The following is a 70184-nucleotide window of genomic DNA, read 5'->3' on the forward strand; positions in this document are numbered from 1 at the left end:
TCAAGATTAGGTGTCCTTGAGAATATTTGGAAATCTAGTACGTTTATCATTGTTAAGTATTAGAGATCATTGAGAAATTCAAGCCTACAAGAGTTGAACATGAGCAGTATAAGGTGATGATTTGGACAACTCGGAGGGTTAGCAGTTGTTTTAACTAATCCATAATACTAGCTTTTCCCTAACGAATACACGTAATAGGATTCCTTGTCATTCTTGATTTTTATCAGTATCCCCGCTTGACTTTATGTTACATTCCTGAAAAGTTTCTTTTCTTCTTCAGACACGTGAGTGGTTTTGCTAGAAGGAGACTATCCTTAGCTTTTAAGTTAACCACGCAACTAAGGTACAGTTAGCTGTTTCAAGCTGTATTATTGACTTGTTCTCTGATGCGTGAAGGCGCCGACCTATTATCTTAGGACTAGCGATTGTTTCGGACTCTCATTGTTGCGGTGATTGCCAGTGTTTTGCTCCGATCACGATTGATACGGAAGGAAGAACGTGAATCCTTTGTGGGGCCATCTGGTTAAGCCTTTGAAAAGGAAATTGGGGTCCTTGTTTTGACTTCTTACCGCGACTCTACTACGCTGCGTTGTGTGCTGAGATATTTAAGCATCTCCTTTTCTTGTGCGTGTGCGAAGTGTGTATCTATGGGCAGCTGGTTGGCTTGAACTTTCAAGCACATTGAACATGAGACTGTTCCTCTGAATCCACACTTCGTCGGTCCTGAATAATGCCGCACGGAACACAAGATTTTCGAGATTTCCGCAGGGGTCCGCCTCGCTGGCTCGGAATCTCTTTGTGAAGGATTTGGGAAAAAGTACGGTGTCTTCCAGCCTAATGTCGATTTGGGGAGTACTTTTTGTCTTCTGTTATTCCATTCCAATTTGCAATTAATGTACGGCGAATCGATGTACAACGATGACTCAACCGCAATGTCTCCTTTACAGATTCTCCCCCTATGTTTCTTTCTCTTTGTTATTGCCTGTCAACTTATGGTGCGTGTTCGAGCAAGTGACAACTTCTGTAGCTTCCTTGTGAACCACTTTTAGATAAATTATGCAGGCATCCGCGCTCTGGCGCCTTTCTACGCGTTCCTTTAGTCGCTCGATTGATGTAAACCGTCGGCCTTTAAAGTTTCGCACATTGCGGTATCGACCTGTGCTTTTGTGTGCTTCTAGTTAAAAGTCCCTTGCTTTTATAAAAGACTGCCTGGAGGCCCTTTTCTGCTCAGAGCAAATTGGCCATTGGGTTGCTCTAAAGTTTTTGACTTTGCAGTTCCCTTTTTGAGTTCCTCTACCCTTATGACGAAAAGCCGCGAATAACTTGTATGGTCGATCCAGGACGGACATCTCAATTTCTAATTAAGGACGGCACGATACAAAGCCTTTCGCCCTAAATTTTGGCCATAGGTCTGGTGGGATTTAGGGTTAGGCAAAAGCTCAACCTAAGAGGTTCTCGGATGAAGGTGAAAGAAGAGGACAGAAGAAGGGATGGAAGGCTGATGGCTTTGGAGAATATAACTATATAAGGTGGTGGGAAAACTACCGAAATAGTCATCAACCTATTGCAATTGTACCAATTTAGTCATAAACATTTTGCATTTGTGCCAATTCAGTCCATTTGGCTAATTTTGGCTAGAAATTGTTGACATGAACATTGGTTATGACGGCCGACTGGTGCTGATGTGGACATTAACAATTGCCTTTTTCCTTTTTCCTCTAACCGATCGCCAGACCATGGCGATCGGCCAGAGGCGAGTGCCGGCAGGCTCGACCTGGCCCGCGAGGGCGATTTGCCACTTTAGTTTTAAACCTATTATTTGGATAATTGGCTGTCTGATGAGACGAAGGCGAAAGAAAAGGACAGAAGAAGGGATGGAAGGCAGATGGCTTTTGAGAATATAAGATGGTGATGGAGGAGGCGGTGGAGGAGGAGGAGAAGGAGGAGGACGGGGGGGGGAGATGGGGTCATCCCTGAAAAGGGAAGGAGGGGGTGATTAGAAAAGGAGATGAACAAATGGTGGAGACAACGAAGGGTGTATTGTCATTGCTGGTTGGGAGTGAATGGGAATCGAATCAAAGAAAGTTTTTATATGGTGCAAATTGTTGGCAAATGGGCAAAGAGGAAAAAGGAGAGGTTGGATGGAGGAATCGGAATCGTAATCGGAATTTGGCCTCACAGGACAACACAACACATACCCACAAGCCCACAAAATCACAATTCATTCTCTTAAACATATAAAATAAATTTTGAAAATTTTAAAAAAAAAATTAAAAAGGAATTTAGAATCGAGTGTGCCTGTCGTTTTCGCATTAGCATGCCCACCAAGCCACCCCCACCACCACCACCACCACCACCACCCCCACGCTTGTCCACGTTCTTGAGAATTATGTCTTCTTTTGAAACATAGAAGGGGGAGGCGAAATCGCACACTCTCATCATCTCACTCGAGTCCATTTAACGCGGCGAGACTGTTCCAAATGCCATCGCCCGTCCCGCCCGATCGCGCGGCACCTGATATCGTCGTCGCTCTTTACTCTTTGTTTTCTTCTTCCCGCCCCCTTTTGAGTAGAGAACATTGCCGGAAAGTAACGGGTCGTGTCGATTTCGAGAGGTAAATCGATTCGCTTAAGAGAAGTGGGATCGGGATTGCATGTAAACCTCGAGATTGAACAGATCTCCATTTCATGAATAGAGGCTATTGTAAACTTTTACGAATTATTATTTGCGTTTTACTAGGGGTGATCAGTTCTCAGGTGAGTAGGTTTCAAACCCTATTAGAACATATTCCATCTCACAAATGGATGCACGGAACCTACCCAGTTAGAACTTGTTCCTAATTTTTAAAAATTGAAACCTACCATATTTTCCCTGACCTTGGAACCTACCCTATTTTTTCGTTGTTTTCTTATGTTCCTTTATTGGGTTTCATCGTTTACAGCAAAATAATATAAGCAATAAAATGGTTCAAAGTAAAATATGAACGAGAGCGAGCGAGCAAAAGCAAGTCAGGAACAATCGAGGGTTGCGAGGCTTGAACGCGCGAGGGCAAGCGGCGAGTGAGTGAGAAGGAGGGCGAGTTGTGAGTGAGAGAGAGAGTTGTGAAATGTCTAAATAAGATTGGAAAGATCAGAGAAAAGAGAGAGAGAGAGAGAGAGAATGCCAAGAGAAAAATTAGGGTTTTTAAACTTTATAAAACCGGTTTCAAATTCAATCCGGCTTCCGGGTGACTTTTCATTTGGAACCGAAAATCAGACTGGTTCCAAAAATTCGAAACGGGGAACTGGACTGGTTCCAACAGAAACCTAGAACCGAATTGATTTTCACGGTAGCTAGGTCCTATTGCACGGCCCTAGCTGGTACTATTCTTTTTATGTGATACGAAAGAAAGAGGCTACTCGTGGTTAACTTCCACCCCCTCGTCTCCAATGTGTTACACGAGATGTGTAAGTCGAAGATTGAGCATGTGTAGGAAATGGGTCATCTTTATTTTGATATGTCGTCCATAATATGATGATGGGTCTTCTAAATATGCAAAAAATTTCTTCAATTCCATTGATGGGATGCAACCACCTTCTTCTTCCTCCCATTCTCACCGACCCTTCCAAGCTTTTAGATCACTCGTCAGCCGTCGCCCACCTCATTTTACACAAGAATGACCCAACATTTCTCTTTCCATCTTCGTCCAAGTCAATATAAAAAAACATGCATATAATATAATAACATCAAGAGGTCCACTCATTTTGTGTTTAGATTACCGCCCCAACACCGCCTTGCAATGATGACATCTTCGTCGCAAACTTCACGGACTTATCCACCCAATTTGTAACGCTTTCGGATCTTGATTGGCCACGAACCCTAAGCTCGATTTCTTGATTTGTTAATTTAGGGGAGGAGAAGCAAGATTGCTGGTTACACGGCGTGGTGGCTGTAAAAAGTAGGTGCAAAGATGGAGCAAGATTACGAAAGGAGCTAGGCGATCCCAAAAAACAAGATGTTCGGTCGCTTTCGTGCACGGAGCCGAAGTTTTTTGAGTGGACGGCGAGTAGTTTGAGGATTTTGCCCACTTAAAGGTGGGCAGACGAATCCAAGGTTGGAGTGCACTGCACTGAAAATGTTTGAATCAAATTTCTTATTTTAATCGTTTTTGTTGGGGTAGCTTGCAAAGTTAACCCACTTTTTGTGCGAGTCCCTCCGTGTGTTCGGGGTAATTTTATTTTTGAAAATAAAGAGACTTATTTAAGCAGCGTTGTGTTTAATTTCGCGTCGATTATCGGACAATCTAACGTGATTTTGTGTTGAGTATTAGATTATCGCCCAATTTTCTGTTTTTCATGATTAATTTTATCGTAAATTCATATGATGTCGAGAGCAACTTTTTTGAGGAGAATCTTTATAAGCTTGGATCAGCACTGAGAAAGGGTCAAAAGAGTTCAACTTAGGCGGCTGTCACTTTTTGATCGTGACGAGATCTTTAAAGTCCAATGTGAAGAAGAAACATTAACACGCACTAATTCCTGTTAAATCACAGAATGCAATGCAATAGAATTGATTCAAGATTAGGAATATATATATTATATATATTCAGGATCACTAATGTAGATAAACAATATGGGAATTTTAGAAGAATTATTGTAAATGAACAAAATAAGGGTAATCTCGCAATTTAGTGTACAACTAAGTTGCATTTCATGGGATTTCAAAGTGGCGGAAAATCAAAACTGAAGTTCATAGCTCTTTGGCAGTAAATAATGCTAGACTCAACCGACGCGATTCGCGCATGCCCGAGTTCTCCACATTAGTTTTTCGATGAGTTTTTTTAATGAGAGTCGCATAATTTGTTAAAGACTCATTGTCTATGCAAAAGGGGCAATATTAGATGACTTTCAGGAGGTTTGGTGGGATTGGAGGTCATGAAAATCGTTTCATAAATAGGGGGGGTCTTTGAAAAGTTCTAATATATGTACATAGATTGGCTCGAAATTAATCCTTGCCCATATGATCAATCGTGTCGCTTTCGACCGAGTCTGATTTTCGCCCATTAGACAGCTGAATCTCGAGCCGCCTTCGGTAATCATCCTTCGGCGAAGTCAGCTTGGGTTATGCATTAATATATAGGTTAAACAATAATTAACCAAAGGGTGGAAAATGATGGTTAATAATTTTTTTTGTTGCTTCCTTGTTAAGGAAAGTGAAAGGCAAACCAAGAGGGGGGTAGCTTTGAAGCCTTGGATGCCAAAGCTCCAAATGAGAGTGACAACAAAATTATGCAGGGCCAACAAAATCATTGGCTCAATTCCTTGATTAACTTACCAAAAAATAAAATTAATTTTTCTAATTTCCATCTCAAGCTGTACTAATCAACATTATCAAGACCCAATAATATAACAACAAAGAAATGGTCAAAGGTCCACGTCGTTGAAAATGGCCCCACCCACCAATGAGAGGGTGGCATAGAGGCCTTAGCCAATAGTGGGATGAGATTATCCTCTCAATTAACTAAATTAATTAGCACACATGAATAAATTATTAAGAAAAAATCGAAGGAAAAAAAAGTAGTACATTAAAAGACCTAAAATTTATCACGAAAGTACAATCGAGTCCTAAAACTTTTAAAAAGTATAATTAAGTCCTAAAACTTGTTATGAAAGTGCAATTGAGTCCTAAAACTTTCAAAAAGTTTGATCAAGTCCTAAAATTTATCAAATCAGTTCAATCAAGTCCTTCCATTGGTTACATTTTTCGAAAGTTTTAGAATTCAATTAAACTTTTGTAACAAGTTTTAAGACTCGATTGTACTTTCTGAAAAGTTTTAGGACTCGATTGTATTTTCGCAATAAGTTTTAGGATTTTATTGCACTTCTTGAAAGTTTTAGGAGTTAATTACATTTTCATGACAAGTTAAAAAAAGAGTAAGCAGCACGGAAGTATCTGAGAGCGTTGGGTGACAGGCGTCCCCCTCCCCCACACCGCGAATCACTCCTCAGCCACAAGATAGTGCAAAGACTTTGTCTTATTTTTTGTTCCCATTCTCATTATTCAAATCGACCTTAGCAGTAAAGATAGATAGGACCTTGTTCTATTCCCATTCATTATTTAAATGACCATATTATATAAATAACTTATCATCGCCATGAGCTGCTCTTAATTATTCTTTTCTCTCTCTATCTCCCCCACATCACGCGACGGTCGCGCCCTCGCCGTGAAATCGTTGTTAATCCGGGCCGGTCCGGGGTAAAAAAAAAGTAATTGCCATTGCCGAATCACGAGGATAGTTGTGGTTCGCGCTGGATTTATTTTGAAAAGTTGCTTGTTTTGATGCGTGGTTTTGGTTTCGATGTCGTGATTGGTTTTGTCGATTGTAATTTTCATATACCATAGTTTATTCATGGGCTAATCCCTAAAAAATCCTCAACTTTAAATTTAGTTACAATTATGCCCTGAATTTTTTTTTATCTCACAAAAATCCACAACTTACACTCTAGTCTCAGATCTGCTAGCCGGTTCAGAAATCGCCATTGATTTCTTCAATATTATCAACATCAGGAAGGTGAGGGCATTATGAAAACGCAGGTTCTAACAATGAACTTTTAACCGGTTCAGATATCGATAATATTGAGTAAACTGGTGACGATCTTTTGACATGCTGACACAGTTAAGATCAGAGAGTGAAAGTTGGGGATTTTTTACGAGATTTAAAAAAAAAAAAAGAGTTAAGGCGGAATTAAGATTGAATCTAAAGTTCGAAGTATTTTAGTGGAGAGGGCCGTTTATTCACACACGGAGTAGACTTTCTTTTGGCGAGGAGTGCGCCTTTGATCGGTTGGTCCAAAGCAAAAGAGGCATATTAACATTCGGACAACCTCGCCTCTCTTCCTTCATATATAAATAAGGACGTGGTGTTTCTCTTGCAACTTGCACCTTCGAACCCACACGCATACAAACACTCGAAAGCTTCTCTCTCGCTTCGTCTCCTCCTCCTCCTCTTTCGCTCTCTCTCTCTAAGACATAGCTGAGTGAGAAGATATAGAGATGACAAAGGTACATCCCAACGCCGCAGCCGCCGCCGCCGCCGCCGTGGCCGCCGCGCAGGCCCCCGCCCCGGCCAGGAGCTTCTCCCCGGCGTACGGGAAGGAGGAGATCCTGACGGTGTGGAAGAAGTCCTTGCTCCTCAACTGCAACGGCTTCACCGTGTTCGACTGCAAGGGCAACCTCGTCTTCCGGGTCGACAACTACCTCGCCGGCAACAAGGGCGAGGTCGTCCTCATGGACGCCGCCGGGAAGCCTCTCCTCACGATCCGTCGCAAGGTCAGCCCGCGTTTCTCGTCGTTGTTATATATTGCTGCGTAGGTTAAGTTCTTGAAATTCAGGAGTGTTACGATATGGAATTTTGTGGATCGGACCATATTATATAGATCGATTTAGATCGTACGTATACCGATATTCGTGGATCCGAACTGACGGAGCATTATTCTGTTGATCATATCCAGAGGTTGAGCCTCAGCGACAACTGGCAAGTCTTCGACGGCGAGATGGCGGTGAACCCTCGCTTCACGGCGAGGAAGTACACCAACATCTTGAATAACAAGAGCCTGGCCCAGGTGAGCCTCGGCTCCGGCGGAGGAGGATCCGGGAGCGGGAGCTCGTCGCCGTCCTCGGCGCCATCCTCGCCATCCTCCTCCTCCTCCTGGTCCCCCCGAAGCGGCAAGAACGTGGCGTACGAGATCGAGGGCTCCTACGCGCAGCGGCGCTGCACCGTGTACGACGCCGCGAGGAGGGTGGCGGTGGCGGAGATAAGGCAGAAGGAGGCGGTGGGGAGCGACGTGTTCCGGCTGGTGGTGCAGCCGGGGATGGACATGGCGGTGGCGATGGCCCTCGTCATCCTGCTCGACCAAATGTTCGGCTCCTCCAGACGGTTCTCGACCTGAAACCGACGCCCGAAAACGACCGCGTTTTGGGACGACGGAAGTGCTCATTAGAGAGACGTACATAAATTTTGACGTCATATATATGAAATATAATTTGGAAGCAGCACCAATCACCAACCATCGACAATCTCCACTATTTTTCTCTTTTTTGGACAGTTAAAATCATATATATTTTCCCACTTTTTTTATGATTTTTTTTATCTGAGCGTTTTTCTTTGTGTTGCTCTTTTTTTTGTGAGCTTCGTTTTTTCCTTTTAAATAAAAAACAAAGCTCAAAGTGGGGAATGTATATATATGTGCTGTCTTATTGTGTAATTTTCTCTTCTTCTTTTTTCCCTTTTTTTTCCTTTTTTTTCCCCTTTCTTTTTTCATTTTTCAGGGTCGGAAAATGGGGTGATGTATTGATGGGATTGCGGTCCCTCTCCCTCTCTCTCTTCCATTGTGTGATTTCCTTTTGCTGCAGAAATTCCAAAAAAAAAAATGAAAAATAAATAAAACAATAAAAGTAAATTGTGGTTTACATATTCTCTGTGAGTACATTCTTTTTCCCCTTTCTATGTATGTTGCTAGAGGTTTTCACTTTTCAGTGATGCTAAATTATGCATAGGGACTAAGTTATGTATTAACAACCATAGAAATTGCGAGAATGGTTATCGATTATTAGTCCGAAAGTATCGACACGTGAAATTCTGAAAATTAGGACGCGTTACGAAAAGCTAAGGTGTAACTTGCAAATCTCATCGGGTCAATGAATATTTTGTAGATCTTCCATTTATGTTCTGCGTTGTGAGTAGATGCGGACCGGTTTCACGTCTAGATTTTGTTGTATGGCACCTTGTCTTATTCAATTTGTTGCCTTGAAATTAAGCAATTCAATTATCTTCCTTAAAGCAACGAAAAATTTTTCTACAGCGCGCAAGCTGTGTTGAATATGATTTGGGTAGTTAGGGAATTATTGGAATTATGATTTGGTCACTTTATGGTTAAAAAAATATAAAAGAAAAATACAACTAAAGAAAAGAATGACTATTTATAGTAAATGGATTTACCTTTAAATTAGGGTTGAAAACTTAAATGCCGTTCTAATTTGAAATTCATTTCCATTCACGGTAAGGAAGGGATCAATACAAATAAAAAATTGCTTTGGACAAGTTTCGTCAAATAGGAAATGGAACGATGAAATAGACGTGTGTGTGGTACATGACAATGGGATTAGGACAAGAAGAAATAGTTAGTTCATCTATTATGATCGTCTTATTCCACTATATATATTGTTTTTCCACACGTAATAAAATACGAATATAGCTAATGATCCGACTCCAAGATTCTCATACGTGAAACACAAACAAGATTAATTTTGGGGATTATTATTAGGATATTATGCGTTATTTGTTTGCCTTCTCAAGCCATTAGGTCAAGAAAAAAATTATACGATCCATCCCTCCACTTTCATGTCCTTTCTAATCACGTCCATGCAATTTTAGTTTATCTAATCAGGTTTTTTCTGCTTTCACGGATTTTCTAACAAGCCCAGCACCAAATCTGACCAAATTCAGCCGACATGACCGTCAAATGACACTAAAGTATAACAAGGACAAATTATGCAGATGCCCGCGTGGACGTGTGTGGAAAAATTTAGCCAATAGCCGTTGGGGTATGATGTGGGTAAAAATCAGTCATTGTGTACGTCCACGCGGACAGCCACATTGAAAAACTTTATTCAAGTCACACTACGTTGTCGTTCGATGGCTATGTTGGCTGGATATGGCTAATTTGGCATCGAAAATGGCTGGATCAGAAAAATTTGTGAAAGTAGAAAGGCTTGATTACAAAAATTAAAAGTACCGAGACTTGACTAAAAAAGGCGTGAAAGTATAGGGATCAAAAATAGAATTAGCAAACGCTATGTCTATATTAGATCAATGAGCTCAGTATCTTATTTAATGCCTTGGTATGAATTAAATTAAGGAGATTCGTCTTTTTTTAGTTGTATGAGAGGAAATTGTCTAGTTTGAGTTGAGAAGGCAATACCACAACTTTTGATGATGCGGATCAAGAAGATGGTTCATTTTGTTACCTATGACCATTATGATCATTAGGTGAGAAACCATTTATCTCCCATTAAATTAGGTTGGTTAGCCCTAAACTCCTACCTCTATGATTCTAGGGAAGTCTCCCGTGTGATGCGCGGCGCTATAAAAAGACAAAAAATGGAATAATACGATGCTATATATCAGGAGAAATTTCGTTTATTTTAATCAGATTATGAGATGAATCGCAAGTGAAAATAATATCCGGGAGAATATTTTAGTTTCCATATCGGAATATATCTAACTCGAAATTAAAGTGCATTCAACGTTACTGTTGGCGAATTAACTAAGTCTTCTTCTTCGTTTTTTCTATTCAAATTGATGTAAAGAATGGTGGAATTAGAACTTTTGTGGTGACGACGTAGCTCCATCACAAAAACTTCGTTCCACTTACTTTTTTTAATTCGTATATTTGACTAATTCTATGGTTATGATTCATGGTATAATTATTCTAAAATAAATAATTATTTGGTTTATATTGTCACGGGTGTACCGGTTTGGGATTTTTTGTGGTATTAATCCAATTTAATTATATCCTGAAGATCTCCTATAACATAATACCGGTTCAGCTTTTCTTAATTATCTTATATAACAACATACAAAAAATATTTATTTACGTAGGTACACACCTATGCAAACCCGCATTGGGATGTCATTTTCTTCATATACCAACTTAAAGATTGATAAATTTATTCGAGTAAAAGCTAGCTACAACCTACATACTTCCATTGAATAATAATACTAAACGACAACGTTCACCATCGACATGACATGCATCGAGAAGACTTACTCCATAATTTAATGAAGCATTAATTTATTATAAACCAAAGTTCTACTCGATAAAATGCCAAAGAAATTGGTATTAATTTGGTCAGACACGGAGAAAGATGCTTGCATCTACCTTTGCTCCCTGAATTAGCAATCCCTGTCCTAAGTTTATAAAAATCGTTGCTGAGGTACACATGATGTGAACCGAAACAGTTTCTTGTGAACTATAGATGACGCTTGGGCAAATTCATGTGATTACAATAATGATTTCCTAAGTTTGAAAAATGGAGTGCATGACCATGCTTGAAAATGTTGTAGCCCAATACGAAGAAGAAGAGAAAGCTTACGTAGTGAGCCACAGTCCACATTCCGGAGACTAATTTGATTGGGAGAAAGGTCATGAGTTTGGTAGCTTCGTGACTTAGTATATATCTGTACATGGTGCTCCGCCATGGCTGGCGTCCGCTTTAGATAATTCACGACCTTAGCATGTTGTTAGAGCGCATTAGGCTTCATCTAGGATATCATTAGATAATTCACGACCTAAGCATGTTGTTAGAGCGCATTAGGCTTCATCTGGGATATCATTCAGACCTTGAAATTCCCTGGATGTAAAAACAGGTAGGGAGTAGTCCCTCCTCCCAAGGAAGAAATAGATTTAGGAAGAATTGAGAGCGCAAGATATACGGGCACCGGCACATTAAAATAATGAACATGTCTATGAAGCCCGCCATCCCTATATATCAAACGGACAAGCCAAAGAGGCCCCTATGAGAGTTTTCGCTCCTCTTATGTGGTGTGGTTAAGCATGATCTTTGGACAGTTTCGAAGCATGACGGTTCTATCCACAGGAAAAAATGAGTCTCCCGTGGCCGATCATGTGCAGCCAAGTAATTGCCGGTCACGATTTTGGAAGCGAGGTTAGGACATAAGCGGGGATGGCCATGGCAACTGCCTCCCCGGTCGTTCAGCGTTCAGTGTAAATTCAATTAATGACTACATCCTCAATTTATTTCATGCAACGGTCATCGAATTTCCCATGATATGAAAACGAATTGCTTCTCTGAAAAGGGGTGACAAAGTGCAGGTCAGTCCTCATTAAGACGGTCGAAAGGCGAGCTACAACGGTCATTCCTAGAATCACCCATTCACATTGCATAGACGCACATCGAAAGGAAAAACCACCTTCTTTGCTAGTCATAAGGAAGCGCCGCTCGAGCGTTCATGGAAGCACTTCAAGCATATATGTCAATGCAGAGTGTTTACACAGTCTCTACATCACAGATGTAGAACTTCAAACATGATTTTGAAAGTTCCCGGTGATAACGAAGTTGATCATCAGACTCGTGCTTAACTAGTAACTTTTCAATGCGACCTAAGTCATAGGAAAAAAAGTCAGCTTCGTTGGCACCGCGCGAATTTAGGCCAGTTCTCATCAAGACGGTTAAAGAGCGAGCGTCAGAATGACGCGAGCCACAACTCTAATTATTAAAAACCTGATTATGTGGTTCATGAAGGTCCTCTTCACAAGCCCAAGTCCTACTGTTTCAAAATTGCCAAAAGGAAAAAAACACAATGAGAATGAATAAACAAAATAACACCTTTCCTAGCCATAGTAAAGTACCACTTGAGCGTTCTTGGAAGCCCTTTGATGGCGTAGAATTGACTGGGAAACTTCGAGCAACTTGCGAGGATCAGGAGCCTCTGAAGAATTCGATCCATCTGCGTCGACCTTACAAGCATTGATGAGCATCCTATCCAAGACGCGCGCCTCTTTAAGGATAAACTCCACCAGGCCAAGCAAGCTGCTCGAGCGGTGATCCCTAGGATCAAACCGAACAACATCGACCTGCCTCAAGTGCTGATCCAAGCATTCGAGTTTATTCTTCCTCTTTAAGGGTCCCAAGTATTTCTGTGTACCGTAGGCGAATGCCTCGAAGTCCATATCAAACTCCACCTGCACAGATGAGACCAAGAACAAGTGCTCGCGATCAGTCTAATACATAACAAAGATGAAAATTTTCATTAAGTAGACTGTTAAATCCATGTAACGCACTGGTCTTCAACTAGTAACTAGACCTTCTCACTGGGCGGGCTCGGGCCGGGCCTGCTTGGGCTCAAACCCCTGAGGTACTACTGCCCAAGCCCAGCCAGGCCCGAACTTGTCGGCTTGAGCAAGTGGCCAAGCCTGCCCAATGGAAAAACATTGGCGGCCAGGCCCACACCACCCATCGAGCCACCTTTCTTTTTTTTTTTTAAAAATTCTCAGCTAAATAATTTCAGGGCTTTGTGGTATTTTATTTTGTTACTTTACCTATGAGTTTCATACTACTCTTCTCTACTGTACAAAGAATTTGGGCTTATTTGATCCTATTAGTGTTTATAAGTATAAACTATCCAAGTAAAAATTATTAATAAAACACAATATAATTCCTTCCGATAAACATATGGGTGGACCAGTCGGCCTGGATTTTGTCCAGGCCTTATTCAGCCAAGCCCGGCGGGCCGCCTGCCTGTTGATCATGTCTAGTAGTAAGAATATTAAAGCTGAAGGTAGAACACAGAGAGAGAGAGACCTCAAATTGATCATAATAGCATTCGAAGAGATGAGACTCTAGATTGCATCTAAAAATTTCCGCCTATTTCCACAACAATGAAAAACAAACCAACCCTTTTTTTCACATTCATAAAAAAAATTAGAAATGTGCTTGTCGTAAGTCGAGAGGATCAGCAGAAACGAAAGGCAGCAGTAAAGACAGTAATTACTCGATTGGAGGGGAACAAATCAGTTCCTCTATATGATGCTATGTTTCTGTAAAGTTTCCAAGCATAAAGGTACAGATACTACTGTATCTACTCAGAAAGAGCTAGTTTTGATAGGAATTTACCGACTTCCAGAATGGTTGAACCATCTTGATGACCAATCTCTCCACCTGCGGTGAACTTTCTATCATGTTCAATATACAGTGACGTTCCCATGATCGACAGCGAGTGTTCAGTATAAGAGAGTTGCAATTGGGAAGCAGAGGAGGCAAATCTCCCTCCTCCAAACGTGAAAGAACCTGAGCACATCCAATCCAAAAACATAAAAGAGGAAGAATTGTCAGAATTTTTCTCATTCAGTTCATACAAAACCTACAGAAACCATAATCCTATTACAGGATCTAATTTTCGAGAATAAACCAGGGTTCACACCACAAACGAAGCCAACCATTACAAAGCCATAAAGAGAAGGTATTGCCACCGCATCACGAAATCAGGACCTACTATCACCCAAAAAATCACTGCAACATATGTCACCATTCAGGGCTATGGAACAATCGATAGGGGTGTCAAAAAGCCCTTGGCCCGATAACCCAAACCTTTTTTGTTTCAGAACATTTATCAGTTGGTTTTTCAATGTTTGGGACAGGGAAAACACAGAATTGAAATGGGTGCATCTGTGTTTTCGGTAAAGATCCGAGCCAGCTTGCCAATGTGCCCGTGAACGGACATGATTCTGAAGAAAGGAAAAGAAGAAACAGATTCAGATTAAGAACCGACATGTTTGCTTTGCCGGAGCGATAAGCATCTGCCCCTAGTCAGCTGTCATCAACCATTGAATATAAAAAGGGGAGTACATTTAACATGATAGAAAAAAGCTAGTAAATTTGCTCAAGATCCCATTGTTGGCTAAGTCCTCAATATGTGGCAACAACATTACATAGTACGAAACTTCTCTAATTCATGTTCTTAAGCAAACAGATTCTAATAATCCATGAACATGACAGACCAGGGCTCCAGAGCTACCTAAGCATGTGCTTCGACATGTCCAGGCATCAGTCTGCTATCAGAGCTAATCATTTAACTAATCACCAAGTGTCACCATTTCTTAATAGCATAATAGTTGAGGTTCATCCACAGATATAAATGTGAAGTCGAATCTACCATCTTGACTAAGACTAAATTCAAGAGGCAAAACACAAGTAGTACCAAATCCCCACCTGAAGGTACCAACACCCAAATATAAATTTAGTGGCATTGCGCAGCTTCTGAAGAATACCCCTCGCCAACTTGCGCGGCCATTTGTAGTAATCAAACCGATCGTCGCGGTCGACCCTCATGGAGAAATCCAACTCGGCCTCGGTCACGGAGCCGGCCTCGGCCAATCTCAACTCCATCCTGGGGAAGTCACCCCGCAGGCGCAGCGTCTCCAAATGAGGAGCCGAAACCTCCAGCCGCGGGGAGCCTCTGTGGGACGACGGGTGTTTCCACCCGTCGATCACCAATTCTCTCATCCTCCTAGAGCGAACCTCGATTCGGGCAGCGCCGCCACAACGCTGCAGCTCGAGGGACTCGAGCGCGGGACTGCCCGCGAGAACCGCCCTCATCTCGTCGTCCGTCAATCGCAAGCACGCCATGGAAAGAACCCTCAGGGAGGCCCAATTGATGACGCCGCTCGATGACTCGAGCCCCACTCGGCCGCCGCACAGCCGGAGCTCCACCAGCGAAGGGCAATCGCGGATTGACCGCAGCACCGGGTAGCGCTTCTCGGAGCGCGGGAGCTCGAGGCGCAGGTCCTTGACGCGGCACGCGGTGGCGAACCAGAGCCAGGACGCGAGCTTGGACTCCACCTTGGGAGGGAGGTGGGGGAGATCAAGGTGGAATTTTGCGATGTGGTCCGAGGAGCGGAGGACGAGGACGGCGTCGACGAAGGAGCAGAACGGGTCCTCCGCCGCCTCCGCCGCCGAGCCCCCGCCGCCGCCCCGCCGGGGGAGGGAGAAGGCGAGGGTCGGGACGGTGTCGCAGAGGGAGCGCCACCGGGCCGACAGGGCGCGGCTCCTGAAGACGTCGCTGGTGGGCAAGAAGGAGAAGACGTGGTGGACGACGCCATCGGGCAGGAGGCTCGTGCGATCATCATCTTCTTCTTGCTGCCGCTGCCGCTGCTGCTGCTGCTCTACTTCTTCGCCATTATCGTCACCTGCGACGGCTAAGATTCGATGTCGTCCGCAAAGCGGACAGAGAGAGCCTGGACATGCACTCGCCGCCATGGATACCGTGAATTGACCTTCTTTGTTTTTTTAATCTTTACTTGTTTTTTAAAGGGGTATATGGAATGTATGAAATGCGTATAAACGAAGGAATAAACACGATCTCCTATTCGAATTGGAATTTGTAACAGATTCAAAATCGAAAGGAATTAATAAATGCCACTTAGGATGCGCATAGTAACGATTCTGTGTCTGATTCTGCTAAGAAATGATTCTTTTTTATTTTGTGTCCGGGAACTGATTCTGAGTATTTGAAGGCGTTTGGTAACGCCTCAAAATTTCCATTCTTGGAATATGAAAAAAAAAATGCGTTTGATAACGACACAAATTTCTTTTTATTAATAATATTTTTAAATATTTTAATATTTTTTTTTTTTTTTCTTCTCCTCCTTCTTGGTTATGGCAGGTTCTTTGGCCATAGGCGTTGAAAGGTCGGCAAGGGTTGCCCTCGCATGGCGGACTGGCGACCCTCAGGCTCTCACTGTGTCGCGGTGGCCGGCCAGGCAAAAAGAATGAAGAAGAAGAAAACGAGAAAGAGCGGGAAAGAAGAAGAAGAAGAAAAAATAATTTAATTTCCAATTACGATTCTTGTTCCCGAATTAAAAGTTACTTTTTTTGCATTTTGATTAATTCCAAAATTAATTATGGGAACAATTTTTTGCAATTTTGTGCCTGGAAACAAAATGCTTACCAAACGGATTTCTGTTTCAAAATTGATTCTGAGAACAACGGAACATAAATTTTCATTGTTTAGCAACTTGCCAAACGGGCCTTAGACTTATGGAATTTTGGATAGAATATCCAAAAAAAAAAAGTGATTCCATTTCTACCATTATTATTATGATATTACATATTCGAATCCGATTGGGTGGCACCTGCCTTGCGTTCGTCAGGAGAGGGGTGAACAGAGTAAAGAAGAGTCGTACCGAAGACTTTCTATTCTATTGGCATACAATACGGTGCACTCGCGCGCTTTGGCTTAGTCACCATCTCTTATAGCTTTGGTTAGGAGTTAAGTTGAATTGTGAGTGTGAACTTTTACTCGAGTCTCAAATCTGGCCTCCGTGATATAAAATTTTCAAATTGTTTGGGTTAGATTTGGGATTTAAGCGAAAGTTAGTTATTTTTTGTGAGAAAAAAAAAGTACGAGCTAAAATTGTCACTCAAGGTAAATTCAGTACTTTTTTTTTGTTGGAATTTGGCCTTTAGGTATAATGATACCAATATTCAATGTGGTTTCTGAGCTTTTGATTTATTTGATGTGGTCTCTGAACTTTATTTCGATGAGTAATGTTGTCCCTAAACTTTTAATTTATTCAATGTGATCCCTAGACTTTTGGTTTATGTTTAATCAAGTCCCTAAACTATAGAAAATGTGAATTAATGGAACGACAACATCAAACACTTTCATTGATTTAGGGATTTTATTGAATGATAACAAAAAATTTAGGGACTACATTGCACATTGGGTTAAAGTTCAGAGACCACGTTGATCAAATTAAAAGTCAATGACCACATTGTATATTGGGCCAAAATTCAAGGACTATTTGGGCCATTTTCCATTTAAATTCAAATTTTTAGAATAATTGATGGTGATATCATGAAATTTTACACGTAGATTCATAATTTTTTTCATTAATTTTTTATTTACTGGGAAAAGAAAATATTGCTTACCGGTGTACGACTAAAAAAGAACTAAAAAAATTTGAAAGGAGAAAAAAATATCTAATTACCAATTATTCAAGCACTAATTACCATATGTTTTGATAGAATAAATGGACAAATAATTGCTATAATTAGTTGATAATATCTACTTTCCTCCTCTATGACTTATTTTCCATCTACGGCAGAACCTACCCCACGAAAACGATCCTTTCTTCGAGATATTTCCTAATCAGTCAGTTCATAATTTATTGTCAATTAACAGTCAATATTTCCTTTCGACAAAAAAATAAACATTCAATATTTCCTAATTAAAGATCCGTTCGTTTCGCGAAAAATAAGTGATTTGGAAAACATTTTTAAAAAAATAATCGCTTTTATCGCTTACAGAAAAAAATGAATGGAAAATTTTTTCATCGCCCAAAAAAATAGCTAGGCATTAATTGTTATCGATGATGAAAACATTTTGTGTTAACTAATTTTTTTAAACGATATAAGCAATCATTTTTATTCATTTTCCGTGAAACGAATGCACCCTAAGATAAAAATATGGAGACCATAAAAAATAGAGAAAAGGAGATAAAATCACTACCTATTTAAGACATTTTCTTTTGGCCTTAGCATTCAATCAGAATCCAGTCAATCCAACCTCATATGTCAATTTGGCATTAAGTTTTAGATATTAAATTAGACTTTCCGTAATACCACGCAATATTATAATAGCGATCGATGCCGTAGGCATCTGTTGGTATAGGCAGACTATGTATCGATTGTTTTCCGTGTACTTTTAATTTAAAAATTAAAGAACAAATTCGAAACAAGGTTCAATGTCGAACTTTAACAAATACATGATTCCATGAAAAGCTCATGTATGTCATTAAGTCACTTGCATAGTACAATGTTTTTTTTTAAGAGAAATACAGAATAATGTTAAATGAGGGGTAAACCATAATTCCAAACTAAGTCACAATCTTAACATGTCGTTACTGATTAGTCCAAAATTAGAACGATTAGTCAAAAACTCCCACCTTCATATTTTTCTTAATTAGCGAATTTCGCGCGTAATGCATGGTTTTAAATATAATTCACTTAAAATTTCTTGTGGGTAATGTATATTGCAAAAATCACTATAAAGAAAAAAAAATGCAATTAAACAATGTCTTTTATTGGGAAAATTTATATGTTTCAATCTGATTATGAAATGAATTAAAAGTGAAATAATTTTCAGAAAATTAGTTTCCCCATGGGCGCTTGCCCGTTGATCATGTCTACTAGTAAGTAGAACACGGAGAGAGAAAGAGAGAGAGAGAGATCATAATAGCATTGGGAGAGAATTATGAGATTCTAAATTGCATTTAAAAATTACCGGTTATTTCCACAACAATGAAAACAAAATAACCCATTTTTCACATTAACAAAAAATATATATAAAGGATAAAATGTGATTGTCGTAAGTCCAGAGCATCAGCAGAAACGAAAGGCCGAAGTAAATATACTCGAGGGGTCCAAACCAGTTCCTCCATATGATGCTGTGTTCCTGTCATTTTTCTAAGCATAAAGGTACAAATACTACCGTATTTAGTAAATACTATTTACTCAAAAAGGGCTAGTTTCGATGGGAATTTTACTGACTTCCAGAAGGGTCGAACCATCTCGACGACCAATTTCTCCGCCTGCGGTGAAATTTTTCTATCGTGTTCGATATGCAATGACGTTCTCATGATCGGCGACGGGTGTTTAGCATAAGATATTTGCAATCGGGAAGCAGAGGAAGCCAATCTCCCTCCCCCCAAAGGTGACAGAACCCGAGCATATCGAACCCAAAAACAAAAATAGAGGAAGTAGTGTCAGAATTTTTCTCATTTGGTTTATACAAAATCTACAGACCGACTGTTACACAGAAAAACTACTGATAGGGGAGTCAAAATCAAAAAGCCCTTGGCCCGATAACCCGAACCGTTTTTGGTTCGGAACATCTACCAGTCGGATCTTTGACAGGGAAAACGCAGAACTAAAACGGGTCGGTTTGTGTTTCAGGTAAGGATCTAAGTTTTTTCGGGTTAAGATCTGGGCCAACTTGCCAATTAGCCCGAGAATGGACTGCCCGACGGCCCTTATTATGGGGTTATTATTTTTTTTGTTTTTTTTTGGGGGCGGGCTTATTTTTTTTTTTGTTTTGTTTGGGTGGGGGAAAAAAAAAACACCCCCCCAATGATAGGAAAAAAGATAAAACAGGTTCAAACTAAGAACGGCAATGCTCACTTCGCCGGAGTGATAAGCATCTGCCCCTAGCCGGCAGTCATCAACCATTAAAATATAAATAGGGGTAGTAAATTTACATCGTAGAAAAGAGCTGGTAAATATGCGCAAGATCCCATCGTTGTTTAAGTGCCGAGTATTTGTGTCAACAGCATTACATAGTATGGAACTTCTCTAATTCGTGTTCTTAAGGAAACACATTCTAATAATCCATGAATCAACGAATCTGGTTGCTGATAAAAACAACATATATGAACTAGGTTTTAATCCCGTCATTGAGAAAATATTCATACAAGCGTATATAAAAGGTAACATATCAACTTCAAAAGACGAGTCGACCTTTAGAATCCGTCCCAAACATCCACTAATTCGGTCCACGTTGCCAGCAAGTTCAGTAACGATTGTGCGGAGGATTGACTGTATTTTATGATAAAAGAAAGCGAGGATTTTATTCTCAAAGTCCAAAGTTAAACATGGGAAATTACATAGAAAGTGTAAACAAGATGGATTACAAAGAAGTTGATGGCCTAATCTTACCAACACTACTGCCCTCACACGGGTGAATAAAACAAGGGGGCGAGAACCATTTGGAAGGGCAAAGAGTAAGGCTAATGAACAACAAGAGGGAGGATGTGGAATTGGACATGGAGATGTTGGAAGCTTGAAAGGAAAGACAGGATTCATATGGATGCCAGAAAAGAAAACAAGACAAGCGTCCTTTCCACGTTTATTGTTTTCGTGAATCAATCGGGCCAAGTTTGCTTCTTCATTCTTGACTTGGTTTGGCGGATTTTGTGGTCGCAATTAAAATCCATATCTACCCAACGCGCGGGGTTCATAACACATGCCCAATTCAGGTTTGTAGAAACAACCAAAATGAGCCATCAACAGCCAAACAAAGGTAAGAAGCTCTCCGCCTTTGCTCAGCACCTGCACGTGTGCCTCTCCCCTAGCATGACTTGCTGCATATGTCAACAGCTCAACCCACACTCCACTCATCACCGTCCACTTCACTTCCCCGAGGCGTCCCATCTCGTGGGCCAAATTGATCCCCACCTTGAGTAGATCGTCGCTTTCACTAAAATCGGGGGAACCTAGGTCCTCCTCAGCATCTTCAAACAAACTACGGCATATGTCCTCTACATCTCTTTTGGATTGCCTGAAATGGAAAATTATCTCGAGCAACTTCATTGATGTGATTTGGGCAATGCCTGTCACAGCGGACACCACATTAGGCTGATTAAACAAAAGATACAACATGTAATCGGAGAGGATCTTGCTGAATTCTCTTTCGTCATTTCTTTTGGTGACTTTCTCTATATTGTACCACATTTCAGTAGCAATATGCCACTGTAAAATAGTGGCGCCGTAATTAGCCTCGGTGATATACTTTAAAAGATTGCTACAATCGATCTCCCCCGGTCTACTCTCGAGAAACAGAGCACCTCTAGATTCAACTATCTTCTTCACATCCGTTAGAATATCCGTAGCTGAATTGGGCACCTCGGATTTACGTTTGGGCACCTCGGATTTACGTTTCACTTCATTAAAGATAAAAATCCATAGCTTCTTCATAAAAGGATTCTTGGACACCCCCCACGTATTCTTAATCATAAATGCTTTCTCTCCCCGGATCATGTGCTCATCGATTAGACAAATTACTATCATTAGCACATAGATTACCGTGATAGCCAAATGGTAACAATAGATGATCTTCTCAGTGACATTAGAACAAGCAATGATGCCCCACCACTGATTTTGCCTAGGCATCTTTCTTGGACTCTCACCCAAGGCCATAGAGAAAAGGTTGCAAGCATAGATGGACTCTGACCACCTTCGAAATATTAATGGTGTATCTAAGACCTCGTAAATAACGTTGGTGTTAGGCTCGGCTTTACATGTGGCGAATTGGGGCTTCCTCAGGTTATCTATGGTGGATACAAACTTTAGGAGAAATGAATGTAGTTTAGATGATGATGTTTTGTCCCACTTGATACTGGCAACATTCCAATCGGAGAAGACGAACATGAGCAGAGCTATCATATCAAGTGCAATCCCTCCGAAAAGAAGGGAATAAGTAATTTTCACATCGAGATCGGGGAGCTGATGCTTCTTCAAGCGATTGAACAGGATGAAAGCTATCGCAACATCAATGAAGGCTACGAAGCGGAAAATGTAGCTCCAACTGGAATGTATCGTCAACGCTTTTGTGTATAGCATCTCGTAAAAGAAATTAAGTTCGACTGATATCACCCTCAACCCATCCATCGCAGAAACTTTGTGGAAATATTCGCAACTCATTGCACGATCCTTAGATGAGTAGATGAGATCTGTGAGGAAGACATCAAAGATATTAAGGAAGTGGCGACTATGCTTCACCACAATGCTCTCGGGAAGCTTTGCTTCTTCTCCTTCAGAATATCCACCTCCTAGAACACCGAGTTCTTCAACCAACCCAATTGGTGAATTATCCATGACCTTGTGATGTGAGAGCACCCGTCCCTTGAACCTCGGGAGGCTCGAGAGATAAAGTGCCAATGTCCTCTCCACATTTTTAATGACCGCGGCAATAAACACCAGCATCGTTGGAATCATCAGTGACTTGTCGTTGGGAAATATCTGTACAAAAACATAGATGGCAGCACTTACTTGGAAGATGAGACTGAGCAAGTGTCGTCGCCAAAGCGAACTGTCCTCCAGTGAGAAGGCAACTATGGTGTCCGGACCACCAAGATGTAACAAGAGAAATGAGGACCAAAATGCCTGAAGTGCTCCTTTTACATCGGCTACACGAGTGGACAAATTGCCTTGGTTGTGAGAGATGAGCCCGATTGCGAATGCAGCTACCCAGTCAGCCATTAAATAGGCCAACCACAAGAGGGAAATGATGCAATCGTTCACTATTTTCTTTCTAAGAGGTGCACATAGAATGAGAAAAGACCTGAAGCAAGAGGCTTAGTATGATGAAACCTCGAACATTCCATTCGTTCCACATATCCGAAATGGAGCTAAATGCCATATTTTTGCTTAATTTGAGTTTAATGGCTCCTCTCAAATATAATTGCTAAACCCATCCATTCTTATGTGCTTCACAAGATAATGACAATGTTGGTTCAACCAAGGACAAAATTCCACGGAAAGATATTGCTTTAGCCAAAGAAATGTAAAGAAAACAAGAAGAAGAGACTTTCCCTTTCATTTCAAGAGGGACGGTATGAGCCAAAGACGAATTTGAGTTAATATATAAGTGGAACACTCGGAAAAGGCACGTCTGTCTCCCGCCAAAGCAAGTGAAGAAGTCTCTTTTCACCTCTTTTTCTTATATATATATATATAAATATATATATAGCTTATATATATATATATATTATTTCTTGATCCAAAGGAAGAAAAGTTAGCTGACATAATTGGCGTAAAACTGTCCTGTTTATGAAGAAGGCAACCTTGGATGCCATCTATGTCTGCGTCATTCATTCTATAGCCAAAGAAATGGAAAGAAAGAAACTTTCCCTTTCATGGGGATGATATAAGCCAAAGCCAAATTGAAATTAATATAAGTGGGACACTCCAAAAAGGCATGTTTGTCTCCTGCCAAAGTAAGTGAAGAAATCTCTCTTCACCTTTTTCTTTATATTTTATTTCTCGATTATTGATTTCTTCGACCTGAAGTAGTTCCCTTACTTGCTTTTCTATTTATTTAGCAAGATAACTGTCATAAAATAAAATTTTATGGAAAAAACGTAACTTTTGTAAGTTAAGATTGCATTAGCTCAATAAGTTTTGTCCATATAATGGGCAAAACATCCTCTCTCTTTTTCTCTTTCCTCACCCTTTTGCCTTTTGTCCATATAAGACAAAATATTCTTTTTCTTCTTTTTTTCTCACCTTTTGCCCTCTTTATGTACAGAATGGAAGTTTGCCGTGCATAAAATCAAGTAAAGATTATTCCTTACTGTTTTTTTACTCTATCTCATGCATATGGCAGAAGAAAAGTATCTTATGCCTAAATGATGCTTATTGCTTTGTGTTGGGTTGATGTTTTGTCGTCAAATCGATCCTAGTTCAATTCTATTTGCATATCCATCTATAACAACCCGAGTTCCGAAGTATGAAGCTTCAGTATCCATGATTAGTTTAGTGAAATGTTTGGTGATACCCCATCTGATAGGACACTTGATATTATTGATGAAGAAGACACTATCTAGCAAGCCATGTCGGGTTGAGTGTGCTTACACAGGATAAATAGGGAGACCATAAAAAATAGAGAAAAGGAGATAAATCACTACCTATTTAAGACATTTTCTTTTGGCCTCAGCATTTAATCAGAATCCAGTTAATCCAATCACATATATCAATTTGGCATTAAGTTTTAGATATTAAATTAGACTTTCCGCAATACCATGCAATCTATTGGTATAGGTAGATTATGCAAAACAATATAAGGGGAGTCAAAAAGACCTTGGCCCGATAACCCGAACCGTTTTTGGTTCGGAACATCTACCAGTCGGATCTTTTGACGTCCTTTACAGGGAAAACGCAGAACTAAAACGGGTCGGTTTGTATTTCGGGTAAGGATATAAGTGTTTTCGGGTTAAAATTTGAGCCAACTTGCCAATTAGCCCGAGAATGGACATGATTCTGAAAGGAGGAAAAAGAAGAGAAACAAGTTGACACTAAGAACCGTGATGCTCACTTCGCCGGAGCGATAAGCATCTGCCCCTAGTCGGCAATCATCAACTATTTAAATGTGAATAGGGGTAGTAGATTTACATCATCGAAAAGAGCCAGTAAGTTTGCACAGCGTCCCACCGTTGTCTGAGTCCCGAGTTTTTGTGTCAACAACATTACATAGTATGAAATTTCTCTAATTCATGTTCTTAAGGAAACACATTCTAATAATCCATGAACATGACAGACCTATGGCTACTAAAACGTAGTGTAGAAAAAATATGTGACACTGTTTGTTGTAACAAATAATGATAATTCTGAAAAAAGCGATGACAACTTTAATAATGACCAAGTCAATGAGTAAAAGAGGATACAAACTTGCACAATTGCTATAAAATTGTAACAACATTAAATAGGAGGTGAGGCATGGTTAACCGAATCTCTTTTAGGCGATTAGCTCGTGCCAACAATGCTAAGTAACTTTACAAACTATGCCTCTCAAGATACAACACCACGTACCCATTTATATTAACACTATACGAACATGACTTTGTCGAACATTTCTCCTGCCAATAATGCTAAGTAACTTTACAAACTATACCTCCCAAGATACAACATCTCGTACCCGTTTATATTAACACTATACGAACATGGCTTTGTCGAACACTTCTTGAAATCAGCACACCTAATAGACTCCCTTCACAGGAGCGATTAGCTCCTGCCAACAGTGCTAAGTAACTTTACAAACTATACCTCCCAAAATACAACACCTCGTACCCGTTTAGGCGATTAGCTCCTGTCAACAGTGCTAAGTAACTTTACAAACTATGCCTCTCAAGATATAACACATCGTATCCGTTTATATTAACACGATACGAACATGACTATGTCGAACACTTATCGAAATCAGCACACTTAATGGACTCCCTTCACACGAGCACAAGAGACATGACTTGAGACATGCTTTCTTTAAGACAGTGAAAACTTATGCAGAAAACTGAAAATGACATGAACTAAAGAGTCACGCCGGTTGTGCTCGCATTTGATGAGCCATTAACCCATAATTGCAACAATTAACCCATAATTGCAACAATTGAGACATGATCCAAAGAGACATAACTGAAAAGACATGTTGAGGCATTTAACTCATAATTACAACATGTCCGGACAGAGGCCAGAAGAGCTCCAACTCTGGTCAACACCTGCACATGTGCCTTTCCACTTCATTTCCCTGAGGCATTTCATCTCTCGGGCCAAAAGGAATCCCTCGCCTAACAGAGACTCCGAATGGATGTTACAAATTTGTTCAATTAAATAAATAAAAAATACTTTAAAGTTTAACCAACTTTTTAGGAGCTATAAGTTTTTTAATATTGTCTTTTGTCCATTAAGTTGATAATACGTCTTTTCAATAGCTTTTAATTTTATGTTAGCAAATATTTTTCCATTAAAATGAGATTTTTAAGTCCGTTACTTGTTATTCGCTTAGTCAAATGCTATATTTCAAATCATAAATAATACCGACATACATATTTTAATTTTTTTAATAAATTCTTTTTTTAATAATTTCTTTATCCTAATGCTTAAATTTAAGTGAAATTTGTTCAGTGAAAGTTATTCATTCAATGGAGGAAGCTCTATTTATTGTTTTTACTTTTCATCTTACTTTGATTATAAATCAAATAGATGTTCTTGAGTTAATTATCAAATTTTGTTTTCAAAATAAGTTACATAAGTGGTCAAAACAGTATAATTTACATGATTTAGGAGTAGCCTTTATGATATTTTCTCTTTACCCGTTTAAACTCCATAAGAAATAATAGTTTGAGGTTGACAAATAAGCTAAAGCTCAGCATTGTATGTGTACCTATATGTTTATCAATTTATTCGCATTTTATTTTACTGTTCAAAGAAAATGGTTTGTGTTAAATTAACAATTGCATGATTTCTACAGGATTCTAGACATGTCATCTCTAGTTGAAAAATATCATGTTGACGGGAAAATTACTCTTATAATACATGACAAAAAAAAAAAAAACCCCCCACAAAACCAAAAACTCCGAAGATCGGTTCGGTTCATATTCGGTTATGGTGGCGATTTGGTTTGGTTCAGCTGTGCATCCTAATGGTTCAGTTTCCAAACCACACAGGGGTGTGAAAAATACTCAAACCTATCCGGACCGAAAATTTTGGGTCTTTTCGGTTTGGGTGAAAAGTAAAGGAATTTGTGTCGTCTGGTGGTTCGGTTTGGTTTGGTTCAGATTTCAGGTTCCTTTTTCTCTCTCTCGCGACAATCACCGCCATAATTCACAGGCAATTTTGATTCCTAAATGAAATCGGCAGAAGAAGCCCTGCGAAAAGCCCGATTCATTCGGGTCAAGCAACAGATTTTGGGCGGATCCAAGTTCATTAGCACTGACGCCACGCAGCTCTCCGGTATATCACCCAGCCTCGCCGCCGACGGAGCGTTTTCTCCGTCTGGGTCCGACGAAATCCCCGAGAAACTCACATCCATAAAACCCTAGAAATCGGGAGCTACCTCGAACTGGAGCCAAAACTTGAGCTGAAAAAGAAAATGGAGAGGAGACCGGGAGAGAGAGAGGATTCAGTCCCTGAACTTGAATCGGAAGGTGTAGATTTTCAAAGAGAGCGAGACCTTGATGTTCAAGCTCGAAACGTCCATCTCTTTTCGAAGAGAAGGGACTTGGAATGAATTTGTGACGGAGGGTGCTAATGGAAGAAGAAGAAGAAAGGAAAAAAGAAGAGGAGGAAACCCGAGCCGAGTTCATATTTGGTTCGGATCAAAACATGCACACATCTCATACGGTTCGGTTCGGCAAACCCTCGACATCCCTGCCGCACACCAATGACTTGGACTTTAACTACATAACTCTCTGGTAAATTGATCCTTTCCAGTAGTTTTAGCTTTAAAATGGCGAATTTGAGCAACTTTCTTGAGGATCATAAGAATATAATCACGTAATTCGCTAATAAAAGATGCTTTAACATTGCACCCTTTAAGAATAATTAACTGGTTGTCTAATAAAAATAAACAAATCTGGTTGTTGATAAAAACAACATATGTGAAGTAAGTACAGTTACGACTATGCGGAGGATTTAGTATTTTATGATAAAGAAAGCGAGGATTTAATACTAGAAGTCCAAAGTTAAACATAGAAAATTACATAGAAAGTGTAACAAGAAGGATACAAAGAAGTTGATGGCCTAATTTTACCAACGGTAAGCCCTCACAGGTGTGAATAAGACAAGGGGACGAGAACCATTTGGAAGGGCAAAGAGCAAGGCTAATGAACAACAACAAGAGGGAGGATGTGGAATTGGACATGGTGATTTCGGAAGCTTGAAAAGGAAAGACAGGACTCATTTGGATGCCAAAAAAACAAGACAAGCATCCTTTTGACGTTTCTTGTTTCCGTGAATAAATCGGGACAAGCTTGCTTCTTCATTCTTGACTTGGTATGAGGATTTTTTGTGGTCGCAATTAATATCCCGGTCCGAAAGTCCTGAAGGGTTCATAATGCATGCCCAATTCAGGTTTGTAGAAACAACCAAAATGAGCCATTAACAGCCAAACAAAGGTAGGAAGCTCTCCACCTTTGCTCAGCACCTGCACGTGTGCCTCTCCCTTGATATGAATCGCTGCATATGACAACAACTCCACCCACACTCCGCTCATCGCTGTCCACTTCATTTCCCCGAAGCTTTCCATCTCGCGGGCCAACTCGATCCCCTCCTTGAGTGGGTCTCTCCATTTGTCGCTCTCGGTGTCACTGAGGAAATGCAAGTCCCCAGCCTTTTCAAAAAATCTATTGCATATCCACTCTACATTCCTTTCCTTATCTTGGAGATAGGCCAATATCTTGACTGACATCTTCATTGATATGATTTGGGCAATGCCCGCCACGGCGGACACCACATTAGGCTGATTAAACAAAAGATACAACATGTAATCGGAGAGGATCTTGCTGAATTCTCTTTCATCATTTCTTTTGGTGGCTTTCTCTCTGTTGTACCACATTTCAGTAGCAATATGCCACCGTAAAATAGTGGCATCGTAATTAGCCTCGGTGACATACTTTAAAAGATTGCTACAATCAATCTTCCCCTGTCTACTCTCAAGAAATAGAGCACCACTAGATTCAACTATCTTCTTCACGTCTTTTAGATTATCCGCTTTCTTGGATTTACGTTTCACTTCCTTAAAGATAAAGATCCATAGCTTCTTCATAAAAGGATTCTTGGACACATTCTTCGTATTTGCAATCATAAATCTTCTCTCTCCCGGGATAATTTTATAGATTATTATCGTTAGAAGAAAGATTGACATCACTGGAAGACAACAGATTGCTTTGATTGGACGAGAGATTGCTCTCGTTTGATTAGTGATTCCCTCAATAGCTAGAATGATCTTCACAGCCATACTGAGTACAAAACTGCGGATATTAGAACAAGCAATGATGGCCCACCGCTGATTGTGCTTAGGCATCTTTCTTGGACTCTCATCCAAGCTCTCAGAGAAAAGGTTGCAGGTAGAGATGGACTCTGACCACCTTCGAAATATTAATGGTGTATCTAAGACCTCGTAAGTAACGTTGGTGTTAGGCTCGACTTTACATGTGGTGAATCGGGGCTTCCTCAGGTTATCCATGGCAGATACAAACTTGCGGAGAAATGAATGTAGTTTAGATGACGTTGTGTTGTCCCACTTGATACTAGCAACAGTCCAATCGGAGAAAACGAGCATGAACAGAGCTATCATATCAAGTGCAATCCCTCCGAAGAGAAGGAAATAAGTAATTTCCACATCGAGATCGGGGAGTTGATGCTTCTTCGAGCGATTGAACAGGATGAAAGCTATCACAACATCAACGAAGGCTATGAAGCGGAAAATGTAGCTCAGCCTGGAATGTATTGTCAACGCTTTTGTGTGGAGCATCTCGTAAAAGAAATTAAGTTCGACTGATATCACCCTCAACGCATCCATTGCAGAAACTTTGTGGAAATATTCGCAACTCATTGCACGTTCTTCATATGAGTAGATGAGATCTGTGAGGAAGACATCAAAGATATTAAAGAAGTGGCGAGCATGCTTCACCACAATGCTCTCGGCAAGCTTTGCTTCTTCTCCCTCAGAATATCCACTCCCTAGATCATTGAGTTCTTCAACCAACCTGATTTGTGAATCATTCGAGTACTTGTGATGTGAGAGTACCCGTTCCCTAAACCTCGGGAGGCTCGAGAGATTAAGTGTCAATGTCCTCTCCACATTTTTAATGACCGCGGCAAGAAACACCAGCATCGTTGGGATCACCAGTGACTTGTCGCTGTGAAATATCTGCACAAAGACATAAATGGCGGCACTTCCTTGGAAGATGAGACTGAGTAGGTGTCGTCACCAAAGTGAACTATCCTCCAGAGAGAAGGCAGCGATTGTGTCCGGACCGCCAAGATGTAACAAGAGAAATGAGGCCCAAAATGCCTGAAGTGCTCCGTTTACTTCAGCTACACGAGTGGCCGAATTGCCTTGGTTGTGAGAGATGAGCCCGATCGCGAATGCAGCTACCCAGTCAGCCATTAAATAGGCCAACCACAAGAGGGAAATGATGCAATCGTTCGTTATTTTCTTTCTAAGAGGTGCAAATAGAATGAGAAAGACTTGAAGCAAGAGGCTTAGCATGACAAAGCCTCGGACGTTCCATTCGTTCCACAAATCCGAAATGGAGCTAAATGCCATATTTTTGCTTAGTTTGAGTTTAATGGTTCCTCTCTATTATAATTGTCAAACCCATCCATTCTTATGTGCTTCACAAGATAATGACAATGTTGATTCGACCAATGACAAAATTCCGCGGAAAAGTATTGCTTTAGCCAAAGAAATGTAAAGAAAACAAGAAGAAGAGACTTTCCCTTTCATTTCATGGGGACACTCCAAAAAGGGATGTCTGTTCTCCCGCCAAAGCAAGTGAAGGAATCTCTTTTCACCTTTCTTTCTTATATATATTTTATTTCTCGATTGTTGATTTCTTCAACCTGAAGTAGTTCCCTTACTTTCCTTTCCTTTTATCTAGGCAAGATAACTGTCGATAAATTAAAATTTATAGGAAAAACATTACTTTTGTAAGTTAAGATTGCATGAGCTCAATAAGTTTTGTCCATATAAAGGGCAAAATATCCTCTATTTTTTCTTTTTCTATTCCTTTTTGCCTTTTGTCAGTATAGGGAAAAATATTCTTTTTCTTCTTTTTTCTCACCATTTTCCCTCTTTATGTATAGATTTATTATATATAAGATTGGAAGATTTTCCGTGAATAAAATCTAGTAAAGATTATTCCTTACTGCTTTTTTACACTACCTCATGCATATGGAAGAAGAATAGTATCTTATGCCTGAATAATACTTATTGTTTTGTGTTGGGTTGATGTTTATCGTCAAATTGATCCTATCTCAATTCTATTTGCAAATCCATCTATAACTACCAAATTCCGAACTATGAAGTTTCATTATCTGAGACTAGTTTAACGATATTTTTGGTGGTACCCCATCTAACAAGACATTTGATATTATTGATGAAGAAGACACTATCTAGCAAGTCATCTCAAGTTGAGTGTGCTAGCATAGGTTATGTACGTTATCTCCTTATCAGGAAATTATCCTCTTAAGCCAAATTTAAATTGAGAACCTCACCAGCCAAATGTATAGTTATGTTTTGGTTAAGTCCAGAAGAGGTAATCACATTAGTTGCCTCTCCTCGTCCTTTCAAGTATTAAAAACTTGGCAAGTAAGATGGTTCAAATTTGTAATTATAGATAGGTAACTCTCTTTGATATATGTAGCGATTTTACATCAATTCTAGATAGATCAACCTAGTCGAAGAACTCAATTGTTCTGTCAAATATCAGATAAACGTTCAAATCGAGAACTAACAAAATCATGTAATATAGAATGAATTGGCCAAATAGGCACTAGTTTGGTGAACATATGACGGAGTCATATTTGGATCACGGTGCTCACCATTTTATATGTGGAGTCTTGTGCAATACTATATAATTAGTACACATGCATAGGGCGGTTTGCATGCATTCATAATCATATATGGAGCCGAAAACCCGGAAATCCATGTTATTTGACAAAATCATATATATTTTCTGATGAATGGATCGAAATTGATCAAGATTAATTCCTTGTTTGCAAAACCATATGAAAAACCAAGTTATTCGACTCAAAGAGCACAAGGATCAAATAGACAAAAAGTAAAGTTCACGGCCCAAATTAAACATTGACTAAGATTTTCAGGACTAAATTTTGGTATTGTCTCTTCTTATTATTTATGCTAGAAATATAAAATTAATTTATGAAACCAAGTCGTAAACAATGTGATATATCTTTATTTAATAATTAAACATGACTCACTTATTCAAGTAGCTAATGGAAGCTTATTGCATCATTTATTCTATAAATCAATTTATCATTTGGTTTTCACTTTTGTAAAGTGGTGCTTATATTGATCTTAGATTGGGTCCTTTTCTTCTGGCAAAACACCAAAAACATAACTTAATGTTCACCCAATGACTACTTACAACCTCTATCTACGCAACGATCATTCAAGCAAAACCTTACGTTGAAAAGACTAATCGCCACTTCTTTTAAATTCATTTTAGCATGTTGCATTGGGCCTAAGTGGTTGAGTTTTTAGTGGTACTGAGTATTTGGGTGGTTAACTTTGGATTTGTATATATATTTTCATGGATAACTGATAAGAAGTTCTTAATGAAAATCGATTTTTTTCCAACAGTCACTAGCATATCTAAAATAAATTTTATTTTTGACATTTTTCTTAATTTAAATCTCGTAGTTTACATATTTTTAACCTTTTTTAAAACCAAAAGTCCTGAAACTTTCATTGTACTTAAATGTTAACACATACACGCATATCTTCTTCTTTTTTCCTAATAATTTCAAAATTTTAAATATTTTTTCTAATTTGCTGGAAAATTAAAAAAAACTACTTTTTGCTTTTATTTAGATCTAAACAAACATGCATGCCTTTGAAACTGAGTTGATAAATGTTCAAACAGAATCGGTATGCTATAGTTCACCTTTTGGTGACATGCTCGTAAGTTCACTTTGGGGGCAATAAGTTTCACGATTGTATATATTGTGCAAGGCCATAAGTCTGTCGATCTCGCTTTATATTGATAAATTGTTTATCAACGTTGACATTATGACTTGGTGATTATAAAGGATCCATAGATATCTATATCACATTAGTTGGATTAGAAGATGCATGCCATTAAAATAACTTCAGTAACTATCCAAAAGTTAGGTAAATTCCATTAATATGATGACAATCTTTGGAATGTGTATATTTAGATTGATGGTAAGTTCTTAATCAATACCGACTATTATTAATATGTCGCGGTAAACTATGCCCTTCAAATTTGTAGGTTGTCTTTCTCACCATTAAAGTTGATTGAATGGAGCGTGATTCACTAAAATCTAATGGAGATTATGCACAAACGGAGGAATATTACTAGTTTGGACCCGGGGCGACACTTTGATTATGTGGGTCGACACAAATCCAATGCCTAGGATCGCATTGAGTCTACGGCCCGGGTCTAGGCAAGAATTCCCTATATGGAGAGTCTGCTTTTAGGGATCACGGCTGGTGGAATTCTGCTAATACTAGTTGCAATCATGATACAGTTGCAAAAGGAAAACCTCGTGGTCGATGGACTAAAGCAATCCAATAGTAAGAAAGAAAAGTTAGCTGATTCAAATGGCGTAATACTTCCTGTTTATGAAGAAGGCGAATTGCATTTAAGCATCAACCTTGGATGCCATCTATGTCTGCATAACTCATTCTATAGCAAAAAAAATTGAAAGAAAAAAAGAAAGAAACTTTCACTTTCATGGGGATGATAACTGTCATGAAATTATAAAAAAACAAAGTACGTAGTTCCCTTACTTTCTTTTCTTTTTATCTAGACAAGATAACTGTCATGAAATTTAAATTTATAGGGAAAACATAACTTTTGTAAGTTAAGATTGCATGAGCTCAATAAGTTTTGTCCATATAAAGGGCTAAATATTTTTTTTTTTAACTCTTTCCTCACCCTTTTGCCTTTTGTCCATAGGGCAAAATATTATTTTTCTTCGTTTTTCTCACCTTTTTCCCTCTTTACGTAAAGATTTATTATATATAAGAATGGAAGATTTGCTGTGCATAAAATCTAGTAAAGATTATTCCTTACCGTTTATTTATTCTCATGCATATGGTAGAAGAAAAGAATTTTACACATGAATGATGCTTATTGATTTCTGTTGGATTGATGTTATATCGTCAAATTGATCCTATCTCAATCCTATTTGCACATCCATCTATAATTACTCGAGTATCAAACTATGAAACTTCGGTATCCATGATTAGTTGAGTGAAATATTTGGCGAAACCCATCGAACAAGACTCTTGATATTATTGATGAAGAAGGTTGTGTGTGTTTGCATAGGATAAGTAGGTTATCTCGATATCCTCGTAAACCAACTTAAAATTGAGAACCCAACTGGGCCAATTTATAATTATGTATTGGTTACGTTCAAAAGAGGCAATCACGTTAGTTGCCTTCAAGTATCAAAAACTATATAAGATGGTTCAAATTAAAATTATAGATAGGTCACTCTTTGATATATGCAGTGATTTTACATCAATTCAAGATAGGTCAACCTAGTCGAAGAACTCAATAATTCTGTTAGATATCAGGTAAACGTTCAAATCGAGAAGTAACCAAATCATGTAATATAGAACGAATTGACTGAATAGGATCAACAAAACCTATTTAAAATTGCCAAAAATAGAATATGCTAGTGCTACTTGCAATCATGATACAGTTGCAAAACGAAAACCCTTGTGGTCGATGGAGTAAAGCAACCTGATCCAAAGAAAGAAAAGTTAGCTGATACAATTGGCGCAATGCTGTCCTGTTTATGAAGGAGGTGAATTGCATTTCAGCATCAACCTTGGATGCCATCTATATCTGCATAATTCATTCTATTGCAAAAGCTCATGGGATAATATTTGATATCATGTCTGTTAGAATATACTAAGTCATTTTTTTGCGCTCACGACCAGGAAGAGTCGGATTAGATTATTTAACTAATCGAGTGAAATTACACCACCTGAAAATTTATATGTCCTCGATTGAAAATTGCACCTTTGGTTTGTAAGAAATAGCTATTGCATTTCAAAACTATGGCCTACCGGGCGATTATTCGTTGTCGGGTGAAAAGTATAGGGGGAATGACAAATTAGTCGCTTCTTTACGAGAATAACAATGGCGTTTTGGTAGGTCCGAATTGCTCAATGGTGATTGGATGCTTTTTACACATTTGTGTCTTTAAAGACGAACACAAAATCCTGATATTCCTGAATTTACGGCCGGTCATTAAGAAAAAGCACTATCCCTTGTGTAAACTCCCAATCTGTCATTTTCCCTTAAAAGAAGCACTACTTGCTAGGTTTCTTAAATAGAATCATCAGTACGACGTAATTATTTACCGTCAGTACAAGTAGACACATGCAGGGCTTGCTGTGAGGAACGAAATTCCATCAATTCTCAAGCATTGGTCATGAAGATACACAATCTGGTAAATTTTATTCAAACAAACACAAGTAGAAATGCCGCGAGAATGGTAAATAAGACAGTTGATGCGGATGAAAAATCTTATCTCAGGATTCAGCGGAGATGCTCTCCACCTTCGCTTGGTATTTGCACAGGTGCCTCTCCCTTACTGCACATGACAACATCTCAACCCGCGCTTCGCTCATCGATCTTTTGGGCCAAATCGATCCCCTCGTCGACCGGGGCTCTCCAATAGTAGATTATGGAACCAGGGGGCCAGTACTTAGCATCCTCAAACAATCTCTTGCATAGCCCCTTCTACATTCATTTTGGCATCGTGGAGTGGAGAGCCACTTCTTGAGCAACATCTCCGCTGATGTGATTTAGACAATGCATGCTACAGCAGGCACCCCATTAGGCTGATTAAGTAAAAGACAAAGCATGTAGCCCGAGAGGATCTTGCTAAATTAACTTTCGTTATTTCTGGCTGTGGGGCTCATAAGTTGTCTCTGTTGTATTAGATTTTAGTCGCAACATGCCACATTATAATACTGGAGTCGTAATTAGTCAATGGCATACTCTAAAAGATTGTCGCAATCGATCAATCGAGTCTATTCTCGAGAAACAGATCACCTCCAGCCTCAAAAATGTTCTTGACCTTTGTCAAGTCATTCGGGCCCTTGTATGTACGTCTCCCCTCCTTGGATCATAGCCTCCGGCGATTGTCTCGCCAGCTTGATGGAAACAAGAGATGATCTGCTCAGCCACATACGGAATGGAAAACTACAAATATTAGAAAAAGAGATGATGCCCCAATACCGATCGCGCTTATGCATCTTTCTCGGACTCTTCCCAAAGCTCTCGGAGTCCCATAACTATAGATAGGCTAAGGTGTCAAAAAAACGTTGCACGCAAAGATGGATTTCGAGCAACTTGGAAAAATCAATGTTGTATCTAAGGGGTTTTCACTTTTTTAACGTAAGAGCGAATTTTTTTCTGATTGATCATAATTAACAATACCACAACTTTTGATAAGGTGTTTGCGATGCGGATCAAGAAGATGGGCTTGTTTGTTAACTATGACCCTATTTATCGATATTTGTTAACTGCATCGCAAATGCACACACAATGTTTTGGAGATACACGAATTAGGTTTTTGCTTCCGCTGTGATTTTTATTTACTTTTACCTATGCATGTTTTCGCACAAAATCCCAACAATAACTATCCGACGGAGGCCTATATGAAGTAATTAGAGTGTTAGAGATAGACGAACTCATTGGCTGTTCGATGGAATGGATGACTACATAGCAGATGTAGTACCACTGCAAGGCCCCGAGGTGATAACCGAAGTTGATATAGGATCGACGTCTACCATCGGGCAATGAAAGGAACCCATTTTCTCTTCCAATGGAAAGTGAAGGCTCTGGGCAACGAGAAAAATGCCGATTTGGCTTTTCTTAGTTATCTTAGATAGCAACATGCACAAATATTTTTCGGGAAAATTGTCCAAAAAGTCTTAAACCTATTGCACTTGTATCAATTCAGTTCTAAACATTTCAATTTGACAAATTGAGTCCTAAACCTTTACACTTCTTGCCAATTGAGTCCATCCGGCTAATTTTGGCTGGAAAGCACTGGCGTGGACGCGCGGCCAGCCTACGTGATGCTGATGTGGACAATTTTAATATTTTTTGATTTTTATTTTTTTCTATCTTCCTCCTCCAGCCGGCCATGTAGGTCGATCGGCATCCACGTCAGCGATTTTCAATCAAAATTAGCCGGATGAATTAAATTGGCAAGAAGTGAAAAGGTTTAGGACTTAATTGGCAAAATTGAAAGGTTTATGACTGAATTGGCACAAATGCAATAGGTTTAGGACTTTTTGGATAATTTTCCCAATATTTTTCTACGTAGTTACCCACCCATGCAAACCGCCTCTATTTGTATGTCTCTTTCTTCACATACCAACTTAGAAAGCAAGATGCGCCCAAAGAAGACTTCATTAATCGTTTAACGAAGCATAAATTATTACAACCCAAAGTTCCATTATTAAAGATTGGTGTACATATGGCCAGAGACAGGGAAGATGCGTGCATATCATTGGATATTCCCTTTGTAAGGTACACTGGATAGGCACTGAAAAGAGTTTCTTATAAGCATAGATGACGCTAGGGCAAAATCATGTGATTACAATAACAATTTCCTAAGTCTAAAGAAAAATGTTTGATTGGGAAAAAAGGTCAGAAGTTTGGTAGCTTCGTGACTGTATATCCATACATGGTGCACGCAATGGAAGTCGCCGAAGCATGACGGCTCTGTTCACGCGAGAATATGTTACGATTTCTTGGAAAGAATAAATAAGTTATTCGTAATACTTGGTGCACAATTATTGTCCTGGATGGTGGAGAGTCGTGCTCGAGGAGAGTCTGAAGATCATTGACCACTGATCAGTTAGTCTACTGCGTACTCACGCTTCACTGATAGGCGAGAGATCTCAAGTTCGGCCCTCATCATCATCGATATCTCGGGATCACCCGCACAAGTCATTGACTATACGACTTTGTAATGAGGCGATGCGGTCGGGATCGAAGGAAGGCGATGCTCGAGCCGGATTAGCTGGCTGCCAATCGACGCGAGACATCCCAAACCAAATGGAAGGATGTTCCTAGACAACGTTAACTTAGATCGAGGGTTTCAATAAGAGAGAAACTGCGAGTGTCCAAGTAAAATTTTTGGTTCCTCTTGGGCCAGAGTGTCCAAGTAATTAGAAAGCTTGAGTTTTGCATGGACACCACTGGTTTTGCTGCTCGTGGCCGTATAGAGTGCGAATGGTAACCATTCTGCTCCAGAAATCAAATTCTTGCCAGAAATTGATTCCTGGAGGAGAAATCTGTAATTTTACTCAAAGTGGGTGGTCACATGTATTATAAGCCATTCTGTAAAGTTTTGAAATTTTTTATTTTTTTTATTTTTTTTTTTGCACCTAAAAAAATTTAAATTTCACTCAAAGTGGGTGGCCACAGGTAGGGGTGTCAGAACCGAACCGAAAAACCGAACCGAGATACGAACCGAACCGAACCGAACCGAAAATTTCTAATCAAAAAAGCTTTGAGAAATTTTTTAACGAACGCCATTCCTGGTTTTGTCTTGCATTCGAACGAATTTTTATTCCGTGCGCACCTATATAACCCGGAAGGAGTGACTTAATATGGGCCTAGAGCCCTCGGAAATCTATCACAACTAAAGAGATTCGAGACAAAGAAGACTCGGTAAGTTTTATGTTGTCCTTGGATTTTTAATTCGCCGGATGTGATCCTTAAACTATTCCTAAATGTTCAATATAGTCTTTTTTGTTTGATCGAAGTGGACACAGATTCCTAAACTATTGTAATATCTGTAATCTGGTTCATGAATTTTTAATTTGTTCATTCTAATCCCCCGACTTTTCATATCAAAGTCAAATATGTCATTCGGTAATATTGGCAAGTCACAATTACGCTGCTGCCCAAATCTTAGAAATTCTTTGCATTTCAATCCATTTGCCTAAATCATAAATATGATATCTTTGCATCACCGACCTTTTTGGATTTTATAAATATAACGGTGGTTCCATTTGAGTATATTATAGCTTATGATGTGAAAGTAGAGCCTCATTTAAAGTTTTATCAAGTTGATATTCCTGTTATTATAAGTCTAATAGTTTTTGTGAGAATATCGTAATTATATTAGTTCTAAATTTTGTTCTTAATATTTTTCGATAGATAAAATTTTCAAGCTTTTTGTAGTTAGTGTTTTCTTAATTAAATTTAGTTAATTATGTGTGTTTTCAAGCTATAGGGTTAATGATCCAAAAATAAAATATCTTCACAAAAATCAAACATAAGACTTAAACAAATTTAATTATGAAAACATGAGGCACGAAAATTCAAAAATTTTATCTATCCAAGAAATTAGGAATAAAATTTAAATTAATATAAGTAGGATATTCTTACGAAAACCTCGTAGTCAAGAAGGAGAAGATTGTGGTGGATGATGGATCAGGCAAGAGGCTCCGAGATCCTTTCGACGACCTATGTTGTCACGGTTGTTGTCATTCTACTTCTTCATTGGTATCGCGACTTGCGACGGCTAAGATTCGAGGTCGCGTGCTCTTTTACTAGAAGGAAGAAATGTTATAATGTTTGCTATTATATCGTTTATGTTATAGAACAAATGCAAGTGAAATTAAATTCGTCGGAATTTTCATTTTATTCTTTCTCACAATATCTAAACAAATTTTGTTTTCATTCATCTCTCATTATATTTTCTCGTCCCATCTCATTATATATATATATATATATATATATATATATATATATATATTTCCATTTCATTCATGTCTCATTCTTTTTGGTGATATTCACAATATTTTTGCATTGATATCTATATATATATTTGATCAGGGCTATCGTCGAGTCAACAAACAAGTTCACACCTACGTTCTTATTTATCTCTCTACATAACCAAGCAAACTTAAAAGATCATTTCAATCTCAAACTTTTTCTCAGTAACTTCATGAAAGGTCCATGATATATTATGACGTCATAATATTATACGAGAGATCAAATCGGTAATTCATCACTCTCTGCTCACTCACTGCGTGGCTGCGTATGATGTCATAAGTTTATATGAGGGATAACAATGGTAATTCGAAAGTGAATCAAATCTCTAACAAAAGTGCACGTGCTAAGAAAAATTTAATACGTTTAAGATTCCGAAGACCCGGTCCATTTATTAGAGAGATGAGTAAAAATTTCTTTCCAAAATGCGAAAGATTTAACTTACCAAAGGGAGAATGATTTAAGATTAAGTTCGGAAAGTATTACAGATTCGAAAAAAGTTTAAGATTGAAACATCTTTTTTGTTTTTATTTATTTATTTTAACTACATAGAGGGAAGTGCCGTAATGTCGTAACCAATTTTGACTTTTTGTTTTGAGATTGCATTTTCTTTTGATAAATAAAACAAGGGATAATGATATAAATGATCCCTGAACTTTGTCCCAACGTGCAATGTGATTCCTGAACTTTAAATTTGTTTAATGTGATCCATGAACTTTAGTCCAATGTACAATACGGTCCCTGAACTTTTGATTTGTTTAATATAGTCCCTGGACTTTTGGTACATGTTTCAATTTAGTTCATGCACTATATGAAAATATTCAATGTGATCCATGAACTTGAATTAAATGAAAGGATAATATTGAATAATTTCATATAGTCTGGCGAAGGATTACATTGAACAAATTAAAGATTCGGGGACCACATTACACATTGAGCTAAAGTGCATGGACCACATTACACGGTAGGCTAAAGTTTAGGAACAATCCGTGTCATTTACCTCGTAAAACAAAGGTGGATGAGCATTTCAAACCTTTTTATTACCGTAAAAAAAAAATCGAAACAAAATAAAAAATCAAAAGAAATGTCAAACTTGTCTCCTCATGTGCTCTCTTAACCATTTTTGGAATTTTATGCACTCAAAACATTTTATACGCAAAGTCACGCGCATGCCTAGTTTTTCCTTTTTGGTCAAAGCGCACGCCTGATTAAAAAAAACAAAAGTATTTAAAAAAAATTAAAAAAAGAAAAGAAAGAAAGAAAGAAAGAAAGATACACACCTACTTATTACAGTTCTCTTCTGAAGGCATTATGAAGACTCTCGGCTGCACGGTTGCACCTACCCCCGACCCGTCAAAAGCAGCAACTTGTATTTGACAGTTGACACGTCAACAGCACAATATTTAAAAAAAAAAATTAAAAGCATTATTTTATTTTATTTTTAACTCTATGTATTCACGGGCCTTGACCTCTCTCACTCACAATTTTTGAAATACAAAATTTTACCCTAAATAATAAAACTTCAAGTCCTTAATATACACAAAAAAAATAAATAATTCAAATCACGGATTGAGCTAAACTATATAAACGCAAAATTGAAATTAGAGATAATTTAAAATCGAGATATTTTCGAGTCGCAACTGCCTTATGCGACATTGAATTTTCATGGATACCAACAAATCGCACGATTGATTTTTTTTTCTCGGGCTGATGTAATTACATTTTGATCTAGCTAGTCAGTTGTAATGTACCCAAAAAAGTTTAAGGCCCATTTTGGCGATAAATAAGATTCGCGTAGCCACGTAAAATGTAAGCTCGGTGATGAACTTTCCAATCTTCGCCTTTTGCTTATGGCCTTTGTCGGAGAAAAAGGACAAGGGTCTTACCTCCGCCGCTGCCGATGGGGAGCATGGTCACGCGAGCAAGATTCATACGAGAAGAAAACTTATAGAGAGGAACCCGAATTCGACTCGACATGGCACTATACAAGACACGACTTCTTTTATACGTTCCGATCATATACTTTTTAGCTTCAAAAACGACATTTCATTAATGTCAACAAAAAAAAAAAGAGAGAGAGGGAGAAAGAAAAAGAAAAAGCACAGCCGAAGTTACAGCGCTACCAATCAAAATTCGAAAGCACGAGAAGCAAAGACAGGCTCTTGTCGTTCTTACCGATTTTGCGGATTGGTTAAGGTAAAAGCGCCACGTGACGGGAGCCCGCCTTTTGGTCGGTCCCCAATCCCACACACCGTACCCTAAAACCAACGGCCCCGATATCCCTGTCCCCCGCTGATCCGACGGACGTGGTTTCTGCTAATCTGTGGGAACGAAATCAACGGTCGCGCCGCTCCACTTGTCTCCCTCTCTCCCTTCCCTCTCTCTCTCTCTCTATATATGCAGTTCGTCGCTTGGATTTCTTCGGTTTTGGTGGAGTGGATGCGAAGCATATTCCGATTCTGACCCATCTCTGTCTTCGTTAAGATCACGCCTTCTTCGTTGCTGTTGTCGTGCGAGAGGGGACTCCTTCGACCGTCTGCTGCTTCTGGGTGATATCTTCTTTCGAGGCGGAGAGAGCTTTTTGGGAGGGTTGGATTTTTTTTTGCGGTTGAGGAGGAGATAAGGGGAAAATGGGTAGCTCCGGATTCTCATGGACGCTGGCGGATCACCCGAGGCTGCCCAAGGGGAAGACCATCGCCCTGGTGGTCCTGGACGGGTGGGGCGAGGCCAAGCCCGACCAGTACAACTGCATCCACATCGCCGAGACACCTACCATGGACTCGCTCAAGAAGGTGCGTTCTCGCGGGATGGCTCTCTCGGTTCTCCCGTGTGTCCTTGTTTGCTGCTTTTGGGGGGGAGGGGGACGCCGGATCTGGGTTCTTGGCCGGTTTGGCTCCGGTGGGTTGGTCGGAGTTTTTCCGGTTGATTGCTGGTGATGGGCTGTTGAGGTTTCGGTAGAGACTGTCGAGTGGGGATTGGAGACTGATCTGGTGGAGATCGTTAATGCTTTTTGGCTTGGTTGCTGATGCTGATCCCGTGATTTGGATATTAATTATTCATCTGGGCTCTTTTCTTTTTTCTTGTTAGATCTGATGATTCCATTGTCTATTTCCTATTCTGGACCCGGCTTATTGCCGGATGAACAATTTTTGATCTTGCTAGCGTTACCTTCTATGCCGTATACAACTTCGAAGAACTCAGTAGCCTCCTTAAAGTGTACCCAGTTCGTATGGAAGCGGAATACTGCTTCTGATGTTTGTTTAGTTATCGCCGCATTAGATTGCTTGGATGCTCCGTTAGCCTTTGCTTGTGAGTCTTATTTGGTGCATATGCTGAATGAGAAATTACTCTTTTCATGTTAAAGGGTGCCCCTGAGAAATGGAGATTGGTCAGAGCTCATGGAACTGCAGTGGGTCTCCCGACGGAGGATGACATGGGTAACAGTGAGGTTGGTCACAACGCTCTTGGCGCTGGCCGAATTTTTGCTCAAGGGTGAGCTTCTTCTGCTGGATTTTAGCGTACTTTGTGCTTCTTTTATTGTCGGTATCACTTGTGCCCTTGTCCTTATTTCTATAACTCCGTCAAGTGCTTAGAAGGTGAGAAATTGTAAAATCTCTTTTTCCAAATGTAGTGCAAAGCTTGTCGACAGTGCTCTTGCTTCTGGAAAGATTTATGACGGAGAAGGTTTCAACTACATAAAGGAAAGTTTTGCGACCAGTACCTTACATTTGATTGGGCTCCTGAGTGATGGTGGAGTCCATTCTAGGCTTGATCAAGTGCAGGTCTCCTCTCTAATCCTGTCTTTTACATCTTCTGCACGTTGAGCTTATTTTTGCAGCTGTCATGATTAAGCCCTTTGCTCTGTGGTGCAGTTGCTGCTAAAAGGATCTGCTGAGCACGGTGCTAAAAGAATCCGTGTCCATATTCTTACAGATGGACGTGATGTTTTGGATGGTTCAAGTGTGGGCTTTGTAGAAATTCTTGAAAATGACCTCGCGGGATTAAGAGCTAAAGGTATTGATGCACAAATTGCATCTGGTGGAGGTCGAATGTATGTCACTATGGACCGGTATGAGGTATGTTATCATGCCAGTGTCAGGTGTGGTTTTAAGTGTTTGTGAGCTTTTCTGGTTGTTGATTGGGTCTCAATTAGCACATTTTACTGGTGGTGTGAATGAAAGTAAATTTAACTCTTCAAAGAACCAGTTAGATACGATACATGTATGATGTCTTTTGCATAAGATGGTTGGAGGAACCTTGCCTCTGTTATTGTTATTTCTCTTCTATTATCACTGTTATAACTGTTGAGATAGGAATTTGTCTGGTCAAATTTATCTGGTTATGCTGACAGTCGTAGGAACTTGGTCAGACCCCAATTTCTGTTAATATCATCTGATTATTTTATATTTCTGCTTCCCTATGGATTTCGGATTCTTGACCTGTTTGGTAACCTATCTTGAAAATGATAACATCTGACGCTATTCCATCATCTATTTGAGTTCATGTGTGTGCTTCACTAGCTTTGGGTTAGGAGTGGCAGATTTGTATTCTGTATGTGCTGCAGTCATTATCTTCGAATGTGTGAGCTGTAGCTAGGGCGGTTAATATCTTATGAGCATCTTCCCTGGATTTGTGACCGGTAGGCTAGAAGATTAATAAAAACATATAATACATTCAAAAAGCCTGGCATTGTTAATGATTTTGAGCCTCAGTTTAATGAAGTTTAGATCAATTTGCAGGAGCCATTTCGTTGATTGTTGTTCTTTATCGATTTATTCTTTGCCTATGATCTACCCATCCAGGTTATGACGTTGATTACTTCATCTGTTAGATAAATCAATAGAAAGAATGTCATTAAATTGTTATCGGGTGCATACCATATAAAGTCCCTCCTTGATACTACATCTCTTCGAGCTGCCAGGGTAGAATATTCCCGTTGAATTGTTTTCATACCACAATATTAGGAGCTTCTTGCAATTCTCCCTATATCTGCATTTCATCAGTTGAATTGTGGACCCATGATAAACAAATTAGTATGAACCTTGCGCAGAATGATTGGGAGGTTGTAAAACGAGGATGGGATGCACAAGTTCTCGGTGAAGCTCCTTACCAATTTACGAGTGCTGTTGAAGCTGTGAAGAAGCTAAGGCAGGCACCCAAGGCCAACGATCAATATTTGCCTCCATTTGTCATTGTCGATGACAATGGAAAGCCAGTGGGCCCAATAGTTGATGGTGATGCTGTTGTTACATTTAATTTCCGAGCGGACCGGATGGTTATGATTGCAAAGTCACTTGAATATGAAGATTTTGACAAATTTGATCGTGTTAGAGTACCTAAAATTCGTTACGCTGGAATGCTTCAGTACGATGGTGAATTGAAGCTTCCAAGCCGTTACCTTGTCTCTCCTCCAGAGATAGATAGAACATCTGGTGAATATCTTGTGCATAACGGCGTAAGGACATTTGCCTGCAGGTGAGTCTACCACATTGTCTTTTTTTTCTCTAACTGTGCTAAATGTGCATTTACGAGTTGTACATTTTTGAAATTGGTTGCGCTCTTTCCCATTAATTTTCGTCTGTTGTCTTGCTCTTTTACTTGTTGAGCATTTCGTCTTGCATAACTCTCATTGAAATGTTTAAGAGTGGTAGAGTCACTCTTCAGGTTCTCATGTTTACTGGTTTTCTTAGATGCTGCAGTTTCTTTGACCTGGTTTTGGTTTAAACATTTTTGTGTGTTTATATACTGATATTCTTTTGTTCTTTATCTGAATAGCGAGACTGTCAAATTTGGTCACGTCACATTTTTCTGGAATGGAAATCGCTCTGGCTATTTTAATCCGGAATTGGAAGAGTATGTGGAAATTCCGAGTGACAGTGGAATTACATTCAATGTCAAACCAAAAATGAAGGCACTCGAAATTGCTGAGAAAGCTAGGGATGCCATCCTTAGTGGTAAATTTGACCAGGTAATTCTGTGATGTATATGACAGCTCCCATTACTTATCCCAGTGAAAATAGAATAAGAAACAGCCTGACACATGAGGCTTTGAGTTTTGATCCTATCCTATAATTTGATTGTTATATTTGCATTTGCAACTGAAGGTACGAGTTAATCTTCCCAATGGTGACATGGTGGGGCATACAGGAGACATTGAGGCAACGGTTGTGGCATGCAAAGTTGCTGATGAGGCAGTCAAGGTGTGCTATCCTGAAGTTTCTTACATTTTAGTCCAAGTGTTGGTCTTGTTTCCTGTGTTCATTCAGGGACATTCTTTTAAGCTTGACTTGCCATGAAGAGATTGGCGAAGTTTGTTTTGTTCTGTTGTTCTGAGACAGTATATTTGTGTTGAGGCTCCTCTCCCCCCCCAAAAAAAAAAACAAAACCTTTTTCGTCTTTTCTAGGACAAGACAAGTAACTAAGCCCCTTTTCGCACATACAATTAGAGAGAGAGAGAGAGAGTATGGAGTCACTGAATGGGGTAACTTCTGTAACTGCAGATGATCCTTGATGCTATAGAGCAAGTGGGAGGAATATATGTCGTCACTGCAGATCATGGAAATGCTGAAGATATGGTTAAGAGAAACAAGACGGGGCAGCCTCAACTTGACAAGAGTGGAAACATTCAGATACTCACTTCCCACACTCTTGAGCCAGTAAGTTCATTTTGTTCTTTTTTTTTTTTTACATCTCTTTTTGTGGACAACACGACGACATAAATGACAAACTTTGGCAATTTTATTAGTAATCTCCAGTGTTGAATTTCATTCACCGCCTGTGCTGGTTATCGGTAGCATTATTGAAGTCTCTTTCGTACTTGTTTCGTAGGTGCCCGTTGCCATTGGAGGCCCAGGGTTGGCACCCGGAGCTAGGTTCCGCAGCGACGTACCTAATGGAGGGCTCGCGAATATTGCTGCTACTGTGATGAATCTTCACGGGTTTGAGGCTCCTGAAGATTACGAGCCGACTCTTATAGAAGTAGTCGGTTGATAATTAAGGTAACTCGATTAAGTCTTGATAGTTTTTGGTTGAGCGCCAGGCGTTGAGGATGCCTGTGGACCATAAGTGCTTAAATAAGTTCAATCTGAGCTTTTGCTCCCTGGATTTGGTGAGTTATTGGGTCACCCAAATTTTGTTGGTTTACAGACTGAACAGCAATTCGCAATCTGGCAAATTGTTGCACTATATATCTGCTGAATATCTAATTACCGTTTTTCAGACCCCATAAAGCATGTCATCAAAGTGTTTACCTACTGGAGTTTTTTGTTCTAGCGCAATAAGAAAGAGGTCGGTTTTTGGGTTATTTAAGAGAGCGGAATGAGTAAACTTGTGTCATGAATACAATTAACGATGATTGCTCAGCTAAACTTAACGATGATCTTTCGCCCATCCAAGTGTTGTTTCTTTCTCATTTTGTCCAAATTTTTGCCGAAATGGTTGGCAAAAATGCATCGTATGGACCGGCTGTCCATGGATCCGAAAAGATCACGGCCATTGATTGTGTCGGCCTCACACGATGAAGTCAGTTCATGTGGACCCGGGTCCTTTTGTTGGGGGCGATGGTCGACCTCATGTGATCCGGGTCCTCCCAGTAGTTTATGCGATTTTTCAGTGTTTATCATATCTTAAACTGGTTTGCTAAACACTTCATACGATTTGATATATGTTGTATCTGCGTTTATATCGAGCGTAATTCATTCAAACACGACCATAGAGTTTGGGAAGAGTTTAGCGATTCATTTGGTGGCTCTCTCGAAACCAAATGTCATGCCTGACTAATCTCCGCACTTTAGTATTTCATTCCTTGTGACAGAGATTTTGAAATGTGCTGAAATTATTTATCACTTATTTTATGGTAGAGAATGCATTCATTTATTTGGGAAAAATGTATAGAAAAAAAATCTTTATTAGACAACTTTCGAAAAAGTTCCAGAGTCCGTACGCTTAGGCGAGTTGGCTTTGAGACTCTCATATAAGAATTAAGACTAGAGGTGTGCAAAATGGACCGCCCAAACTGGGAGCTGTTCGGACTGGACAGGCTGGTTTGATCCAGTTCCTAAGTATGTCAGTTCAATTCCCGGTTCCTATACGCGGAACTAGTGTCCGGGCGGTCCGGTTCCCAGTTTCAAGGAGAATTGGATTGACCGGATTGGATCGACTATATATATCTTTTTTTTTTGTGATTATATATAGTCGACGTGGGGAATATAATTCCAATTTTAGAACATATGTGTTGTTGGTATGGGAAACACAATTTGTCATTGCTCGAATTACACGCTTGTTTTTGTGATTATATGTAGTTGGTATGGAGAACACAATTCTAGTTTCAAAATATATGGTATCAAGTAGTGGGAAAAAAAAGGTACCCGTTCCATTGAATCGGAACCATTCCCGGTCCTAGCACCAATTTGTCCGGTCCCCGGTTCTTAATTTTGGGAACCGAGAACTGATCACCCCTAATTAAGACCCACGTTAGGGCTTGAATGTATAAAAAAATATTTGTTTATGTTTTAATAATTTATTCATGATTGGCAAGCGGTCTTGTTGATAAAGGGATTGGGAGGTGGGAACGCTCGTAGCATAAGTGTGTGATTCGACTCCCGTGTCTCCAGAGCAAAAGTCAGAAAGAGATGAGAGTTAAAAATAAGATTGACAAATTTTTTTTTATTTATGATTATAATTAAAAGTTGAGCACATAACATGTGATTATATTAATGAATTTTCTCGTATAGTAATTACCACTTTAAAAAACCAATCATGAGATATATATGCCATATACATCATCAAGAGGTTAAATTTAATATATACTTATTTCTATTATTTAATAATTAATGTATGATTATGATTTAGATATATTCATATAGTTTGTGATTATATTGAAAGGTATTACTTGTTACATAAATTATAGTATCATTGAAATAATATACGTTATTAAAGGTATGATTGAAATAATAGTTATTCATGGTTAATATTATTAGTAACTAACATTTTATTAAATGAATAATATAGTACTTAATTATGAAGATTTAGACAATCATACCTAATAATAAACAATTAAAGTTAAGCTAATTATTACATTATTAATCATTTTCAACATCAATTAACTATATAATATCATAATAGCACAATTACTTTCGCATCAATTATTTACTTATTAGTTAATAATATATTTATTTACTGTATAATATGGGATTGCATGGATATAATTATGATTATTATTCTCTAAATAAATTCGGTCATAATTTTATATAATCCTTAATTATAATTAACAATTGATAGAGTGATCGAGATAAAGTACAAGGATATTTCGGTATTAATTATTGGAGTCATGCTGTAATAGCTACTATACAGTGGATCATGCAATTATTATGGCTATTACCGACATAATAAGCATTTAAACTGTAATGGATCCATAATATAATAGCCAGTTCCACAATCAGCTGCACATAATAAGACTCAATTTGTTTCGCGAAAAATCTGAAATAACCGTTTAACCAATGAAAAATATTTCATCAGCGACGGCAAATTTAGATCTAAACATTTTCATAGAAGATAATTTTTTTTTCATTTGTTCATTTTTGTAAGTGAAACAAACAATTATTTTTTAAAAAAAAAGCGAAACATCGAGAGCAAGGACGTGGCACTGACCCGTTCGAAATTTCAAAACCCAGGGCAGGAGGGCACGTGCGGCACGTGCCAACTCATCTCCCTCCTCTCGACCAAATTCAAATTCGTCACCGACGCCGCAACCCCCTCAACGTTCCGAAAACCACCGCCCCCATTTCTAGAGAGAGAGAGAGAGAGAGAGAGAGAGAGAGAGAGAGAGAGAGAGAGATCGGAGATCGGTTATCGGCGATCGGAGATCGTAGAGTGATCGGAGATTGGTCGGAGATGGAGAAGTACGAGAAGCTGGAGAAGGTGGGGGAGGGCACGTACGGCAAGGTCTACAAGGCCAAGGACAAGGCGACGGGGCAGCTCGTCGCCCTCAAGAAGACCCGCCTCGAGATGGACGAGGAAGGCGTCCCTCCCACCGCCCTCCGCGAGGTCTCCCTCCTCCAGCTCCTCTCCCAGTCCCTCTACGTCGTCCGCCTCCTCTCCGTCGAGCACGTCGACTCCCCCTCCAAGCGCAAGGCGGCGGCGCCGGCGGAGGCGGGCGGCGCCGGCGCCGGCGGCGGCGGCGACCAGGGCCAGGGCGGCCCCGCCGCGGCGGCGGGGGGGAAGCCGATGCTGTACCTCGTGTTCGAGTACCTGGACACGGATCTCAAGAAGTTCATCGACTCGCACCGCAAGGGGCCCAGCCCCAGGCCCGTCCCGCCCGCGCTCGTGCAGAACTTCCTGTACCAGCTCCTCAAGGGCGTCGCCCACTGCCACAGCCACGGCGTGCTCCACCGCGATCTCAAGCCCCAGAACCTGCTCGTCGACAAGGAGAAGGGGATCCTCAAGATCGCCGATCTCGGGCTGGGCCGCGCCTTCACCGTCCCGCTCAAGAGCTACACTCACGAGGTCTTTTGCTCTTCGCCGATCCCTGCCGCGCGGTGTTTGGAGGGGCGAGGGTGTTGCCGATTTCTAACTGATGATCTCGTACGTTTTTCGGCGCAGGTTGTCACGCTCTGGTACAGAGCACCTGAGGTGCTGCTGGGATCTAGCCACTATTCAATTGGCGTGGATATGTGGTCCGTTGGGTGTATCTTCGGTAACCATCTTATCAAATCTGTCACTGGAAGTGGGCGGATGTCGTCTCTTTTATCTTCTTCGCTCCGTTTTCTGATAGCCTTTTGGATCAATTATGTTAGATCTCTGGCTTTTGCTTCTGTTGAAATCGCGTTCTTCTTCGATATGGAATTCGAATATTGTTCGTTCGGATGTCATAGACAACATTGGATGGGTTGTCTATGTCGATGTGTATGTCTTGGGTTTCTGTAGCATGGATAGCTATGAGTTCTTCTACGTGTTCTTTGATTTCAGATTTGTCATGGCGATGTAGAGTCCATAAGGTATGCGGGGGACACGGTGTTAATTGTTTGATCATCTCACTTTTAGCATCATGTTTGACTCGACGAAAAAGAGTTAACACTTCCTCGCATGTTCTGCGCCAAGTGACTGTGCTTCCATTTCTTTGCTTTCTGTCATTTCTAGTCATGAGATGCTTGTTCCCTGTCAGCAACAGGTCCCGGCTTTCTCTGTTCCTTCTGTTTAGTGCTGTGATTAGTTTCAGACGCACGTCCTTGCTTTGGTCGATTTCAATCTATTTTTTGATTTCCTTCAGCATATAGCAAGTATATTTGTTGTCTCCTGCTTATCCTAACTCTAGATGTCCCGGTTCATCACAGCTGAGATGGTAAGAAGGCAAGCCTTATTTCCTGGGGACTCTGAGTTTCAGCAACTGCTTCACATATTCAGGTGATTTGTTTCACCCATTAATCTGAAACTCTTTCTAATGTTTGCCAATCTTTGTCAATGTATTTTTGAATCCTTGATTTGCAGAGAATAACACACCCCTGTCTATTTGTTAGGCTACAGTGTGAATTGGGTAGTAATTGACATTAGTACCTCACTTTCAGTTGTTCTATTTTATGTGAACTTTCTCCACTCTAATGATAAGGGACAATCTCAATTTGTTGTACCTTGTGTGTTTAAAGTTACATCGATGAGTTCTAGTAATTCTGCTAAGATTTATTTGGATATTTGCAAATGAAGGCTATTGGGAACCCCAACTGAGAAGCAATGGCCAGGAGTTACCGCTTTGAGGGATTGGCATGTTTTTCCACAATGGGAACCTCAAAACTTGGCAAGAGCTGTTCCATCCCTTGGACCTGATGGGGTGGACCTTCTGTCGGTTAGTATCTCTACCCTTGTTGACATTTGAATATCTGGTAAATAAATACATGCGAGAAGAAGATTTGGCTTGAATTTTGCCCTTCCTGTCCAAAACTGTTTTCGTCCATTGACCCATGATCATTGTTATAAGGCTTCGTCAAAAGAGTTGGAGGCTTGCAAAACAAATGATGCACGGGTGGAATTGTACAATAAGTATGGATTCTTAGTTGATCAAGGAAGTTTCCTAGTTGTGTGATAATTTGTCTTGATTCTTGGCTTAATGCGTGAATCGATTATCTATAATGAAGTGAAAGCCCTCAAAATACAATTGCTAGCAAGCGTAAATTATAGAAAAAAGTCGGAAGTTGTCTTCTGGCAAATGAGAGGGCCAAGGATTGGAAGTATAGGTTGTGTCGATGGTTACAAATATTGTACATGTGGAAAGATATTACTTCTGATTTGAGTATCTGAGCTTTTCGTAGTGCTCAATCATGCATGTCAGTAGCCAACATTGGTTGCTCTTTGGCAAATAGCAGCCTGAATCTTGTGGCAAGATACATCTCTCTGTTATTTTCTACATTCTGTAAACTCTTAATTGTTATTCTTGACTGATGCAGAAAATGCTGATATATGATCCTGCCGAAAGGATCTCAGCCAAAGCAGCACTTGATCATCCTTTTTTTGACAGTCTCGACAAGTCTCAGTTCTGATAATGCCTCGGATATGGCCCAAGTGTTCACTGGACGGGCTCTTATCTTCTTATGTAGTCCTTGTATTTACCTTAAAAGTTACTTTCAGTACTTCTATTTACTTCTGTTTGCTCGACGCTTGATGAAGCCGAGCATCATCATCTTGGTGATGAAGTTTCGTGTGACACTATCAATGAATATTTTTTTCTTTTTTTAGAAGCGATGGCTATGCTCACTGAGAATTTTAATGTCTCCTTTGATTTTAATATCACGGCATGGTTCTCTAATGTTTTATCGGGCGTCAATGGTGAATATTCATTGCGATATATAGCAAAAGAAAATGGATGCCCCTGTGCAGTGATGGGACGCTTTTGGTTCCCTTAGCTATTGGGATAAGGATTGTGACTATTTTGATGGAGGCACTTTTTATCCACTAGAGATTATTGTGGGCTCTCGTAACAAAGTGATGCCATTGGTATGTGCAAGTTGGGCAAAGAGGGGGCATAGTAGAATGTTTCTTCCCCTTTATGTGCCAGATCTGAACCATCCAATTCATTCAACTGCACACTATTAATAACAATCCAATATTCTCTCTCTGTCTCTCTGTCTCTCTCTTTCTCTCTCTCTCTCTCTCTAAACCCATCATCCTTGCTCTCTGGCCAAGTCTTTCTTGTATGATTCTTGATTCATCTGAATCTGATCACAAATGAATTCAAAAGGAACAAAGGAGGTCAGCATGGATGGTTTTCTGGAAGAAGTTGGAGGGTTGATAGAGAGATTGTTGGAAGGAAGGAAAAAGAGAGGAAAATGCATTCAGCTGATCGAGCCCGAGATTCGTCGGCTTTGCGTTGTCGCCAAACAAATCTTTCTTGCACAGCCCAATCTCCTTGAATTAGAAGCCCCCATTAACATCTGCGGTAATCCTGTGTTCCTTCCAATCTTTTTGTGCTATTGTGGTCGTGGTATGCATAAGCAATGGAAGATCGAGGGATTATGGACTTTTCTCTGTCTGTGATCACGCGATTTGGCTCACCGCGACAAGTCATTGAGATTCAATCGGGCGAACGATTGTGCGGGTTGTGTTATGTTTAAAGATATCTCGACAAGGAATTGGCTTATAAGGTATTAAGGATGATGCTTTGAACTGCGTGTGGTAATGTTACCTTGTTGCTCAAAATTAAGGTTCATGGGGTCCGGGGAATGGCTGAGAGACTCCAGAGAATCTTGTTGTTCCGTGGCTTTTTCTGCAACACGAGACTTGGATAACAATAACAATGTCAGCTCGGGTTTTCGAAAACGAAATGCATTACCAGAGTTTATTTCACAGGGCGAAACTTGAAGTTTAATAAAGTACGAGGTTCGATGAGGTGAATCCTATCAAATTGGATTCATTTATTGTTCTCCTGAAAACCCTGCCACCCTTCTTTTCCTCTTCATTTCTTGTTCCGACGAATGTCCAAATGAATTTGCTTGTTGTGATTTTATTGATGATCGCAGAAGATTCTTAAACTGTGAGGAAACGGGCTTAATGCATACAATGTACTTGTTGGCAATTTCCTTTCAAGTATGAAGCACTCCGGCACTGTTGGCTAACAAGAAATGCTAGATGTGTCGAAGAAATTTTCAGAAGTTTTTGTTTGCTAGATCGACAAGAATACAAATACTAGAATGGTGTTGATACTGAAGTGTTTTGACGGAAGCAAGTCCCCCCGATGTTTAGGCCAGTTTGGGTTATAATGAGCATGGAAATATGTACATGTACGCCAAGCGAACGCTCGAGTGCAAGGGCTTCAGTTCTGCTTCTTTCTGGCGTCGATTCTCTTGGGACTGCTCTCATAGAACGGACCGTCCGATAGCTCGAATTATCTCGCATCAATTTCTTGGATTTAGTCTATGAAACAACTTCATGAATGATTTTCTTCCCTTACCTTTCCAGGTGATATACATGGACAATACCCAGACCTACTGAGATTATTCGAAAGCGGCGGTTTCCCACCGGATTCCAACTACTTGTTCCTCGGAGACTATGTCGACAGAGGGAAGCAAAGCATAGAGACCATCTGCCTCCTCCTAGCCTACAAAATCAAGTTCCCGGACAACTTCTTCCTCCTCCGAGGGAACCATGAGTGTGCCTCCATTAACCGGATCTACGGCTTCTACGACGAGTGCAAGCGTCGCTTCAGTGTCCGTCTGTGGAAGATCTTTACGGATTGCTTCAATTGCTTGCCGGTGGCAGCAGTGATTGATGACAAGATCATTTGCATGCATGGTGGACTCTCGCCGGAGCTTGAGAACTTGGATCAGATCAGGGATCTAGAAAGGCCCACAGACGTGCCGGACCAGGGGCTATTGTGTGACCTGCTTTGGGCGGATCCTGATGGAGAGATAAAAGGTTGGGGCGAGAACGACAGGGGCGTTTCTTATACTTTCGGAGCTGACAAAGTGGAAGAGTTCCTAAAGAAACACGACCTTGATCTAATATGCCGCGCTCACCAGGTCATTTTCGATGCATCAAAATTCTTTCTGTTCAATTAACTTGTATTCACATGAAAGGTTTTTTCTTTTTCAGTCTGAGTGTGCTGCGAATTACAGATTCTGTCTTGTAAGAGCTTGTCATAAACATGAAACTCATTCTGGTTCCGATGAACCATATTTCAGTATTGAAAGCAAAAAAAAATATGTGAGAATTACACACCGTTGTCTCTGTTGAATTCGATCAAAACAAGGGAATGCATTGGTAAGACCTGATAATTGTCAATAGATCTTTTGCTCTATGGAGATGGTGTTGCTTACATTTTGGCTGAAAGATTTTTTGCAGGTGGCTGAAGATGGTTACGAATTCTTCGCAGACCGACAGCTGGTTACCATATTTTCAGCTCCTAATTACTGCGGGGAATTCGACAATGCCGGGGCGCTGATGAATGTGAATGCGAGTTTGCTATGCTCGTTTCAGATTGTCAAGCCATGGGGTTGAGGAAGGGTGACAACTAATGAGCAGAGCACATACTGCAACTCATGGACTGATTAGTTATTCCTAAGCTTCCTGACATTTCCAAATAGGAATGAATGCACAGATGGCAAAAATTCGTGACTCGTGATGCCGACGAATTTCAAAAGAAGTTTGAGCTCAACCTCGTTTCGGGTTTGCATTTGTAGCAGAATTCAGCAGATGATTCAAGTACTAATGATGTAAATATGGAGTCGAAGCTCACAAGGTGGTGGGAGTAATGCCTTATGCAACTTCATGTACATCGAAAAGAAATGACAGTGAGACTAGGTGGACAATAGCTTGATTGTGTAAATGACTATCTAGCAATGTACTTCTGTGTTTCTGTGATCCTCCGGCAATGGCCGGAAATAATATAAACGCAATTGACTCGATAGGATTCACCGAGTGATCAAGCGTTTTGTTTGGATGTATCAGATTTCGTGTTTGAACGACAGTCTTCCACTCAGAGCACGACATTGCCGCGCGTCTGCCATGTTTGCACTTTGTTGAAAAAATGTCTCGACTACGGTCGAACTCATGATCAGAAGTCAAACACAATGGTTGATTGGAATCAAAGATATGTAACTTGATTGCAAAATCCACTCTGACTTCTCGTAACGATTATCCAAAAAGAGTTTATTGGTCAAATAATAGGTATGACACAATATATCTCATGTCATTGATTTCAAAGAAGCAAATATGTCTATCATGATTAAATTAACGAACATCATATACCTTCAAGTCGAGTTCTGGTAAAGATCACAGTCTAAGTAGCATCGATACTGACACGTGATACGATACGATGCGACACGACATACCGATAGGTCATTTATTAAAAAAATAGAGAATTCCGACATGTTGGGATACGTTATATAATAAGCGTATATTTTTTTTATATGCATGATAAATTATCAATTTTATGATTATTTCAATCAAATTAATTTGATTCAAATTCACAAATAAATAAATAATAAAAAGAGCCTATAATGAATTTACATTTTGACTCCTAATTTATTTAAAATGTTTAAAATTGACCTCGTGTATGTCAGAACGTCGTGTTGGGATGCTGGACTCGCGTGTCCCTGGCATGTCTAGAGAATTGACCATGTGTCGGATGTCTAAAGCCTATTGATCATGTGTCGGACACCGACAAGCATCGGACACCGACACGGAGGCCCCCGGAGAGTGTCCGTGCTTCCTAGATCACAGTTCAAGGCAGAAATAATGAGAACCTTAGCGAAGTTGAAGAGAAAATAAAAAAGAAGAAGCCTGACAAGGAACAAGTATCGTTAGAGACAAACGAAAATGACACAAGATGAATATTGAGATCAACGAAGATAATTGTAAACACGAACGGCAAATAGTGATGGACGTCACACAATTGTCGAAAGCACTTGGCTGCACTTCTCGAAGAAAGCCTAGGAATTAATCGAACCAATTGAAAGTTTTAGGACTTGACTGTATTCCATATACAAGATTTAGGACTTCCCCTACAATTTCCCGATTTTTTTAGCTAATTTGAATTAGGCCATATCTCTCCAGGCAAATGTAGGGAAAAGAATTTACTTCATGAATACGGATAAACATGAACTAGAGGGAGAAATGGATCGAAGAAAGCATCTTAGAAATAGATATCAAGGATCGACAAAGCATAGTAATGGACATAATAATCTATTACTCAGATTATCGGAGGAAACGAAGATGAGCGCTTCTCTATATATAGTCTCACACATTAACTCTTAAGTTATCTGCAAAAGAAGGAAAGAAAGAGAGAAAGAGTTGGTAAGAAAAGAAAAGAATGAACATGGCTATGGCTTTTGTTGGTCGATTTGCACTCACTCTCCTCGGTCTCCTTCTCGTGTTCAACTTTGTCCTGGGCCAGCTGAATACGACCCAAGTAAACAGGATCCGCAACGGCAACGTTTATGGAAGCGGTGATCCGTACGCGAACAGCGTATCGTATGTCCTCGAGGATATGGTGACCGTGACGGCGAACCACCCTGGCTACGATTACTACACCCAGTCTCCTTTCGTTGAAGCCACAGCTTATGAATGATGCTGTTTGCAGTACATCGCTTTCATTTACTGATTGCGGTGATTGCATGAGCTCTGCGAAGAGCCGGATACTCAACAACTGCCCGAACAGCATTGGGGTTCAGATGCAGCTTAAGGACTGTAGGATGAGATATGAAAATTACCCGTTCTCGGATTAAAGAAGAGGTCTCGAATACTTTTGGTCCACCGTTTTCCTTTTAACTTTTTCCTCTTTCAATTATCAAAAGGAGCAATGACCATCTCAGTTATGGAGATAGTGAAAGCTTGTTTCCGAATAAAAAGCTTGGACATTTGTTTTGTTTCAAGTTCGGCAATTTTTTAAGGATATGTGATGAGTCTTGTACTTGGTTCTGTTCAACTAAATGAAGTGCCACACCATCTATGTTTTTCTTTTTCCTTTAATAGTTACTTCGTGTACACCGTATTGACTATTGCAGAACTAATAAGCTTTTCTCCCCTTAAGCATCTCTTCCCCAGCGGGAGCGCATCACCGGGTAGTTTTGAAAAATCAAGAGAAGGTCTCGGTGCCATTTATCTTTGCGATCGGTTTCAAGTGGAAATGTAGCAATATATGCAGTCGAGACCTCCTAGCTAACAGACCGGTACACTCGATCCTCGTTATTATATGAACATACCGGTACCTAGGTTCACTTTCATTTCGTTGGTAGCTAAATATAGCGGATGATTCACGATGTAAATCTGGAGTCGAAACTTGCGAGGTGGTGTGAAGAATGCCTTATGCAACTTCATTTACATCCAAAAGAAATGAAAGTGAAACTAGGTAGACAATAGCTTGATTGTGTAATTCCTGTCTAACAATGTTACTTCAGTGTTTCTATTATCCTCCGGCAATGAATGGAAACAACAGACTAGCAATTGACTCCAAAGGGATTCACCCTATTGTCAAGCGTTTGATTCGGGTACAACAGATTTCGCGTTTGAACGACAGGGTCTTCCACTCGAATTAGGCCGCTTGTGCATCAATTTCATTCCCGATCATGGTTCAATCCATACTTTCATTATTGGCCAATTTTCTGGGGAACATGTCATTTGTGGAAAGAGTGGCTGGACTTCGGTCAAAGTGCACCAATTGTAAAAGATCGAAGGTTTAGTGTAATGGGTGATTGGAATCAAAGTTCTGTAACTTGATTACAAAATCCATGTCCATCAGAGTTACCCAAAAAGAGTTTATCGGTCAAATAATACCTCCGACAATATATCTCATGTCATTGATATCGAAGAAGCAAATACATTTATCACGATTAAAGGAGAAAATTACCAAAAAAGTTATAAACTTATTGTACGGATACCAATTCAGTTCTAAACTTTTCAATTTGGCTAATTTAGTCATAAACCTTTTGACAATTTGCCAATGTAGTGCTTCCGGTCAATTTTAGCAGGCAATTGCTGACGTGGATGCCAACCGTCCTACTTAACATAGTCAGCGCTGATGTGAACTTTTTATTTAGAATATTTTTGTAATTTTTGTAATTTTTTCTTTCTTTTCCTCTTTTCACTATGGGTCGCTGACCCTCGTTGGTTGCGGGCAAGGGCCTAGCCCGTGATCCTTGAGGGGTTCGAGGCCCTCGCTACAAATAAATAAAAAAAGAAAAGAGAAACGAAAAGAAATAAATTATAACAATTTATAAAAAAAAGTTCATAAAAATTTTAAAAATTGTCCATGTCAGTGCCGACTGTTTTATGTAGAACGGTCAATGTTCACAATTGCGATTTTCGACTAAAATTGGTCGAAAGTACTACATTTATGGGTGATTGGTTCTCGGGCGGTCCGATTCTCACCTAGGAAGAGGGACCGTTTCTTAGTTTCTGGAACCAGAAATCGGATCGATGCCCCTTGGAATCGGTGGCATATGTAGTTTTATTTTATTTATTGTTAATATTCAAGATGAAATTGAAGATGTTATAATGTGCTACTATAATAAGTGAGTTACATGTAACATTATAGGTTTCACAGCGATTTTTTCAATTTGTGGAAAAATTTAATTGGAATGAGCAACTAGTGTTATGTTTTGATTTGTTCTTCACTGCATTGATCTCGGTAGCAACACCAACTACATAATTTAATGAACCTAAAGGAGCAGGAGTCATATATTCAGAAGAACGCCGTTCTTGCCAAGGTTGTATGTCTTCTTTCAGCCTACTCAAGTCCAATCCATTTGGACCCCTAGGTTCTAACCAGGGAGCACACATATCCCAAAAATGCATAGTTTTCCCTCCAAAAATTACTTCTCTTGTCAGGGAACACGTTAGATATTTGCCTAAACCAGAAGGTCCTTGAGCGAATCTGAGGATTTTCAACTTAGGACCGAGGGTCATCCGTTTGAATTCTATAGACTACTTGCAAATTGCTATGAATCAAGGCTATTTGCACAAGCAAAAGTACCAGTTTTTTTGGGGATTGTGGGGTATTTCATGGGCCTCTAGGTAGCCAGGTCTTTAAGCCCGTGCCCTTGCATTACAAAAAAAATCTTGGGGATCGTTAGTTTTCATAATGCCAATATGTTTATCATGATTAATAAAAAAGATGACATAAATTCTCTAATGATCCCGTAAATATATAATAGATATAAGACTAACTAGAACACAAATTACCAAAGACAAATGATGAAAATTAGACGATGCGGTCATAATCTGAGTTTTTATTAATAAGATGAACAAAGTGATAAATGTAAGCATGAGCGGCAAATAGTAGATCGACAGTTTCGCACGAAAATGAGAACCTTAGCGAAGTTGGAAAACCAAGTTTCGCCAGAGACAAATGAAAATGACACGAGATCTGATGAATCTGAATTGAATATCGAGATCAGCAAAGATCATTGTAAACACGAGCGGCAGATAATGATGGACGGTCACACTATTTTCGATTTTGTTATCAGATGGTTGATTTGGACACTGGCAAGTTTACTTTTGGAAGCTCACAAATTTGGATTAGGAGAGCTTCTGGACAAGCACTCCGATGCCCAAGTAACTGTACAATAGGAGAAGAAGAGAGAACTTGAACGTAAGTTCGAGTGACTCCGAGTCTCTACGACTCACCGGGCCTCTACTTATACGCAAGATGAGAATCGGTTCTTGCAGTGACCCGTGCTAATACCCCGCCTTTTAACTCATGTGGATCAAGTCAATCTGCCAATGATGCGACGGACCGGGACCGAGGGGGCGGCATCGCGAGTAATCCATCGACAGATTTTTCACCCAATTGAAACTGAGCCGTATCTCTCCAATCAAATGTAGCGAAAAAGGTTTACTCACAAGATATCTAATAGACGGCATTTACGTCAATACATGTAGAACTCTACATGGAAAAACGGATAGCAGAAAGCATTTTAGAAAGAGACATCCAGGATCGACAAAACATATTAATGGATATTCCAATCTATCGTTCGAACTATCGGAGGAAACAAAGACAAGTGCTGCCTTATATATAGTCCTGCGCTCCTGCGCTCAACTCAGATCAGATGCAGAGAAAAGAAAGAGTGAGAGTTGGTAAGAAAGGAAACGAATAAACCTGGCTATGGCTTTTGTTCGTCGAGTTGCTCTCACTCTCCTCGCTCTCCTTTTCGTGTTCACTTTTGTCCGAGGCGATCCGGACGTGACGCAAGTGAACAAGATTTGCAACGGAAATGTTTATGCAAGCGGCGATCCGTACGCGAACAGCGTATCGTATGTCCTCGAGGATATGGCTACCGTGACGGCGAACCACCCTGGCTACGATTACTACACCCAGTCTCCTTATGCCGAAGCAACGGCTTATGGCCATGCTGTTTGCAGCACAACGCTTTCATTTACTGATTGCGCTACTTGCGTGAGCTTTGCGAAGAGTTGCATAGTCGACGAATGCGGCATGAGCATGGGGGTTCAGATGCAGCTTCAAGACTGTAGGATGAGATATGAAAATTACCCGTTCTCAGATTAAAGAAGAGGTCTCGAGCACTTTCTATCTAGCAATTTTCTTTTCTAGTTTTTTTCCCTTTTTCAACATAGAAAAGAGCAATGGCTATCTCATATATGGAGATAGTGAAAGCTTGTTTCAGAATAAAAAGCTAGGACATTTGTTTTGCGGGGTTCAAGTAGGGCAAATTGTTTGGATATGTGATGGCTCTTAGTACCTAGTTCTGCTCAACTAAATGAAGTACAGCATCATCTATTTTGTTTTCCGTTGAAAATTGTTCCATGTACACCGTATTGACAATTGCAACGGTATAAGCTTTTCTCCCCTTTAAACATCTCTGCCCCGTGAGCAACGGAAGTTCATGAAAAATCAAGAGAAGGTCCCGGCGCCATTATACGTTATGATAGGTGTCAAGTGGAATTTCTGCAGTTGAGATCTCCCAGCTAACAGATCGGTACACTCGAACCTCGTTCCTATATAACCAGATCAGAGTAATACTATAATAACCTAGTATAGAATATCGGTAATAATATCAGCAAAAGAACGTTCTCCCGTGCTTTCATTCATGCCAAGCTCCATATCTTCTGGTACAGTTAAAAGGGAGATTAATTCCATAAAAGCCGATATTAGTAATGGAAATTCACTGAAGTTTAATCTTGTAAGGTCGTCAATGTTGTATCCAAGGGTACGTATTTTTCGAGTTTACCGAATTAATATATCAAAAGATAAACTGGATTGCAGTGATTACCGGTATACCAAAAGATAAAATCATGAGGTTTACTATGCAATGGACCAATGTGGACAATGCCTTTTGTGACTTAGGTTATCGAGTCATGAGACTCATAGCTTTACCAAGATCCAACATAGTTTTCTAACTTTCAAATCAAATTTTTGTACTCAATTTAGCAATTCCTGATATAAAACAAAAACTTCCGCTAAATTGTTGTAGAAAATTCACTCTCATAAACAATTACACTTAAAACTCAACTACGTGGAGAGAGCATGTTGACCTAAATTTGGCAAGCAACTGTTACAATCATCATCCAAGTTGGATAGGAGAAGATAGTAATTTGACAATTCTGGCTTCTCTTCCTTACGCATGCGAATTGATTGAACTCGAGAGACCAATGGAGCCACAAAATACAGATTACTGATCAAATTATGATTATAGCGAAGAATTTCGTGTGAAACCCCGAGACCCATCAAATTGGTGGGTCGGGCCGGTTTTGAGTCGTGTATAAAAATTGTCACATCCAAATCAGCCTATTTAACACGTATTGATCCATTTTTATGCAATGTAATACCTTTGAAAACGCGTGCACACCCATTTAACCCACTTTAAGCTCTTCATGTGAATTTGTTATTTCGATAAAAAAATTTATCTAATAAATAAAGTGAATTAACGAAATAAAAAGATGTAAGTAAATAAAATAAAATATGTTAAGAAAACCTATAGATTAAAATACTTATAAAAAATTGGAAAGTACGCATATGTTGTGACGACACATGCTCTGAATGCAATGCTTTATTACACATTTTACGGTTATACTAAAGAAAATACCCTTGGAGCATGGAAATATAACAAAAAGTCAGTACTTCAAAAAGTGTTGGAGGCAAAATTCTACTAAATGAGAGAAACCAAATTAAGTAAAAGGATCCCATAATAAAATAATCCAAAATTTAAGAGTAAAAGGAAATAGTGGATGTGAAGTTATGTGCAAATAAATTTGAAAAGAAAAATTTAAAGAAATGGGATAAATGCATCAGAAGTCCCAAAACTTATCACGAAAAGTGCAATTAAGTCCTAAAATTTTCAAAAAGTGTAATCCAGTCCTAAAACTTGTTGCGAAATTGGAATTGAGTCTTAAAACTTTCAAAAAGTACAATCGAGTTCTAAAACTTATTACGAAAGTGCAATTGAGTCATAAAACTTTTAAAAAATGCAATCAGCAAAAAGATTTGATTTGACCAATTTGACAAGTTTTAGGACTTGATAGCATTTTTTAAAAGTTTTAAGACTCAAGTGCACTTCGTGACAAGTTTTATGACGTAATTGCACTTTTGAAAGTTTTAAGACTTAATTCTACTTTCATAATAAGTTTTATGACTTTCAATACGCTTATTCCTCATAAATTTGCAAAGGCACCATCCTGTCATTTTCAAATAGGAGTGAATATACAGAAGAGAAAGCTTTTGAACCTTGACACCAACGTCTTTCAAAAGAAGGTTGAACTCAAGCTCGTTTCGGGTTTTCGTTGGTAGCGAAATTCAGTGGATGATTCAATTGCCAACGATGTCAATCTGGGGTTGAAACTCGCCAGATGTTGTGAGTTATGCTATGCCTCATGCAACTTAATGTACATCCAAAAGAAATAAGAGTGAAACTAGTAGAAATGGCTTATTGTGTAATGCCTATCTGGTAATGTTACTTCAGGGCAAAAGTACACTATAAGTGCCATAATTTGTGTACGGCGATCACTTTGGTGCCATAACTTTTTTTTGGATCACTTTGGTGCCAACTTTTTTGAAAAACGATCATTTTAGTGCCAATGCCGACGTGGCTCGCCGGAAATCCGATGTGGCGCTGACACGGCTCGCCGGAGAGGTCCAGTCAGCATTAAAAACAAAAAACGACGCCGTTTAGCCCGCTGACGTGTACTTTAAAAAAAATTATATTATATTTTTAAAAAAAAAAGAGGCAGCAGCAGTGGTGAGGGAGCCCTCGCCGCTGCTGCCGCCAACCCACCACCGTCGGGAAGGGCCGGCCCCGGCGGTGGTGGTGGGCACAGTGGTCGGCGACGGTAGCCGGCCCCTGGTCGGGGCCCGACGACCCTCGCCGAGCCCAGCGAGGGCCGGATCCCTGGGCGAGGCGAGACCTCGCCGTCGCCTGGGTCGCGACGGCGAGGTCTCGCCTCGCCCAGCAAAGGCGAGGTTTTGCCTCGCCGGATCCGGCCCTCGCTGCGCGAGGCGAGGGTCGCCGGGCCTCGGCCAGGGGCCGGCGAACCTCGCCGACCACTATGCCCACCACCGCCGGCCCTACCTGGCGGTGGTGGGTTGGCGGCAGCAGCGGCGAGGGAGCCCTCGCCGCTACTGCAACTTTTTTTTTTTTAATTATTATTATTTTTTTAAAAATTAAAAAATTCGAAAAAAAGCCACATAATTTTCACGTGTACAAGTCAGACCATTTTTTTAATATAAATGCCAGGTCAGCTTTTTGGCCGGAGTCACTAAAGTGATTTATTTTCCTCCGACTTGGCACCAAAGTGATCCAAAAAAAGTTATGGCACCAAAGTGATCACCATACACAAGTCATGACACTTATAGTGTACTTTTGCCGTTACTTCAGTGTTTCTGTGATCCTCCGGAAATGGATGGAAATATTAGACTAGCAATTGACTCCAAAGGATGTAGCGATTGATCAAGCGCTTGATTTAGATGTAAAGGATTTCATGTTCGAACGACAGAGTCTTTCACTTGGATTATGCCGCTTGCGCATCAAATTTCATCAACGGTTGGTTCAATACTAGACTCCGTTATTGGCTAATTTTCTGGGAGACGCGTCACTGCCATGTGTCTGCCATGTTTGCACTTTTTGGAAAAAGTGGCTGGACTCCAATCAAAGAGCATCGATTGCAAAAAATCAATGAGTGGCTGAAATCAAAATTCAGTAACTTGATTTCGAAATCCACTTAAGTTCAGTGATCTTTTGTAAAGATTAAAAGAAGTTTATCGGTCAAATTATAGTTACGACACGGTATATCTCATGTCATTGATTTCACAGCAGCAAATATGTTATCATGATTAAATTAACAAAGACCCTACACCGTGAAGTCGAGCTCTGGTAATGTCATGGTTCAAGACTGAAAAAAAAAAAAATGAAAATCTTATCGAAGTTGAGAAGAAAATAGAAATAAGCCTCACAAGGAACAAGTATTGTCAGAGACAAATGAAAATGAGACAATCTGAATTGAATATTGAGATCAACAAAGATCATTGTAAACAGGAGCGGCAAATATTGATGGACGTCACACAATTATCGTTTTTGTTATCATATGGTTAATTTGGACATTGGCAAGTTCACTTTTGGATGCTTAGAGAAATGGGCGAGGAGGAGCCCGCGGAGAGCTTCCGGATAAGCACTCCGATGCCCAAGTCACCATAGAGTAGGAGAAGAAGAGAGAACTTAGAAAATGATTGCAAGTGACTCCGTGTCTCTATGACTCACCAATAGGGGTGAGCGATTTTAAGGTAGGTAGATTCCTAGAAATTACCATGTCGGGGTCGGTTCTCAATTTTTGTAACGTGAAACCTACAATGTAGACCCTGGAACTGACTCTGTCGGTCCAGTCTGGTTCTAAGGTATACTCGGAAACCGGCCATTTTCTTTTCTTTTCTTTTTTTTGGGTTTCATGTTTATTATTCCTTGAGAGTGTTGCTCGAGACTTCGATTCTTCAATTACACAGCACAAATGCCTCCGGAAAAAAACTTTCTATCTATTGGAATTGGAGAAATGGAACTCAAGAGTCTTCGATTCTTCTTGTACCGCAGAGTAAGCGATCTACGCGAGGCTTGTAAGCTTCGGATGGCTAATTCACATCGAGCATATGTGAAGAAGTGGGCGAAGCAGAGTGAGAGAGTGAGAGAGAGAGAGAGAAATTTGAGATAGACGGAAACAATAAGAATACAAGATGCAATGTAAAATTAAAAGGAGAGAATTAGGGTATCTCATCCTTAGTTCCATTTGGTTCTGCACCTAGAATTAGAAACCTGACCGATAATAGCTAGTTTCAATGAATTGAACTAAAATTGTCCCAGTAGGGTTGATCCGTTCCGGTTCTAAGATCAACATTGAATCGATGCTTACCCCTATTTACCGGACCCTTTCAACTCATATGGGTCAACTCAATCTGCCAATGATATGACCTTGGCGGCCACCATTAATGCTTTGGGCACGACTAGGTACGAGTGAGAGTTTTGTCAATGATAGGACTCGCGTGTCCTGGGCTACAATAAAGCATCTTTCAAATAGACATCTAGCATCGACAAAGCATACTAATGGATATAATAATCTATTATTCGAACTATCGGAGGAAACAAAGACAAATGCTTCTTTATATATAGTCTTACACTCAACTCAAATCAGATGCACAGAAAAGAAAGAGTGAGAGTTGGTAAAGAAAAGAGAAGAATAAACACGTGTATGGCTTTTGTTCGTCGATTTGCTCTCACTCTCTGTGGTCTCCTTTTCGTGTTCACTTTTGTCCGAGGCGATCCGGACGTGACGCAAGTGAACAAGATTTGCAACGTCAATGTTTATGGAAGCAGTGATCCGTACGCGAGCAGCGTATCATATGTCCTCAAGGATATGGCGACTGTGACGGCAAACCACCCTGGCTACGATTACTACACCCAGTCTGCTTTACGCTGAAGCAACGGCTTATGGCCATGCTGTTTGCAGTACAACTCTTTCATTTACTGATTGCGCTACTTGCGTGAGCTTTGCAAAGAGTAACATACTCGACGAATGCGGCATGAGCACAGGGGTTCAGATGCAGTTTCAGGACTGTAGGATGAGACATGAGAATTGCCTATTCTCTGATTAAAGAAGATTCACTCGAGCGCTTTTTTTTTCTTTTCCTGTTATAAAAAGAGCAATGGCTATCTCAGATATGGAGATAGTGAAAGCTTGTTTCTGAATAAAAAGCTTAAGACATCTCTCTTGCGTCGTTCGATTACGGCAAATTGTTAGGATATGTGATGACTCTTGCACGCAGTTCTGTTCAACTAAATGCAGTACAGCATCATCTGTTACGTTAAAAAAAAAATTTTGCCGTTAATAGTTGCTTCATGTACACCATATTGACAACTGCAAAACTAAAAGCTTTTCTCCCCTTAAAACATCTCTGCCCCTGTGGGAATGGAGCAGTTCTATGAAATCAAAGAGAAGTTCATGGCGCCGTTTATCGCTATGCTAGAGAATTCAAGTGAAAATGCAGTTGAGACCTGCTAGCTGATAGATCGGTAATTCGGAACCTCGCTCTTATATGACCAAATCAATTCGATAGGATTAAATGAACTGAATTGAAAAAGAAGTAGGTAGTAGAAAAAAGACTGTAGTTTTAATGTCATTTGTCATATATGTGCAAATCGAAATCGATAAAATTTCGTGGGACAAATTACCGACCCGCGATGAATAAGGAGGGTAAAGTAATACTATAAAGAGTCCGATAACTTTCGTACGATGCTCACTTGAGTGTCGTAACTTTTTTTTTATTCACTTAAGTGCCACTTCCGATAAAAAAAAATCACTTGAGTGTCATTTTCAGTGAAAATAGATCATTTGAGTGCCATTTCCAACAAACCATCATACATGAATTTTTTTATTAATTTTCCATCCGACGTGAATTTTTTAAATATTTTTCATTTTATTTTTTTGAATTTTTTGAAATTTTCTTTTTCTTTTCCTTTTTTTTTCAATGCCGGTGAGGATCACCGGCGACCCTCGCCGGCTGTGAAGCCCTCGCCCAGATTGGGAGACGACCGCCTTGTCCTCGGTCGCGAAAGCCGTGGGCGAGGCCGTTGCGGCCTCGCCAGCGGCGAGCAAGGCCGAGAAGGCCATCGCCAGATCTGGGCGGCCACGAGATCTGGCGGCCTCGCTCGTGGCCGCGAAGGCCCGAGGGCGAGGCCGTTGTGGCCTTGCCGGTCACGGGCGAGGCGGCAAAGGTTGTCGCCAGATTTGAGCGAGGCCGCCAGGCGGCCTTGCTGCAAGTAGTTTTGATACTGCAAGTAGTTTTGATAGCATTGCTGCCATGTTACTTAGCCAGAAGCAGAGCACATAGCTTCGCTATAATTTGCCACGTAAGAAGCAGAGCAAAAAACCCAAATGTGTAATCTGGCTGCGATGATAATCTGAGTAACCAGCTTGCCAAAAATATTCTCCGCTATTAATTCAAAGTGCCTATCACCATGATCCAGTACCATCCACTTCCACGTATGCATCTTCTTTGAAGTAACTATAGGACATTGAAGGGATCAGATTGCGTTAACAAAACTGTACCAAAGAAAACTAGCATCTCTCTCCAAGCACATACATTACAAGCTAATCAGGATTTATAGCATAATATTTTGAACCCCAGAGTCCTTTTGTTTTCTTTAGGTCCATGATATTGGTCCATAACGTCTGCATTGCAGATCTTTAGTACAAAGTAAATTTACTGCCACTAACATTTACCAAACTCAAGAGCATCCTGACACCGCACTAAACAATCATTTGCTTGCACGCTACGATGATTGTATGTGTCAAGAATCAAAGGGTGGAGGGCGTGATGAGAGGCAGACTGTCCAGGCAAACCCTGCTGCTGTGAGTGAAACGCAAAAACAAACCGAAACTTGTGTTCCTCAGTCAGTTATTAAAACAGAAAATTGGCAATGAATGTACCTCTATTGAGAGCGTAAAGAAAGTTACATCCTATGGGCCTGTCTGTAATGAAGTTGATTGGTGCCATTCAAGACGTCAACGTGGTTTGGCACGGGCAATGTCTGTCAGCGGTGCTCATTCTTTTCGGAAAATCCCTCACAGTGCAAGGGAAAAGTTACTGCAAGTTGTTTCCATACACTTGCAGCCATGTTCCTTAGTCAGCAAGCCGTCCCTCAAACTTCGCTGTAAGAAGCAGAGCAAATAACCCAAATATGTAATCGGCCTGCAATGATAATCTGAGTACCCAGCCCACCACAAGTATTCAATGCTATTGATTCAAAGTGCCCATCACCATGATCAAATACCATCCACTTCCACCCATGCATCTTCTTTGAAGAACTATGGTAAATAAGTCATTGAAGGGATCAGATCGTGTTAGGAAAAGAAAATAAAAGAACACCAGTATCTCCCTCTCTCTCTCTCCAAGCACATACATAACACCCCGGAAAAAAGGAAATTTGTTTTCTTTAGTTCCATTTTGAGGAAGAGGTTCATGTTATTTGTGTATAATGTCTGAATTGCATGACTTTAGTACATAGTAAAGTTATTGCTATTAGCATCTATGATCTATTTAATTCAAGAACATCCTCACACCGCTTGATCATTCTTATGAATTTCACCTGTTTGATAAATACTAGGCATCAGAAGCACAAATCGACAAGTACATGTACCAGTTAAATACAGCGACTTCTTACAGACCCTAGGCATACGAGAAACAAAATCTACCTTCCACCCCTCCAAAAGCTTTATAATGAAGCAAGAGAAAAAATCTCCCAGACTTGAAACAACTTTATAAATGGCACATGGGACTCATTGAGATAATGTGTGGAAGAAAACTTGCCGTTAATCTGGTTAACTCTTCATCACATTTCAGATGAAAAAGTGGACAGATCTCTGACACAATGGAGAGTTCAACTAGAAAAGGATGAAGTTCCACTTATCATGAGATATTTAACCCACAACTCCATCGTCACTACATCTGCAGAAAATCCCCTTTCAACCATTTCACCGACCAGTTGCGCTGCTCTCGTATTTTCGTTATGTCTTAGAAGCCCTTGGATTATTATGTTGTAAGTGACACCATTTGGAAAGCATGCGTTTCGTTCCATCTCCTTTAGCAGCTGATATGCTTCCTCCGTGCGTCCTCCTTTGCACAATCCATGCATGATGACACTATATGTCCACACGCTAGGTTGCATGCCTCGAGCATGCAAACAATTAAACAGCCCCATTGCATCGTCGAGTTTTCCGGCATTACACATGCCATTCATTAGGATATTGTAAGTTACAATGTCTGGGATGAACTTGGAATCTTCCATCTTTCGAAGCAATATCATGGCCTTGTCAATCTGTTGTGTTTTACACAAGCCATCCAATAACGCATTCAATGTATAATGATTTAGAGATAGATTGCGAGATTGCATTTCGTTAATTAGCTCCTCGGCGGCTTGAAGGTTCCCGACCTGGCAAAATCCATTCACAAGAGTGTTGTATGTGATGACATTAGGAATCAGGCCCCTCTGAAGCATTTCTTGGAAAAGCATCTTTGACTTGTCAACTCTTCTCGCTTTGCAGTATCCGTTAATCAACATGTTATAACTAACAACATCAGGTGAACAGCCTCTTTCGACCATCAAATTAAACACTTCCATTGCATCATCCATTCGATTTTGCAGACAATAACCATTCATCAATGTATTATAAGTGAAATTAGAAGGCACTATACCTAATTGAATCATCTGGTCCACTATGGCCTCTGCCTCTTCAAGCATTCCCTCTTTACAATGTGCATCCACCAGAACAGTGAAGGTTAGAACATTC

The 70184-nt window shown here is 40.0% G+C and overlaps 8 protein-coding genes and 3 pseudogenes across 9 annotated transcripts in view; 5 read left to right on the plus strand and 6 right to left on the minus strand.

Annotated features, from left to right (window-relative positions):
• The first annotated feature begins 6956 nt into the window (after positions 1-6956).
• Positions 6957-8452, plus strand: LOC115676998 (protein LURP-one-related 8). Its single transcript, XM_030600049.2, has 2 exons — positions 6957-7308; positions 7491-8452. Exons 1-2 carry the CDS (start codon positions 7033-7035, stop codon positions 7926-7928), a joined length of 714 nt encoding a protein of 237 aa, XP_030455909.2. The 5' UTR covers positions 6957-7032; the 3' UTR covers positions 7929-8452.
• A 3722-nt stretch (positions 8453-12174) lies between these two features.
• On the minus strand, positions 12175-15901 carry LOC115677244 (putative F-box/LRR-repeat protein At3g18150). Of its 2 annotated transcripts, none has more exons than XM_030600375.2 (3): positions 14770-15847; positions 13675-13848; positions 12175-12743 (listed from the first exon to the last, which is right to left on the minus strand). In XM_030600375.2, the coding sequence occupies exons 1-3, from the start codon at positions 15814-15816 to the stop codon at positions 12393-12395; spliced, it is 1572 nt and encodes a 523-aa protein (XP_030456235.2). In that variant the 5' UTR covers positions 15817-15847; the 3' UTR covers positions 12175-12392. The 2 variants fall into 2 exon arrangements, 1 of the variants encoding a protein (XP_030456235.2); XR_008817623.1 differs by lacking the exon at positions 12175-12743 and adding an exon at positions 13982-14285 and having other exon boundaries at positions 13742-13848; positions 14770-15901.
• A 4557-nt stretch (positions 15902-20458) lies between these two features.
• Positions 20459-22732, minus strand: LOC115677032 (uncharacterized; annotated as a pseudogene).
• Positions 22733-27907: 5175 nt separating this feature from the next.
• On the minus strand, positions 27908-30154 carry LOC115677184 (uncharacterized). The gene has a single exon (XM_030600284.2). It carries the CDS (start codon positions 29723-29725, stop codon positions 27908-27910), a length of 1818 nt encoding a protein of 605 aa, XP_030456144.2. The 5' UTR covers positions 29726-30154.
• Positions 30155-42019: 11865 nt separating this feature from the next.
• Positions 42020-46642, plus strand: LOC115677108 (2,3-bisphosphoglycerate-independent phosphoglycerate mutase). The gene is made up of 9 exons (XM_056316517.1): positions 42020-42214; positions 42787-42914; positions 43054-43204; positions 43295-43498; positions 44473-44897; positions 45198-45390; positions 45527-45622; positions 45923-46078; positions 46251-46642. Exons 1-9 carry the CDS (start codon positions 42053-42055, stop codon positions 46410-46412), a joined length of 1677 nt encoding a protein of 558 aa, XP_056172492.1. The 5' UTR covers positions 42020-42052; the 3' UTR covers positions 46413-46642.
• Positions 46643-49261: 2619 nt separating this feature from the next.
• LOC115677033 (cell division control protein 2 homolog C-like) lies at positions 49262-52170 on the plus strand. The gene is made up of 5 exons (XM_030600076.2): positions 49262-49925; positions 50022-50115; positions 50753-50822; positions 51120-51258; positions 51857-52170. Exons 1-5 carry the CDS (start codon positions 49314-49316, stop codon positions 51947-51949), a joined length of 1008 nt encoding a protein of 335 aa, XP_030455936.2. The 5' UTR covers positions 49262-49313; the 3' UTR covers positions 51950-52170.
• Positions 52171-52546: 376 nt separating this feature from the next.
• On the plus strand, positions 52547-55307 carry LOC115677110 (serine/threonine-protein phosphatase PP1-like). The gene is made up of 3 exons (XM_030600170.2): positions 52547-52845; positions 53865-54424; positions 54747-55307. Exons 1-3 carry the CDS (start codon positions 52635-52637, stop codon positions 54900-54902), a joined length of 927 nt encoding a protein of 308 aa, XP_030456030.1. The 5' UTR covers positions 52547-52634; the 3' UTR covers positions 54903-55307.
• A 5200-nt stretch (positions 55308-60507) lies between these two features.
• LOC115677034 (antifungal protein ginkbilobin-like protein) lies at positions 60508-60909 on the plus strand. The gene has a single exon (XM_030600077.1). The coding sequence runs from the start codon at positions 60508-60510 to the stop codon at positions 60907-60909; it is 402 nt and encodes a 133-aa protein (XP_030455937.1).
• Positions 60910-67702: 6793 nt separating this feature from the next.
• LOC130134644 (uncharacterized) lies at positions 67703-68442 on the minus strand (annotated as a pseudogene).
• The window catches only part of LOC115666450 (pentatricopeptide repeat-containing protein At1g62930, chloroplastic-like), a 10810-nt pseudogene continuing 8842 nt past the window's right edge, over positions 68217-70184 (minus strand).
• Positions 69190-70184, minus strand: part of LOC115677133 (pentatricopeptide repeat-containing protein At3g22470, mitochondrial-like) — a 2183-nt gene continuing 1188 nt past the window's right edge. The window contains exon 1 of the mRNA XM_030600202.2: positions 69190-70184. This exon is cut by the window's right edge and continues 1188 nt beyond it. Coding sequence (XP_030456062.2) covers positions 69275-70184 — 910 coding nt within the window. The 3' untranslated portion in view covers positions 69190-69274.

The sequence above is a fragment of the Syzygium oleosum genome, unplaced genomic scaffold (genome assembly GCF_021117445.2).
Source record: "Syzygium oleosum isolate NSW1041296 unplaced genomic scaffold, Sole_v2.1 Sole_v2.12, whole genome shotgun sequence".
Lineage (NCBI taxonomy): Eukaryota > Viridiplantae > Streptophyta > Magnoliopsida > Myrtales > Myrtaceae > Syzygium > Syzygium oleosum.

Excerpts from the sequence above, each read along its gene's own strand:
- LOC115676998 (XM_030600049.2), top strand. The coding sequence starts at position 7,033 with ATGACAAAGGTACATCCCAACGCCGCAGCCGCCGCCGCCGCCGCCGTG. Across the intron at positions 7,309-7,490 it reads TCCTCACGATCCGTCGCAAG|AGGTTGAGCCTCAGCGACAA; the intron begins GTCAGCCCGCGT and ends GATCATATCCAG.
- LOC115677033 (XM_030600076.2), top strand. The coding sequence starts at position 49,314 with ATGGAGAAGTACGAGAAGCTGGAGAAGGTGGGGGAGGGCACGTACGGC. Across the intron at positions 49,926-50,021 it reads TCAAGAGCTACACTCACGAG|GTTGTCACGCTCTGGTACAG; the intron begins GTCTTTTGCTCT and ends TTTTCGGCGCAG. Across the intron at positions 50,116-50,752 it reads GTCCGTTGGGTGTATCTTCG|CTGAGATGGTAAGAAGGCAA; the intron begins GTAACCATCTTA and ends GGTTCATCACAG.
- LOC115677034 (XM_030600077.1), top strand. The coding sequence starts at position 60,508 with ATGGCTTTTGTTCGTCGAGTTGCTCTCACTCTCCTCGCTCTCCTTTTC.
- LOC115677244 (XM_030600375.2), bottom strand. The coding sequence starts at position 15,816 with ATGGCGGCGAGTGCATGTCCAGGCTCTCTCTGTCCGCTTTGCGGACGA. Across the intron at positions 13,849-14,769 it reads TTGGGTGTTGGTACCTTCAG|GTTCTTTCACGTTTGGAGGA; the intron begins GTGGGGATTTGG and ends GGATGTGCTCAG. Across the intron at positions 12,744-13,674 it reads TTCAACCATTCTGGAAGTCG|GTGGAGTTTGATATGGACTT; the intron begins GTAAATTCCTAT and ends TCATCTGTGCAG.
- LOC115677184 (XM_030600284.2), bottom strand. The coding sequence starts at position 29,725 with ATGCTGGTGTTTCTTGCCGCGGTCATTAAAAATGTGGAGAGGACATTG.
- LOC115677108 (XM_056316517.1), top strand. The coding sequence starts at position 42,053 with ATGGGTAGCTCCGGATTCTCATGGACGCTGGCGGATCACCCGAGGCTG. Across the intron at positions 42,915-43,053 it reads GGCCGAATTTTTGCTCAAGG|TGCAAAGCTTGTCGACAGTG; the intron begins GTGAGCTTCTTC and ends TTCCAAATGTAG. Across the intron at positions 43,205-43,294 it reads CTAGGCTTGATCAAGTGCAG|TTGCTGCTAAAAGGATCTGC; the intron begins GTCTCCTCTCTA and ends TCTGTGGTGCAG.
- LOC115677110 (XM_030600170.2), top strand. The coding sequence starts at position 52,635 with ATGAATTCAAAAGGAACAAAGGAGGTCAGCATGGATGGTTTTCTGGAA. Across the intron at positions 52,846-53,864 it reads AGCCCCCATTAACATCTGCG|GTGATATACATGGACAATAC; the intron begins GTAATCCTGTGT and ends TTACCTTTCCAG. Across the intron at positions 54,425-54,746 it reads TAATATGCCGCGCTCACCAG|GTGGCTGAAGATGGTTACGA; the intron begins GTCATTTTCGAT and ends GATTTTTTGCAG.